The sequence below is a fragment of the Balaenoptera borealis genome (assembly GCF_965194805.1).
Source record: "Balaenoptera borealis genome assembly, chromosome: 7".
In the NCBI taxonomy this organism is placed as follows: Eukaryota; Metazoa; Chordata; class Mammalia; order Artiodactyla; family Balaenopteridae; genus Balaenoptera; species Balaenoptera borealis.
In genome coordinates, this window is record NC_138864.1 from 118,530,051 (window position 1) to 118,589,675 (window position 59,625).

A 59,625-nucleotide genomic window follows, 5' to 3' on the forward strand; every position below is an offset into this window, starting at 1 on the left:
GAAGGAGGGAGGAAAGAACGCTGCTTTAGATGACCTTTCCTAACTCCACAGAGCCCTGAGCGAAAAGGGAACCGTGATGCATGAACCCGCTCCCTGGACTGGATGTCCGCTGTGGTCCGGGGGCGGAATATGGGACACGAAGGGGGTGAGAGTAAGAAAAAAGGATGATGCCCTAGAGAGGGCAGGTTGCACAAGGTAAGGAAACGGGGACCCCGTGAGAGGAGGGAACTGTGACATGCAAAACCCCAAGGACCTGCGGCAGGGCAGGAGTGCAGGGCGAGGCCAGCAGCGAGGCCACGTGAGCACGCACAACCCTTAACAGTTTTAGATGAGGTGACCTCAGCTGCCTGTGCTCGCCGTGCCTACTCCTGTTTCCTCCAAGAACCGACTTCAGGTAGCCATCCTCCCCCTCCCCAGATGTGGGACCGGGCCTCGGCTGCATTTCAGGGGCACGAGTGTGTGACACTGTGGGCTTGATGGAGGCAGGGTCACAGATGGACAGAAGCACCCCAACTCTCAACCTCCTCATTCTGGGACACCGCTGCAGCAGGGGAGGGGCAGTGTGCTGCCGTCTCTTCACTCTACCCTTCGACCCTGTCCTCTGCCCTCAGGATGTCTTACAGAAGTGCTGGGGCTCCAGGTGCTGCGCAGAAGTCCCCACCAGAAGGGAAAGTGGGTGTGGAGGGCAAGCAGTTTCAGGGGCTTATGCCTCATTGTAAAACATCCTGGAAGGAAGAATACCCAGATCCTCCTCTCTTCCTCCTCAGGAGGCCTGGGGAGGAGGGGGGACACCTGTGAGGCCCTCCTGGGAGCCCCGGGAGGAGGTGAAGAGGGGCAAAGGGAGCCCAGAACCCACGCTGCTCCTCGGCAAACACCCTACCCCGGCTGGGGGCCTGACAGCACCGGACCCCTCCCTCCACCCTACTCAACCCTGAGTCCCCAAGAAGTTATAAAAATGTAGAAAAGGCAGAGAGAAAAGTGTAAACAGCTCCAGAGAATTAGGGGTGGATGGAGGGAGACACAGCCTCATGCTTCCCCGTCTAGCCAGGACACCTGCATTCTGTGTCACCCCCACCCCCTCGGGGCCCCGGGGCTCCCAGAGCAGGAGATGGAAGAAGGCAGAAAAGGGAAGCAAGAGCTGGAGTAGCCAGCCCTGGCGGGGTCCTTTCCCAGGTCCTTAGGGTCCTCCTTTCAGCCACAGGATAGTCAAGATCCCAGAACAAGTGGCCATGTTTGTCCTCGGTCTCACCAGTGACTGCCTGGTCTCTGGACAGGCCTTGTGCCCCTGTGCATCCCAGCGGCCACGTCCACCTCCTCCGTGACTCCGGATCTCAGAAGCCAAGTTACCTCTGAGGGCAGAGCCCCCGCACTCTAAGGAGACGTGGTCTGTACGTTGCTTCCCCTGTGCCCATCGAACCATGTCCAACAGCCCCTGAGGTCTGCTCCTCATAGGAGGGATGAGCTTGGGCCACAGCCAGAGAAAACAGTCGGGAAAAGCAAGAGTGACGTGGAGAAAGGAGGCCTTCAGGCAGCTGCAGTCAAGGCTCCTGAAAGACGAGATCAGGGAGCAAAGAACTGAGATCCAGGGGGCCGGCCACGGGCCGCTCTGCGCTCCTGTGCTCAGGATACACACTGGAGCTCCACCACCACAGACCCAGAAGCCCGCAGCCAAGCGAAGTTCATGGCCGTCTAGTTGCCTGGGCCTCAGTTCCTGGACCTGTGGTCTCTACAGTGTAAGCCTGGATAAAATCCCACCCCGGCCCTCCGTTTTGCTGGCAAGGACTCCTGGGCTCGTGACAGTCTTCTGCCCAGGTTTCAGCCGTACTGCTGGGGGAAGGGAGGGTGTGGGTGCAGCCCTGCCCCTCAGGTGGGAGTGGAAGGTGGGGCATTCAGTGGGAGGAAGCTAGTTGTTGGCCTCTCCCTCCTCCTCATCAAAGGACTGCACGCCTGAGGATGTGACGTCAGACACCTTCCGGCTGAGAGCGGTGGGCAACTCGGGGTCTTCTCGTGGGGAAAGCGACTCCAGGTCCCGGCATCCCGCATCCTCTTCCTCCTCAGGCGCCAACGGCCTCTTCTCCTCCTCGGCAGGGCCCCTTGCCAGGTCCACCCCGCCCACCCCTGGAGCCCAGTCGGTGTCTCCCCCCAGCAAAGCTGGAGGCTCCTGAGCAGAGTATCCGGAAGCAGGTTGGGAAGGTCCCATTTCGTGCAAGCTAGGCTGTGAGTCATCAAATGCAGGGCCGAGATAGGATCCTGTGGCCGGAGAGGCAATGAGGGACTGGTCGCTTGCTTCCCAGGCATCCGATGACCCCAGACAGTACATGCCCTGGGACACGTAGGAGTGAGGCCATCCATCCATTGGGGCTTGAGCAAGGGCATCTGTAAAGAGAATCATGGCGGTTGGTGGGGTCACAGAATATCAAAGGCAGTAACAACAGCACAGAGAATTGAGGGTGAGATGTGGGGCGGGGGGTGAGAGGGGGAGTAGGAAAGCCTATATGAACAGAAAGTCGTAGAACAGAGATGCGTGGAGGTAGCCTAGATAGTTGAGGAGGCCTCTTGGGCCTCTGGGGTCAGATTCTGGAACCATCCCTCACCCTGACTCTCCATCAACTCCTGGTAGTTGTCACTGTAATTGCAGCCCAATGGCTCCTGGGTGGAGTTGACACTCATGTCCTCACCATCCATGGAGGACCAGGCCATGAGAGTGGCCTCGGAGATAGCAAACTGTTCCATGACGCCTGAGAGAAAAAACGTAGTTAGCACGAGATACCTCGGGGAAGCCTTAGACACATGCATGGGGCGGGGGACATCAGTGCAGCGCTGTTCAATAGAAATATAACGCAAGCTACTTATGCAATTTTAAATTTTCTAGTAGCCATATTAAAAAAAATTAAAAAGAAATAGGTGAAATTAATTTTAATAATACATCTTATTTAACCTAATCTATATAAAACATTATCATTTCAATGTATAATCCATATAAAACTATTGAGATATTTTACATTCTTTTATTCATACGAAATCTTTGAAATCCAGTCGATATTTTACACTTACAGCACATCTCCATTCGGACTAGCCACATTTCAAGTTCTCAATAGCCACATGTGGCCAGTGGCTACTGTATTGGACAGCACAGCCTTGGTATATGCCCCGAAACAAGGCAAAATCGTGGGGGACTTCCCAGAAGGTCAGATTTAGGATTCCTAGGGGAAAGAGTTGGGGGGGTCTTCTGGTGAGATATCCTAAGGGATTGAAATTGGGGATTTCCAGAAGTTTATCTTTGGAATTTTTTTAGGAATGGTAGCTAGTGCTAGGTAGTCAAGGCCAGAGGCGTCTAAATGGGAGGGATTGTAGGTCCACAGTGGTATCAAGTTCAAGGTCTGGGAAGGACAAGGGAGGAAGGATACAATAATGAAGATGGGTAGACTTGGGGTTCCCATGTTGGTCAAAGCCGTGAGTAAGTTGAAGCTTACATTGCTAGCTGCCCTATACTACCCACTACATGTTTGTCTCCCCTCCCCACTGATATTTCTTCCACCACCCATACCACCAACCAAAGAACCCTCTTGTCTATTCCAGATCTGTCATTTTTCCTAGGTATCTTATTGAGATCTGCCACTAGGGCTCGGGCAGGGTTGTAGGTACACCGTATGCCTGCCTCGTACCTATACTGAATAAAAGCTCCTCTGTACACACCCTCTCCTCACCCAGGTCCCTTGATCTTCTGGTGGTTGTCACAAGTAATGTGCCCTGTAATTGAATTCATGACTGCAATGTGCTGACGGGCAAAGGCTAGAAGAGAACCCCAAGGCTTTTCTTTCATTTTCATCATAAAACATGAGTAGAAGCACAGACTTTTGAAGCCTAAGACCCCTGCCTTTTTTTTTTTTTCCTCCTGTACTGAGGGAATACAGGGTTTGGATAGTCCCACCACGTAGGAGAGAAGGCGTCAGGTGGACCTACAATCCCATGTTAATTCCCCTCAACTTCTGAGACGATAATAAAAATAAGTTTGAGGGTACTTAGAATAAACAAGTCAGAGTCCTTGAAATTAGAGCTAGTTGGGAAATTAAGTCTGATGGTATCTCATGAACAGAGCCAATCCTGCCATAGGGGATCAGGCTGAAGGGTCGGTCTCTGGCCATCCTGAAAATGTGTCTCTTGAGGGGCTGGGGAACAAGTACCTGCTAGGAAACGTGCCTCCTTCTCGCCATCGCTGAGGTCAGAGTAGGCATCTGTATCCCTGCGCACGGCCTCGTGGCTGTGTTGCGGCTGAATGGCTGGTGCCTTCCCCCAGCCCTGCCACTCAATCATGTGAGCCACCCGGCCCTGCCCCATGGCTGTGGGCTTTGTCACATGGTCCTTCATGCTTCGCGAAATCCCTGAGGGGCCAGACATTCCCCAGGTCCTCCAGAACATCACACAATACCCACACCAGATCTGCCCCTCCCCCACCCCCGTCCCCGCCATTACCCCCACCCTAGTCCCATGGGACTCCATCCCATGAAGGGGGCAGGTATGCCCTAGGACTCTGTCTATGAGGGGCAGCCTGGAGGATGGGAGAGGCTTGACAGAAAGGGCAAATAGGTCCGGGGTCTGGGGATGAGGGTCTTCTTCAGGTCTGAAGGGGCAGGGAGACTGAGACCAGGAGCCCCTAGGGAGTCTCCTGTCTGCACGCATCCCCAGCTCAGAGTCTCACCTGAGAACGATGACTTGGCCAGGGCCCCAATGCCATAGGCGTTAGAGTTTCGCTTAAGCTTCGGAAGAATGGAAGTGGTGTCCTCCATGGAGAGCTGGGACAGGGAATGTGGGAGGAGGGGCAGAGGAATAAGAGGGTATGGGGTGCTTTATATGTGGAGGACAGTCCACGGTTTCCAGGAGGAAGGATATGAGCTATGGTGGGTGGTAAGGCTACCATTATACCCAGGAGTCCCTAGGAGGCCTATCCCCCAACCACCCTTGAAAGTCTGGGGGTAGGTAAAGAAGGTGAGGGCTCCCAGTGCCCGCTGGAGGAAGGGGGCGCTGTGCTCTATGGCAGCAGATGGGAGAGGACAAGGAAGAGGAGTTAGGGGGGACTGGAGAGGTCTGGGGGGGCTGCACTCACATTGATGCCATCCCAGGAGAAGTCAGTCCGGGTTTGCTGTGAGGAAAGAGGAGAGGGAGTGGGTACCCGGGGCACTTCCTCAGAGGGGCTTCCAGAAGTGTGTGAAGTAGGGAGGGCTTTCCTGAGATTAACACAGGGAATTGGGATCTCAGCGAGGAGCATTTGGCTTGTGTTTGAGGAAAGGAGGAGAGATGTTCTGTGAGCGTGTCAGTCTGGAGGTGTGTTTGGGAGGCTGGCCTGGGATTGAGGAAGGCGGCTGAAGGACTAGGCTTATGCATGGTGGCTCCGGGGGTGTTCCCGAGGTCCCTTGGGAGGGCGGCTGGGCGCCGAGGGCCTCACCTCAGCGGACGGCCGGTGGAGACTGCTCCCGTGCAGCGAGCTGGTGCTCATGTCCATGTTGATCTGGTCCACATCCTTGAGGCCCTTCCATTCCACGGCAATCACCTCATTTCCTGAGACGGGCACATGCTTAGTTTCTTTCACCTCTCTTTCACCTCCCTATGCCCACCCCGGAGGCCCCTCCTCGTTCTTTTCCTTCAGAACGCTGAAGCCACAAATGGGGGCCAGGCCCTCCAGACCCCTCCCTACCCTCCCGCTACCACTCCCTCTTCTGATTGCCTATTTTCTTTTACATCCCCACTCGCCCCAAATTTTTGTTAGGAGACATAATAATGCTGAGCTCAATCAAGAACAGCACACTTGGAAAAAGTGTTCTGTGGCCTTATTTGTTGTTGTTTAAATGGAAGGGCCAGTGGCTGGGTTTTGGAAGGAAAGCACGTCTCCATTCGATCCTGAGGAATCTCTGAGGGTTTCTGTACGGGAGTGCACGGGAGCTGAGCTTTTCCTTTATTATGTTCCTGCAAATAAGGGCAGAACTTCTCCAGGGGCAAGCTTCCCTACGTGTTGGCTTCATTATTTGTGAGGTGGAAGGATTGCATCTTCCCTAGTGGACCCTCCAGAGGAGTTGGTGGATTTGTCTGACAGGAAGGAGATTTGGTGGGGATAGAGGCAAGAGCTGGGTGTGTACACCTAGAAGCAATGAGAGCAGAGAAAGCAAAGAGTGAGATGGAATCATTTTACCTGACTCTTGGGAGACAAGGGATGGATTAAAGAGGAGAGAAGGGGGACAGCAGGAGGAGCGCAGGGGACTTTTTAAAATAGGAACTAAAAGAATAGGAATTCGAGTCAGAGAGAAGACAAAAGACAATGGGAGAGGGTCGACAGGGTTTGAGGGCTGACTGGCAAACTGGAGGACCTAGGAAGATGGTAATTCTGCAGCCGAGGCCACAGCTCCTTGTAAAGGGAGACTGCTGTCGTGAGGGGTGGGTATGCCAACTGGAAGCCTTGGGGAAGAATCACTTGGGTGGTAGACCCAAGTGAACCACCTGACCTTATAGATCTTTTCTACACATAAAGTTTTTTGATTCTGAATTTAGGATTAGGCGTCCACTCTTGAGGAGGGGTGAATTGAATGGGGTCTTGGGCAACAGGAGGCATTTGGCATGCAACAACATAGCTGCTGCAAGAGGAAGGGATTGTGCTTGACAGGTCTGAGAGAGGTAGGGCCCCTCCAAAGTGGGCACACTCTCCCTTGGGGCTACAGGGGAATGGTGAGACGGGTCAGACCAGAGGCCGTGGCTGGGAGAGAAGAGGAAAGACGGACATCTGGCCGGACAGAGCAGGAATGGGGCAGGCAGAGGACAACCTCTGAGGGGAAGGGAGATGGCAAGGGCAGAGTGGGAGAGAGGGGTGGGGGGGGTGGCCTTTGTAGAAGAGGGAGAGCTGAGTCAGAGCCGTGGGGGGCAGGGTGGGGGAGGGAAAGAACCCAGAGAAGAGGGGAAAGCAGAGGAGGAAGTGGGGGGATCCATGGAAATAAATCGGGTCTCAGAGAAATCAGGCTTCCGGAGAGTGAGTTTGTTTGTAATAATAATACGAATTATTCTCTCAGCCTGAGGTCACGGTGGCATGTAGGCGGGAGAAATTGGGAGTTGGAATAGGAAAAATTGGGGGGTTGGGGAGAGGGTTGAATCAATCTGCTGAGCTGTGAGAGCTGAGTGGGTGCATGGGGTGGAGGAGAAGGCACTGGGTAGCAAGGCAAAAGCTGAGGGGAGAAGAATTCGGAGGCGCCTCTCTTCCTTCCCCCGGTCAAAGGTAAATAAAGAGCTGGCCCCGCCCCGCCAGCCCCCGCTGACAGGTGCAGTCAGGTCCCCGGGTTCCCTCGCTCGGCCAGCCCCACCCTCCTGGGAGCGGGCTCCCGACCCCTCTCTGGCCCTCGAACCCCCTGCCTCCCCCCGGCGTCCCCGGCTCTTCCCCTCCACCCCAACCCAGCCCGGCCCCATTCCCTTCGGCCGTGGAACCCATTCCCCTCCCCGAGGCACCAGGCTCACCCCGCCCCCGCCCCGGAGGGAAAATGCACGTGAACAAAGCAAATGGGGGAGGCAGAAACGAGCGAAAAAGGCAACGGAGAGGGAAAGAGATGGGGGCAAAACACCCAAGCCAGATGGAGGCGGGCCGGGGGCGGGGGGCGTGCGAAAAGGACTCGGGGCTGAGACTGAGACTGGGGGTCCTTAGAACGGGGGCTGCTCCAGAAATGGAGGTGGGGCGAGGAGGCGCTGGGGAAGGCAGAGTCGAGGCCGATGGCCTGGAGATGGAGGGTGCGGGCACGGGAGAGTCGGGGAGAGCGACGGAGGAGAGAGAGGAGGTTGGCGGGTAGATGATGGAGAGGGACCGCGCCTGGGCAAGGGCAATGGAAGGAAGCCGGAGGGAGACGGAGGGAACGGAGAGTCCAGAGGGATGCAAGGCCCGGAGGCGCGAGGGGAGAGCGGGGAGGAGAGAGGGAGGCAGGGACCGCGGGGGCACAGAGGGAAAGTGAGGGAGCGCGGCGGGGCCGGGCGGTGCGGAGAGAGGGAGCCGGAGGGGCGCGGGGATTGGTGGGGGTGGGGGCCGGAGGACCAGACCCCGCCGAGCCCTGCCTCCGCCCGCGCCCGCGCCGCCGCGGTACCCACCCACGGTCCGGGAGCCGATGCAGCCCATGGCTCCGGGCCTCCAGGCCGGGCCCTCACCGACGCGGGGCGGGCGCCGGGGGGAGCACCGGGAGCCGCGCCGCCGCCCCAGCCGCTCTGCAGCGCCGCGGCTGTCTCCGCTCGGCTCCGCTCCCCCCTCCCCTCTCCATCCCTCCCCACGGCAGCCTCCGCCGCCGCCGCCGCCGCCGCCGCCGCCGCCGCCGCCGCCGCCGCCGCCGCCGCCGCCGCCGCCGCCGCCGCCGCCGCCGCCTGGCTCCCCCGCCCCGGCTCGGCTCGCGGCGGCGGGGAGGGGTCGGCCCGGGGATTGGCTGCGCCGGCGCCTCCCCGCCCTGCCCCCGACCCCGCCGCCGCGCTCCCTCGGGGAGCCGGGCTGTCTGGGGGCCTTGCCGCCGCTTGCCTCTCTCGCCCTTCCCCAGACCCACTCGGGGGCTGCTCGCCGGGTCCCTGCTGGGCTCGCGCCCCGGGGCTGCTGGAGACCCGAAGGATGCCCGCCTTGGGTCTCAGGAGCCGGGTAAAGAACCCCGGGCCCACCCTTCGGATCTGGGGGATTGATTTTGAGGCTCGGGGCTGGGGATGTCTAGTGAGAAAGTGGGGCGGGAGTGAGAATAAAGCCTGGATGGAGGGCCTTGGCCGCTAAATTCCGCAAACACTTGTTTTCTTCCTGGGGCTGCATCTGGGACACAAACGGGAGCGTGATTGGATGCAGCTCCGGTTGCTCTGCGTTTCCTGTGCTCTGTTTTATCCACCCAAACAGATCGCGAAGTCTTTGCAAGTGGATCGTGTTTTAGACTTCCCGGTGCTCGGCGCTCGTGGGAAAATCGGGCATGGGTGTGGGGATGGTGCAGGTAATCTTACTCCAGTTCTGATCGGGGAGGGGGATAGAAGATAATTCAATCCCATCTCGAGGAAAATAAAAATGTCAGGACCCGAGGCTGGCTAGAAGACAGTTTTATATCCAATGTAACTTTTCTGAGCCTCGGTCTTCTCTGACAAACGAGCGCAAGGATGTCAGAAGAGGTCAAGAGCGTGGTGGATTGCCCTCTCGCTAGTGGGGTCGGATGGGGTAGGTACCAAGGGCCTCTTGGGTAAGAGACAGAGAGACATCTAAGTGGCAAGGGTTAGGTGGGCACTACAGTTACAGCAGGCAAGAAGTGGAATCCAGAAAAGTCGCATGAGAGAAGGAGACCCTTTTATCTAAGCAGTACCCCAAAGTGCGAGAGAGCAGACCTGGTGAGCGCCAATGGCAGAAGCAAATGCTAATCTAGGATCTGTTTGCTGCCCACCTGATTTTATGTCCCTCCTGAGGTTGGACAGGGAGTAGGGCAGCGGGCCGGGGGGCCCTGGTGTGGACATGGAACAGGGAGAGAGAGCAAGTCTTTATGGATGCAATTTTTTGATCTTTAGATTATGAATAGGAAGCTAAACTTTAGGGTGATAACCACTGCCTTCTGTGGAATCCCAGACGAGGGATATAGGGGAAGATACTAATAATTTAATTGCAGATCTAGGAGATAGGATGATGGAAAGGGAACTAATCTTTGGTCTCTGTGCATGAAGAAACAAACCAAATCTACATCTATAGAACCATGAGAGAGAAGAGAGAAAGGTCATTGGTGGGTGGGCTTAGATTTTAATTGTCCAGTATGCTTTGTGGCAGGATCTGCTATCTTATTTTGACAGTGGAGGCAATTAGAAAGTATTTTCCACCCCCCATGTCAGCTTTTGTTGGTTATACAAAAGAGGTACTAAGTGGTTTCTGCCCTCCTGGAATATAGTGTCTAGCTGCAAAAGAAAGAAAATGGAAAGATGGTTAAAAAAAAAAAAAAAAAAAGATAAAAGGAAGAAACAGCCTCCATTAGTATAGTAATGCTCCCAAACCCCTATTGTTTGAGCAGAGAAGGCACTGACTCTCCAGGTCAGGAGTAATGGGCCAGGTGGCCAGCTCTGCTCATGCCTTCTCACCTGAAACTGCTCTTCCCTTGGGGTGCTTTCTGATTCCACTATTCTCAGTATTACTCTGGTCCAAACATGGATACAAACCCTTCCTTGGGTCCCCTTAGCACAGCTGTATAAGGCTGGATTTATCCAAATGGTTTAAATCAAGTCAGCACAAGGGATCCCAGGTCTAGAAGACTCAGTCCCATCCCATATTCTGTCTTAAAGGTATTTCCAGCATCAGAGAAAAGGAGACTATCATAGGCACAACACTGGCATGCTTCCTTCCTGCTTCTTGTACTGAATCCTCTTACTTCTCACCATTTAGAGACATTCTTCCAGTCTCTTTGCTGTGTTCTGAGCCAAGGTCAAAGATTCTAGTTCTGTTATGAACAGGAACAACCTTTCTGGAGGACAATTCGACCGTACAGATCGAAAAATCTTTAAAATATGCATTACTATTGTTACTAAATTGTGACACAGCAATTCCATTTATAGAAATAGTCTACGAAAATAAAAATAGCATGTGGACAAAGATTAAATCTACAGCATCCATCAGAGCACAATTTCATAATAATTATAAAGATTGTACATAGCCCACATGTTCAAACCTGGGGCTTAATTAAATAAATTATGCTATATGCCTGTAACAGAATATTATGGAGCCATTAATACTATCTTATAACTGTATTTGTTGAAAATTATTCATGATACATTGTGATATTATAAAAAAGCAGGCTATAAGAATTACAGTATACCAATTTTTGTTTAAAAATCACACACACACACATACGTACACACACATAGATTCTTCTCCTGCCTTTTGTCAGGCTTTCCATCCCAAATAATTTATGGGATTCCTTGAAGAAAGCCTATGTTTTACAAACGTCCAATTCCACTCATCAGTCACAGATTAACTCTCAATGAAATTACAATATTAATCAGTCCATTTCCAAGTCTAAAAATATAGGACTTTGGCAGAATGCCCAAGCATGATACTGGCACTTCCTTATTGGTTCCCTTTGGGACACAACACCAAGGTGAAATTACGCTTCCATCCTCTCTGTGGTTGCTGCTTCATGCTCCTAATCTCCTGTGGACAGGTCTTGGACAGAAGGACGAACCAAGTTGAGAGCCAGTGCTGCCTAAAATGGGGACTCTTGTCCCAGGATTCATGGACAGAATCCAGAATCCATAACCTTGGATGGGAAAAAAAATTATGTTCACTACCTTGTAACTGAAATTCCCCATGCACTTAAATTAGGCATGTAGGCAGCAAACCATAGTCGTATTAGAGGTATTGTACTGTGTCTTTATCAGCCATGAAAATTGCAGATGTTTCTATTATACAACAGTTGTTGCCGATTTTTTACAATATCCTTTATGTTCGTCACTACTTTGAAATTATAGTAGTATTGAACCTGCCTCTATGTTTACTTATTTAATGCTTTTATAAAGAAGCAGATATACTACTATACCACAATTTTATAACTGTATTTTTATATAATTGGTACCCTTTGTAATCTGTATTTTGTTTTATGCATTTAATATTATTCTTAGAGGGAAACCATGGATTTTCCAGATTGCCAAGGGATCCAGGGCACAAAAAAGTTGAAGAACCCCTGGCCTCTAAATATTTGGTGGTGATAGTGGTGGTTGAGGTCTCTAATTCTGCAAGAGCTTAATAGTCCGGTTAGTAGTACCACCTTAAAGGACCAAGCAAGATACTTATCATCCCATTTTGAAGACTGGGTCCCCAAGAACGAAGATATGTCCCTTTTTATCTGCAGGACTGAAAGAGACACACCAAAGGCAGGCCTGCCCCCCCAAAATGGAGAGGCAGCTCTAAAACATGACACCAAAGACCTGTACTATCACAAAGTACTGATGACAGGAGCATCTCAGTTCCTACTTATCAACATCTGTGAATCGTATCTGAGTCTGTATCTCGAGGCAACAAGTAGGTGATTCAGGCTGCTTCCAAATTTAGTCAGCTTGGGGGCAGCCCTTAGTGGCTCACAGGAGGCCCTATTTGCTTAAGGCACCAGAAGTGGGTGTGCTGATACTAGAGAAGCTCAGTAAAAGGGCTGGGGTAGATTGTTTGGCAGTGGCTTGCCTGGAATAGCATGGGGTCTGGGTGGAAATCAGAAGAGTCTGAGAAAGGGGATGGAAGTCTGTATTCTTTTAAAAGGGATTAATTTCCTCAATACCCAGTGAACAGGAAGACGAAGACTGGGGCGTGGGGGTTGGGTTGCTGACACGTCAAGGCAGACTCAGACTTAAGTCATGGATGGGTCCACGGCGGGAATGTTGGTAGTGTGTAAGTTGTATTTCCACGGAGTAGGAAGTGGCCACAGAATCTGTGCTGGTGGTCTGTGGAGCTCTCTTTCCCACGCCCACCGTCAGCTGGATTCCCAATGGAATTAGTAGATGTGGTTCCTGGCTGTTTTGCTGGGGCAGGGGGTTTCCTGAGCAGAAAAGTTTGCTGAGGAAGGAAGGACTTCTCAGGGCAGCTAGTTATGTAGAATGACATGTTCCCTAGCAGAAATTCTCTGGTTTCAAATGAGCCTAAAGGCTTCATTTGACCAATCTCTGTTCTGTTGAACACCAAGGAAGATAAAACCTTTTACACCAGCACAGGTTATTGTGCGTTTGGCTTTTTAGATGAGGTCTGAAACCTTTGCAAAATATTAGGGATTTAAGGTGAGCTCATTCCAGTGTGGAGTACGATAAGGAAGCTTAGTAGCGTGGGCGGTGGTGGCTCCCCCACTCACCCCTGCCCACCTTGGTTCTGTCCCCAGATGCACACCTCCCTGCATGAGCCAAAGCTTCCAGGGGCGGGTCAGCATGACTGAATACGCATTTCGCAGGAAGGATCCTATGGTTCCCATTCAGCAGAGAAGAATGCTTGAACAAATGTTTCCCTGGTGACTCTAATAGTCTATTCTTTAGATTATCAAGGGTATGCATTTGCCCTGTCTTTTCTTGGAGAAACAGGACTGTGGGAAAGTCTGGAACAGAATCACGTCAGATTTGGAGGTATTATCCAAACATTCTGATGAGAAAAGCCTGGGTTCTGGGCTGATGGGCTCCTACGTCTCTCTCAGAGAAGGGGAGGGTTTAATCCAGAGGACCTGGAACAGTGTCTGTGCTTTACTGCTTCCTGCCCCAAAGCATATGCAGGGGCTCAGGGTACCATCATCATGTCCTGGTCACAGGCAGCAGCAGACCAGGCAGGATGCCAGGACCAAGGAAGCAGGCCTGGAGTTTGGGCAACCATGAGTCAGAGGCCAGGTAGGCAATCAACACTGGAGTTCATCAATCCCAGACAGCTGGACCAGATGGGATCTTCAGAGATCAAGCGAGTTCTCAGCACTCATAAATCCCAGAGCCACTGACAGAGCAAGGAAGAATCAAGTAGGTAACATCAGGCAGTTGCTTCTTCTAGCCACAGTGACCAGAAAACTGGGTTTAGGGAAGGAGTAGGAGTAATTTCTGCATTCTAAGGTAAGAGCTGGAATCTGCCACTTGATCTTTCTCTCCCTGTATCTCTCAAGTTTCCTTCACAGCCAACGTTCTTGAAAGAGCTGCTGACATTCATCTTCAGTTCCTCACCTCCATTCAGCCCTCATCCCACTCCGATCTGGCATCTTCACTCTCCTGAAACAGCTCACACAGGGGTCTCCTATATCCTCTATGTCAGTAGATTTTGTTCATTTCTAATCTTTGCACATCAGGAGCATTCCACACTGTTGACCACTCCCTTGTCCCCACTCTTTCCTGGTTTTCTACCTGCCTTTCTGACTGCTCGTTAATTCATTCTATTCATTCATTCATTCTATATTACAGGTATTTATTGAGCTCCTACTATATGTCAGTACTATTCTAGGTGGTAGAAGCTGAAACTCATGCCTTTATGGGGCTTAGAGTCTAGTGAGAAGCAGTGGAAAGGAGACAGCAATAAGCGAATTAGATAAGTGATGTAGTGGTTTTTGGTGCTGAAACCCAGGACTGAATGATATATTTAAGGTGATAAATGATATGAAGAAAAGTGAAGGAAAGGAGATAACCAGTAAAGCATGTTGGTATATGTAGTTCTAAATACAGTGGTCAGGGATGGCCTCACCGAGAAGGTGGCATTTGAGGAAAGACGAGAAGGAGATAATAGAGTGATCAAGGCAGATGTCTGGGGAAGAGCCTTCCAAGCAGAGGGAACAGCAAGTGCAAAGCTCAGAGGCGGGAATGCGCTTTGCACATTGGAAGGAGAGCAGAGAGAACAGTGTGGCTGAAGAATGAGTCACAGGAGATGAGCTCAGAGAATAGGTGGGGCCAGTTTGGGGAGAGCCTTGTACTCTGCTATAACTTTGCTCCCTGATTTCAAACTATATCACAATGCTATAGTAATTAAGACAGTATGGTACTGGCATAAAAACAGACATATAGATCAATGGAATAGAATAAAAAGCCCAGAAATAAGTCCACCCATATATGGCCAATTAATTTCTGACAAAGGAGCTAAGAATATACAATGGGGAAAGGACAGTCTTCAATACATAGTGGTGAGAAAACTGACGAGCCACATGCAAAAGTATGAAACTCGACCACTGTCTTACACCATACACAAAAGTTAACTCAAAATGGATTAAAGACTTGAATGTAAGACCTAAAACCATAAAACTCCTTGAAGAAAACACAGGTTGTAAGTTCCTTGACCTTGGTCTTGGAGATGATTTTTTGAATCTGACACCAAAAGCAAAAGCAACAAAAGCAAAAATAAGTGGGACTACATCAAACTAAAAAGCTTCTGCACAGCAAAGGAAACAGTCAGCAAAATGAAAAGGCAACCTCTGGAATGGGAGAGAATATTTGAAAATCATATATCTGATAAGGTCTAATACCCAGAATATATAAAGAACTCCTACAACTCAATAGCAAAGAAAACAAAAAACTCGATTGAAAAATGGGCAGAAGATCTGAATAGAGATTTTTCCAAAGAAGACATACAGATGGCCAATAGGTACATGAAAAGATGATCAACATTCTTAATTATCAGGGAAATGCAAATCCAAACCACAATGAAATATCACCTTATACCTGTTAGAATGGCTATTATCAAAAAGATAAGAAATAACAAGTGTTGGCAAGCATGTGGATAAAAGGAAACCCCTGAGCACTGTTGGTGAGAATGTAAACTGGTGTAGCCACCATGGAAAACAGTATGGAGATTCCTCAAAAAATTAAAAATGGAACAACCATATGACCCAGCAATTCCACTTTGGGGTATTTATCCTAAGAAAATGAAAACACTAGCTCGAAAAGCTATCTGCACCGCCATATTCATTGCAGCATTATTTACAATTGCCAGGATATGGAAACAACCTAAGTGTCCATCAGTAGATAACTGGATAAAGAATTGTGGTATATATATATAATGGAATATTATTCAGCCAAAAAAAAGGGAAATCTTGCCGTTTGTGGAAACATAGGTGGATCTTGAGGGCATTATGCTAAGTGAAATTTGTCAGACAGAGAAAGACAAACACCATATGAACTCTCTTATATGTGGAATCTGAAAAGAAAAACCCCAAACAAAAAACAAGCTCACAGATGCAGAGAACAGATTGGTGGTTGCCAGAGGTGGGGGGTGAGGAGTGGGAGAAAAGGGTGAAGGAGGTCAAAAGGCAAAGAAAAAAATTGCAGTCAATTTAAAACAGACATTGAAATTTTGACTGGTACTTAAAATATTTACTTCATATATATACACACATATATATGTTTATATATACGCTAATATATATGACATAGGTATATTACAGAAAATATACATAAAAACACTTATGCATACCTATTATTTCCAAAATAATGAAAATGAAAAAAGACATTATATTAAAAAAAAACAACTGTGGTTTTCATTCTGAGTGAAATAGGGAAGAAGAGTTTTGATCAGAATAACATGCTCTGAAGTAAGATGAAAGGATAACACTGGCTGCTATATTGAGAGTAGATTGTAGGGATGTGAGCTATTGCAGTAAATCAGGAGATGATGGAGTCTTTGACCAAAAAGGCAGTGGTGGAAATGGTGAGAAGTGGTCAGATTCTGGAAATGTTTTGAAGACAGAATCAGCAGGATGTGATGGATTTGGAGTGCCAAAGAAAGAGTGATGTTGATGATGACTCCAAAGCTTTTGGCCTGAGCCAAAGGATAGAATTTCTAGTAGTGACATGAAGAAGATTATGGGTAGAACAGGTTTTAGGGGGAAAGAGTAGGAATTAAGTTTTGGACATATTTAATTTGAAATGTCTATTCAATAATCAAGTGGCAGGGACTTCCCAGGTGGAGCAGTGGTTTAAGACTCCGCACTCCCAATGCAGGGGGCCTGGGTTCGATCCCTGGTCAGGGAACTAGATCCCACATGCATGCCACAACTAGAGTTTGCATGCCACAACTAAGGAGCCAGTGAGCCGCAACTAAGGAGCCAGGAAGCCACAACTAAGACCCGGTGCAACCAAATAAATTAATTAAACAAATAAATAAATATTAAAAAAAATAATCAAGTGGGAATTGTGAGTAAGAGTTTGGATATATGTGTTGTTAGGTCATAGGAAAGGTCCAACACAGAGATATAAATTTGGGAATTATTAGCATATAGATGGCATTTAGGGGCTTAAGACTGGGTATAATCAGCAAAGAAAGAGTAAAAGAAGAGAAGAGGTACCAGGACTCAACCCTGGGGCACCCCGACATTTAGAGGCTTAGCAGAGAAGCTGTAGACAAACAAGGAGACTGAGAAACATGGACCAGTGAGGTAGATGGAAAAGTAGAAGTATGTGATATGCAGAAAGTGAGGCAACCAACGACTGTTTCACAAAGGAGAGAGCAAACAACTGAATCAAATATAGCTGATATGTCAAGAAAAGTGGGAACCAAGTGTTTATTGAGTTTAGCAAAATGGAGGTCATTGCTGACCTTGAGAAGAGTAATTTCGGTGAAGTGGTAGGGGTAAAAGATAATTGCAGGACTTCCCTGGTGGCACAGTGGTTAAGAATCCACCTGACAATGCAGGGGACATGGGTTTGAGCCCTGGTCCAGGAAGATCCCACATGCCGTGAAGCAACTAAGCCCATGCACCACAACTACTGAGCCTGTGCTCTACAGCCCACAAGCCACAACTACTGAGCCTGAGCACCACAACCACTGAAGCCCGCAAGCCTAGAGCCTGTGCTCCGCAACAAGAGAAGCCACTGCTATGAGAAGCCCACGCACCGCAACGAAGAGTAGCCCCCAGTCGCCGCAACTAGAGAAAGCCCGCGCGCAGCAACAAAGACCCAACACAGCCAAAAATAAATAAATAAATCAATTTATATAAAAAAAAAAGATAATTGCAGCAAGTTAAGAGAAAATGAGAGAAGAGAAATCAGAGATAGCAAATATAGAAAACTCAAGTTTTGCTGCAAAAATGAGCAGAGAAATGGAGTGGCAGGGAGGGGAAAATTTTTTTCTTAAGGTGGGGCAAACGATAGCCTATCAGTACACTGATGAGAAGGATCAAGTAGAGAGGGAAAGGCTGAAATTCAAGGAAGTGCATTAATTGCTGGAGCAACCTCCTGGAGCAGGTGAGAGGGAATAGAATCTAGTACAAGAGTGGCGGAGGAGGCTTTAAATAGGATTATGGGTAGTTTGTTATACTGCAGTAAGAGGAAGAAAGGCAAAGGGCAGGAATGCACACTCAGGTGGGAGAGGGGATGTCAGGGGAGCCCAAGCAGTCTTTTCAATTCCTTCAATTTTCCCCGTGCAACAGGAGGCAAGTTTATCGGCTGTGTGTGAGGATGAGGAAAGAGAAGTTGAAGAGAGAGAAGTCTTTTGAAAGAGTGGGAAGTGAGTGGACATGAGAAATTAGTATGCTTACCGGAAGTAGCTTTGCTGAGTGGCACCTGAAACTCGTCATGAATTTCAAATAAGACTCGGCAGAAGGGCTGTGTGTTTTTCTCCAGCCCCACTGAGCTGCCTGGGTGCAGGTGTGGGGTTGGTAGAGTAGGGTTGAACCCAGGTTTGGGTTTTGCCCAGTGAGTACCAGAGTGAGAGAGAGGCACAAGGGAGCTGAGAGCAGGTTCAAGGGAGTAACTCTCCTGATTGCCCAAGGAATTTAAACTGGGTAAGGAGGGCATGATGGGAAAGGGAGAGAGAGAAGCTGACATGAAGTCAGCTGGGTCTAATCCTGGGTCTAAGGATTGTTAGGGTTAATGTAAAAGAAGGTAGTGAGCTGGAAAGACAGAAGGAGCTTGTTGGAGAGAAAGTTACTTAAAATTGAGATTGTGAGGGAGTGGTACAAGGTCTGTCTAGAACTGGGTCCAATGCAGTAGCCACTAGCTACTAGTGACTAGTCCGAATGAAGATGCACTATAAGGGCAAAATTCATATCAAGTTCCCAGGACTTAGCACCAAAGAAAGGTAACATATTTCATCAATAATTTTTAAAATATGTATTATATATTAAAATGATAATATTTTGGATATATTGGGTTAAAGTATATTATTAAAATTACAATTACTAGTTTCTTTTTTAGTTTCTTTTAAAATTACATATGGGTCTCACACCATATTTCTATTGGTCAATATTGGTTGAGGTATTATCATGAGAATAGTGAGGTACAGCCAACTGGTGGGAGGAGAGAAGGCAGAGAGGCAAGGGGTAGGAAGAATCATCTGTGTGGTATTGAAATCACCAAGAATTAATAGTAAAGTCATATTGGAGAGAGTGCCACTGAGCTAGGACATAACAATGTTTGAGGAATGAGGATGAACAACCCAGGCAACAGATGGCTGTACAAGGACGGGCAGTGCGTCTCTGAGCTCCGAAGGGCACCTGCGATGGATTCAGGAGCTGAGCAGGGAGCAAGATGTGGGGTGAGCTGGGAATATGTGGCTGACAACTCGGGGTTAAGGGGCTTGATGTAATGAGTTCTGGTGGTCTCAGGGCAGGGCACGTGGAGGCAAGGCGGTGAGTGTAAGAGGATTAGAGGGAAGAGGGGTCCTTTCTTCACTCCTGTTGGAGGAGACACGGAGGCTTGGAAAGCGTAGTCTACGGAGTCTGCGGAAGGGCTTCCTGACTCTGAGAGTCAGGCCTACCGCTTCCAACTGTCCATCAAACATTATCATCGGGGCTTCCCTGGTGGCGCAGTGGTTGGGAATCTGCCTGCCAATGCAGGGGATACGGGTTCAAGCCCTGGTCTGGGAGGATCCCACATGCCGCAGAGCAGCTAGGCCCGTGAGCCATAATTGCTGAGCCTGCGCGTCTGGAGCCTGTGCTCTGCAATAGGAGAGGCCGCGATAGTGAGAGGCCCGCGCACCACGATGAAGAGTGGCCCCCACTTGCCGCAACTGGGGAAAGCCCTCGCACGGAAACGAGGACCCAACACAGCCATAAATAAATAAATAAATAAATAAATAAAATTAAAAAAAAAAAAAAAAAGAGTTCGCATGCCGCAACTAAGACCCAGCACAGCCAAATAAATACATAAATAAAAATATTTAAAAAAATAAAACATTATCATCCATCAAAGCCCATCCTAGGCCTTCTCAGCTTCTCAGGTAATACTCGCTAGGTGACTTTGTCATCCAATAACAGATTTGAATTACTACTTGGAGGCCGATGACTCATAAATGTGGACTCTCAGCACCGTCCTCTTTTCTCTGCTCTAGACCTGGATATCCCACTGCTTACCATACACCCTCTGTTTCTCAGCACGTCCAGAACAAAACACACAGTCTTCCTCCCAGACCTGCTCCTCTCAGCAGAGAGCACGACATTCTGAGCCAGAAGCTGTGCTGGATCCCTGATGTCTCTTTCTCCCCGCCTACCAACCCGCAGCCCCAAATTCAGTCCATCACTCGGTTCCGTCGATGATTTCATGTCCTATATAGCCCTATCATCTATCCACTCGGTTCACCTCCACAAACCTCCCCGTTGTACCTAGAGCTCTACCATAGCCTCTGAACTGGTCTGTCCACATCTGTACTGGACCCTTCTGTTATTCTCCACACTGTCCCAAGATTGGAAATCTTGGGAGATTTTCAAAGCTCTCAAGCCTTTTCATGCCATTCTTTTCAACCTGAAACTCAGCAGCAGCTCCTTACTGTTCTCAGGACAAAGTCAAAATGCTTTCACATGATCAGCATCTGCACAACCACCTCTCCAGCTCTTCTGCAGCCTGTGTCTACAGCTCGCACTCAGACACCCCAGTCACGCCTGCCTCCTTCAGTGCAAGCAAGGGACAGGCTGTGCTCACAGCCATCCCAGGGCTTTGCAAATGCTGCACCCTCTGCATGGAATGCTTCCCCTCCCACTCTGCCTGGTTAAGGCCTCCTAATCTTTCAGATCTCAGCTTGGACATCCCTCCCTCGAGCTCCCCAGCCAGGACACATCTCCCAGTTAGTTACGTGCTCAATCACTTGCATCATCAATCTTTCTCCTGAGGTTCTGGTAACAGTGGCAGTTTTACATTTTGTTTGTGATTATTTGATTAATATCTCTCCTGGCCAACTCCCCGAGGGCATGGACCCTCCATGAGAGCTTGAGATCATGTCTGGTTTTGCTCAATATTACATTTCCAGCACCTAACAAAGTGTCCCACACCTAGTAGATCTTCAATAAATACTTGTTGAGTAAACAAATGAATGATCCAAGATGTTATAAAAAGCCTTTAAGCTTTACCAAATGCAGGATCTCCCTCGATCTAGTACGAGATTTCAATGGTTCTGGAACTCTATTTCAGTCAGTAAATGTATCTGAGGTCCTGGCTTGGCGGCAGGCACTGTGCTAGGCCCCCTCTGCTGTGCTGGAAATGGGTAGGTTGCTCTGTGGCCTAAGTGTCCTCTGGTAGCATCTCACACATGGGAACAGAAGGCCTGTCTCCAGCTCTCTCAAGCATGCTGAGAAGCCTCGGTATGAAGCCACCTGCTGTTCGGGGTGGGTCCCCGTCCCTTTTTCTGAGACTGAGCGTCCATTTGCCACGTTCTGAAGCAGCATATATCTGGATGGCAAGGTCAACAACAACTAAATGGGTGGCAGGAAGGTGCTTGAGGAAGCTTGAGCAAGCTCTGAGGGTTGGCTCAGGGGCACTCACTTCCTGCATCAGGCTAGCCTGGTGGGTTTCTTTACATTAGGACCACCTTATTAAAGGGACTGGGGTGGGGTGGCAACTAGGTTATTTATCTGTATTTAACATCCCCACTCCCTGACATGTCTACTTCCTGTACTGACTTAGTTGGCTATTTTCAGTGACAAACAATCTAGCTTCTAGCCCTGGCTCTCTCTGGTTTTTTGGCTTCCCCTGGGTTCAGGGAGAAGGAAAGCAGCAGATGCTCCGCTAGCGGTGGCCTCAGTGCCAGCAACCTGCCGGTGCTACTGTTGGTACCCTGGGCCTCTTTTCCTGTCTGCCCTTCCCAGCTCCCTTGGCTGCTGACTCTTTGCCATCTGACCATCTGCCTTGCTCTGCCCCTATAACCACCACACATTTCTGCCTGGCTTATGCTTGCAGGCTCTCTGGGTGCCCATCTGGCTCAGACCTTGTTATGTATGGAGGCTTCGGTGCCTCTTCTTCTTTTTTTAAAAATTTATTTTATTTATTTATTTTTGGCTGCGTTGGGTCTTTGTTGCTGCGTGCCGGTTTTCTCTAGTTGCGGCGAGTGGGGGCTACTCTTCCTTGCAGTGCGCGGGCTTCTCTTTGCAGTGGCTTCTCTTGTTTTGGAGCACGGGCTCTAGGCGCGCGGGCTTAGTTGCTCCACAGCATGTGGGATCTTCCCGGACCAGGGCTCGAACCCGTGTCCCCTGCATTGGCAGGCGGATTCTTAACTACTGCGCCACCAGGGAAGCCCCCGTGCCTCTTTTGACCTCTGTTCCCTAAACGCCCTATGCAGGCTTTGCTCCCCTAGTCCTGGAATCCTCACTGCTGCTTCAAACCTGGTGGGATAATAATAATGAGGTTTAAATAATGAGAAGTCCACCCAGCTATTGTAATTAGTGTAGCCACACCAAGCCAGCACTATTGGGTGGGTGAAAACTTTGTAATCTCATCTTAGCACTTACTTGATTATACTAAAATGCCTACTTAAGTGTGTTTACTCTAGATGAAGAGTACCTTGAAGGAAAGAACTGGGCTTATCTATCTTTATATCCCGGGTGCCTATAACATAGACGTTATTGGTAAATGTTGGTTGAACTGAGGTTGGGGAATGGAAGAGAAAAGTGCACAGACGATGATGTCCTGATGTCAGGAAGAAAGGAGGTAAAGGTGGGTATTTGTGGCTTTAAGTGCATCCCTTCCATTTTGGATGTGGGCGTAGGGAGAGGGATGAGGGGTAGACTGGAGGGGTGGGGCGCGGGGTATGGGTGCCCCTGGGCAGAGCAGGGAGCTGCTCTTCCTTGGCTTTGCCACAAAGATCCCTGGGCCTTGCTGGGCACTTCACCCACCCCCACCTCCATTCCCATCCTACCCTCCATCATGCCTGCAGTCCCACCCATGAGAGATTCTTTTGTCCTGACAAGCAAATGCAAGTGGGACTAAGAGAGGAGTAAATTTGGGAGGAAGTGGGAAAGCTGTAGACCACGTGCACCCAGTATTCAGTGCAAGAAAACACTCTGATATAAGGAAAAAGAGATGTCTCTGTCATTTCTCTCCTTTCTTTTCCTTTTTTAAAATGATGAGAGTAATATGTATTCACTGAGGAAAAGGCAGTTATAAAAGACTTCTGCCTTCCTCCAATTCTATGTCCTAACACCAACCACTGTTAACAGTTCTTTGAGAAGCCTCTGGAAATGTTCTATTACACCAATATATAATACATATATATATCTCACATACACAAAACGTGTGTGTGTATACACATATGCAGATGGACAGATAGAGAGACAGACGGACACAATTTGATGATACGATGTAATGGAAGAAGAAAATGGTGGCCCAGGGACTTAAAGTGGGGGATGGAGTTGGAGGCTGACCTGAAGAGGCTGTAGATGCACCAAGCAGGGGCTCCTGAGGGAGCAAGTGATGCACTGCAAGGATGTAAGTAGGGGGCAGGGCTGTATTCAAATAATAAAATACTTGCACTGCAAGAAACTTTTTGCAGTTTAGGAGGTGTAAAATCTAACATCCAGTTGGCCTCAGTTTTCTTAACTGAAAAATGGGATAATAATGTACATTCCTCACAGGTTTATTGTGAAGATTAAGTGGGGTAATAGGTATTGTGCTTAGCGCCCCATGCTAAGCTTTATCTAAGTGCGTGCTGTCATTGTTGTGGTTGTTACGGTGGTCGCTGTTCTTGCTGTTGTTTGTGCGCCTAGCACAGCACCTGGCACATAATTGACCCTCTGTCCGTCTGCAGCCAGCATATGGAAAGACCCTCGTGATCGCATCCCTCTTCTCATTTCAGAATTTATTTTTTTGCCATTGCCCTTGTTCCTTCCTTTTTTTTTTCCTTCTTTTTCTTTACTACTTTCTGACTTCTTACTTTATGTTGTGCGCCCTTGAAGAAAACTTTCTGGCACCTGGTGGATATAAATCCTTGGAGGTGTGTAGAGATGTTTTAAGTAGCAAAGGTCACTGCCCATTTTCTTACTTCCTCTCTCTTGTCTGGCCTCAAGCTGTTGGAAACGATTAGGCGGAACATCTACTTATGCACTACACTTTACACACACTACCTGAGGAGATCAATTAGAATTGCTTACTTAAGAAAAATAACTAAAAATCATTAGGACTGCTCCTATTCATTGTGTGCATTTAATTAATTAATTTATTTTGGTTGTGTGCATTTTAAAAGTATTGACGTTGCAACTCCACTTGAGACATCCTGGCCTAGTGAATCTGTCCTTCTGGGATACTCTGTGTGTTTCTACCTGTATTTAGAATGCCTGGCTTAAAACTCTTAGCTTCCCGAATAGCATTCTGCATCCCCAATGCTCTTAGTTGTCACTAAAACTGCGCTTGCCTACGCACTCTTCTATTCTTGATTTATAAATAGGTTCAGCTGCCTAACAATTAAATATACTATATTTTGCACATGCACATTCCTTAAGGAGACATTTAGAGGGCAGATGGCTTTTACTGTCGTGGTGCTTTCCGGAAACCATCTTCCTAACTTTCCTAAGTGGGTATGTTTTGAAGGATTGGCGATGAGACTTTTGGTCTCACAGGAAATCTAGTATCAAATTTCTAGCAGATCTTCACAGGGACAGGCCCAGGACCAGCTTATACGTGTCAGAGAAGGTCTGCACTGCATGCTTTAAGTTATACATGGCTACACATGCTTGTGGCTGTGAGAAATACCAGTGACAAAGGCAATAAGACACCAGAGAAAAGAAAGATCTGTGGGGTCTGAGAAGGAGACAAAGAGGTAGTCTTAGGTGTAATTAAATATTTGATCAAGTTGGAGGAAGGAGACGGCATGCATAAACCAAGGCCCATGAGAGATGGGCCTGGCAACCTGGAAGGGGACATATGGGGAAAACGGCCTTAGGTTAACCTGTCAGAACTGCGAATTGAATAATAATACTGGTATTACACAGCATTTTCAGATATGATGTTGCATTTATTTCTTTATATAATTCAATAAGGTACGTGGATTTAATATCATCACTCTTTTATACATGGAGAAAATGATGCAGAGAGAACAAAGAGACTTGTCCCTTAGTTTGCACACTCCGGCTGGGTCTCTCCCCCCCCCCCCCACCCCGACCTCACACTGCTCTCCTGTACCCAGGGGTGCTTCACCTGACACCAGGGTGGAGAGGAATGAGCTCTGACATCAGAGGCCTCAAAGAGACCCAGTTCTAGTCTAGGTCCTGCAGCTTACTGGGCATGACCCTGGGCCCATCTCTTAAGTTCCCAGCTTGTTTTCTCATGGTAAATGTAAGGGGTGATTCTGGACAATCTCTAGAGCGTAGCACAGATGCTGGTTGACCGTAGGATGTAGCCAATTTGGAAGGCCAGGGACTGGAAATACTGAGTAGAGTGTGCACGAGGGGACTGCCTTAGATGGCAGTGACGTCTGGCAGTACAGAGCGAGAGAAAAGGAAGCGTCTGAGGGTGATAAGCTGGACTTACAAGCCAAAAGGCCATGTGAATCCACAGTTTGTAGGTAGTGAGTGTGGAAGAATTCAGGAGGCAATTCGGTAAGTTTCCATGTTCAATTTAAAAAAAGAGAAAGAAAGAACGAACCCAGGTTTGTCCCTTTCCTGTGACCTAGGGCACAATAAGGCTGAGGAATCCGGTCGGACCAATGGGGGGCTCCACCGAGCGCAGTCTCCGAATCCCCCGAGGGCCGCCCGGCCGCGCACCGCCTCCTCGAGGGGTGGGTCACGGTGGGGTGGGTCACGGTGGGCAAAAAAGGACCGGTGCAGACGTGCAGCCCGCGCCCACGTCCGTTCTCCCCGGCCCCAAGTGCGCTGGCCGCTCTCGCCTCCGCCCCGCCCTCCCACCTCCATTGCCCGGCCCCAACCGCCGCGACTCTCCCTCCTGCAATGTTTAACCGATCCGCTGGCGGGTCGCGGGTGATGCGAATTCCTCGAAGCCTTAAGTAGCTGCCCAGGATTTGAAGTTAGGATCCCCCAAAGGATCCTTGAGGTTCGTGCTCACGCCGCCCACCCCTGCCCCAGGTCACAGAGGGCCTGGGGGGGGGCATAGGCGGGGAGGACGCCCCCCACTCACCATCCCCGTCCACCTAGGAGCCCAGTTCCATCCCAGTCCCGCCTGTCTGGGCTGACCCGGAGGGGATTTGGGGCGCGGGGCTGGCGGCTGGCTGGGAAGGCGGAGGAGCCGCTGGAGGTGGCGGAGGCAGGTAACTGCAGGCCCGGAGAGGAGGGGGCTGGGCCGGGGCGGAGGCGCCACCGGGCTGCTTGGGCACCTCTGGGGCCCCCGCCCGACCTCCGCCGGCGTAGCCCGGAGTGGGGACGGTGAGTCAGATCTCGGGCACCCGCGGGAGTGTGGAGGGGGTCAAGTCAGGAAATGACATCAGAGGCCTGTGTTTGGGGAGGGGCGGTCAGTGCCCGGCCGGGGCGGCGGGGGCGAGGGGGGGCGGGGGCTGGGGCGGGAGGACCTTGCTGAAGCCTCCGGCCTCGGGGCAGGATCAGGGCCCCTTCCTGGGGGAGTTTCCTGCCCCGTCCACCCTCCCCGCCTCTCCCCGCCCCCTCCCCGGGCCGCTCCTTGTATGGTCTCGGCGCCGCTCTCTCCCCGCCCTCTCCCTCCCTCCCTCTTCCCGCGTCCCTCCCCGCCGGGCTGGAGGCGGCTTGGGACCGGGACGCAGAGTCTGCGGACCCGGCTGCGAGGCGGCCACCCGAGACGCGGCGCGCACGCTCCGGCCCGCGGTGAGGCGCGGGGAGCCGCTCCGCGGCCGCCCACGGGGTCGGAGGGCGGGGGCGCAGAGGGGAGCCGGGCCGGCGAGGGCGTCCTCTGCCCGGCTCGGCGCTGCGTAACCCGGCCACCCACCCCCCGCAGCACGGCCTGGCCATGGCGGCCCCCCGCCCGCCTCGCGCGATCTCCGTCTCGGCTCCAGTGTTTTACGCCCCGCAGAAGAAGTTCGGCCCGGTGGTGGCCCCAAAGCCCAAAGTGAATCCTTTCCGGCCCGGGGACAGCGAGCCTCCCTCGGCCGCTGGGGCCCAACGCGCACAGATGGGCCGCGTGGGCGAGATTCCCCCGCCGCCCCCGGAAGGTATGTGGCCGAGCTTGGGGGCTGGACCTCGGCGGGCGCCGGCCTGGGGGGAGTGGTGTCGGGAATTTGGGGATGTCTGGAGAGGTCGCAGCGGAGGGGGCTGGGCGCAGCCACCGAGTCCCGAACAGATGTTCTTACCTCATCGTGGAGCTCATGGCTGGGGGCCAGGGCTCCTGGGACCGTTCCAGGTCCCCCGCCTGGGGTTGGGAGGCGGGAATGTGGGGCACGAATCTTCCCCTCTGGGTCCGTTTTCCGAAGTGTAATGGGAGATGTACCACTCCGCGGCTGAGTCCCGGCCTTTCCTGACCCAGTGCTCCCAGGGCGTCCTGCGCCCAGCCCCCCACCCCGTTGACTTCCCGTACGCTCCAGGACCCTCGAGAGAGTTCTTGGGTTAGGGGTTAGAGCTGCTGCTTCAAGGAAGGGAACTTGAAGGAAGCGTAGAGGGGTCCCTGCTGACTGCCCTCTCTCTCCTTCCAACACCAGACTTTCCCTTACCGCCTCCTCCCGTGCTGGGGGAGGCCGACGACGCCGAGGGCGCTCTGGGAGGTGCCTTCCCCCCTCCCCCTCCCCCGATCGAGGAACCGTTTCCCCCTGCGCCTTTGGAGGAGGAGATCTTCCCTTCCCCACCGCCTCCGCTAGTGGAGGAGGGAGGGCCTGAGGCCCCCATACAGCTCCCACCACAGGTATGGAGGCCTGGGAAAGGCAGCTACGGTGGACACCCCAAGGAAAGGAGAGGAGGGTCCTCTCCGCTGACCTCCTGCATCTCTGCCCTCATGGGGGTGGGGTGGCAGTGGAGAACTGGGATGGGTGCTCTGACCCCTGACCCTCTAGCCCAGGGAGAAGGTGAGCAGTATTGATCTGGAGATCGACTCTCTGTCTTCGTTGCTGGATGACATGACCAAGAATGATCCCTTCAAAGCCCGGGTAAGGGGCAGGAGAGTAGGAAAGGCAGGGCAGGGAGGAAGGGCGTGGGGATGGAGTTATGGAGGGCAGTAGCCTCTCTAAGGCACTTCTCTCCCCTCTGCTTTCCCTTGCAGGTGTCATCTGGATATGTACTCCCACCGGTCACCACTCCATTCATTTCCAAGTCCAGTTCTAAGCCAGCAACTGGGGGCACAGCACCCCTGCCTCCCTGGAAGTCCCCTGCTAGCTCCCAGCCTGTGTCCCAGGCTCAGCCTCAGAGCCAGACACATTTCCATGTGCAGTCTCAGCCCCAGGCCCAGCCTCAGGTCCAGCCCCACGTCCAGCCCCAGCCCCAGCCTGTGCCTTTGGCTAACACCCAGCCCCGAGGTCCCCCTGCCCCATCTCCAGCCCCTAAGTTTTCTCCAGTGACTCCCAAGTTTACTCCTGTGGCTTCCAAGTTCAGCCCTGGAGCTCCAGGTGGACCCGGGTCACAGCCCACTCAGAAGTTGGGGCCCCCTGAAGCTCCCTCTTCCACTGGCACAGGCTCCCCTCAGCCCCCCAGCTTCACCTATGCTCAGCAGAAGGAAAAGCCCCAAGTGCAGGAGAAGCAGCACCCAGTGCCACCACCGGCTCAAAACCAAAACCAGGTGAGGGAGGGTGGGAAGACCAGGCTGACACCAGGGGGCTGGGGGTAAGGCTAAGTCAGGAGCCCGAGAATGAGGAGGAAGGTGGTCCTGGAAAGTGGGCTGGGTGTGGGGTGGTGGGATAGGAGTTTTCAGCCTCTGGGGTTGGAGTGGTGGGACAATGGCAAGAGAAAGCGCTTCTGGAGGAGAGCCTGGCAGGGTCTGGGGCTGGGTGGGGCCCGACTGGGAGTCGGGGTGGGGCAGGGGGGAGCGCACAGGCTCTGAGTTAGGAGGAGGATTTGGTTGACCTTCCCTTGCGCCCTGCCCCAGAAAGTTAAAGAGGAGGGATGAGATCATCACCAGTCCAACTTCAGATCTTCCCCCTTCTTGGAGTCTTGAGTTAATCTCTGCTCCTCTGAGCGCTTTCACTGCCCCAGGGCCCATCTGGTGATAAGAGCCATTGGTAAACACTGGCTGAGCCAGCCAGCTTCTGCTCAGTGCCAGGCACTGTGCTCTGTACTCGGGAGGGAAGAGATCTCAAAGAGGTTGAGCCCGAGGGCGTCAGTGGACCTGGAATAGAATTGCGGCTCACAAGACCCCAGGCAAGTTAGGTGAACTTTGAGCCTCAGTTCACTATCCATCCTTACAGTGGTTGGGAAGATGAAGTGAGCTAATGTGTGGAAAGTGCTGTGGGTCTGTTTCTAGCACATGAAAGCCCAAAGCAGAACAGTTATCATTCCTGCCTGACCATTCCTGCCTTCCAGTTCAGGAGACTGATCTTCTGGGTTGAAGGGACCCTGCCAGTCATCTATCTAGTCCAACCAGCCACGGAGTTAACTGACAGCATGGATGTCTGTGTATGCACAGGCACAGGGTAGGAAGAGATGCCAAGTGCCAATGAGTTTTGCAGAATCCTGTGTTACAAGAACTCCAAACAGGGAGCCAATGTTGAGGCTGGGAAGTTAGGAAAAGGCATCATGGTGCTAGTGTGCCTTGAAGGATGGTGGGACTTAAGAATCCAGAGAGGAGAGGGACGGGCATTCGGGTGGGAACAGCATGAGCAAAACTCAAGGGCACAGATACACCAGGGGTGTCTGGAGGATAGAAAGTGGAAGGTCCCTGTGGGGAAATTATAGAGCCATGCTTAGAGAGGTGGGTGGGCGCTTAGTGGGAAGGAAATGAAATAGCACACCCAGGGAACCTGTGGGTCCTGGGGAGGCAGTAATGATTTTTGAGGTGGTGTGTGTCTGGGTGGGGAGGTCTGGTGACAGCCGTGCTTTTGGAAGCTTTTGGGAAAGTTTTTCCAGCAGAGGTGTGGACTAGACGCAGGAGGTCAGCGACGTCCTGCGTGACAGTAACATTAGTGGAAATGAAAAATAAGGTCCAGAGAGGAGAGCTTTTACAGAGGAAGAGCCTCCAGGCTCAGTAACTGACACAGTTGCAAGAGGAGAGGGAGGAGTTAAAAAAAAAAAAAAAGCCCTGGTGTGTTGGGGAATGACAGTGTTGCTGACAAAATAGAGAAGTCTAGAAGGGGAAATGGAGTGAACCGGAAGAGGCGGGTCCAGCTGTCAGCATGTTGAGCAACAGGTTCCAGGAGGACCTTCCTTCAGCTGGAACCATCATTCAGTTAGAAATGGGGGACGGGTGGCAGGAGAGGGCCTGGGCTTGAGGTGCGCATATGTGCAGTGGTTGTATGTGGTGATACTGAAGCCCGGGGGACACTTACACAGGAGGGGCCGGGTCCCTGGAAAGAGCCTTGGACCAGGGGGAAGAATGGCAGAAGGAGGAGGAGAGTCACAGATCAGGGTGGCATCTCAGAGAAGAGAATGATGGCCGAGGAGCTCTTCACTGGGGGTCTGAGGAGGATGAGAACTAAAATAAGGCCAGGGATTGGATGATTCGGAAGCTGTGTCCTGTGATGGGGACGGAGTTGAGCAGTGAGTGGATGGTGAGAAAATGCAGTTGCCAGAGTGGCCTGTTCTCAGAGGTTGGCAGGGAGAGGAAGGACTGAGGGAAGGCGTGTGTGTGTGTGTGTGTGTGTGTGTGTAGGGCTGACATTAGGGGAGGAGGGCTCAGGTATGTGTGTGAACCAGGGGGAAGAAGCCCGTGGAAGAGGGGTTCTTCTGCCTGAGAGCGGGGAGCAGAGCGCCGCTGGTGACCGCCCCGCCCCCAGGGCTTTCCCAGCCCATAGACCCTGCATGGTGTGGCCACAGTCTTGTGCAGAGAGGAGGAGCGAGAGGGAGCGAGAGCTGGCCAGCTCCCAGCTCCTTGGTCACGTAGGAGGTGAGGTCATCTGTGAGAGCGAGGGGGCGACGCGGTTGGGGGCTGGAGGAGATGGAAAGGTTTGGAACAGCTGCTGTGGGGAAGGCGACTGGGAATCCACAGGAGCCAAATACCAGACAGCCGAGCTGAGGCTGGAGGGCCGGAGGGCGCTGCCGTGTTTGGTGAACTCCCTCTGCAGCATTCAGGAATCTCTCCACCTACTTTCTGCAGTTGGGAGGCAGAAACAGGAAGCGGGTGGTGGCGTGACCCAGGGTTGAGATTGGATCAGATAAGCGATGGTGGCTGAAGGTGGCAAGAGTGGCCATGAGAGCCTTGTAGAAGTCGATGGTCAAGGGGCTGGGCTTCAGGGGAGGCAAGCCAGAATGGCTGGATGCAGAAGGCTCATGGAGAGGGTTGGGAGTCCGAGGAACCAAAGCCTTTCTGAGCAGGTTCATTCAATAGGTGCGGATGGGAAGAGGGGGAGGAGGTGATGGCTGGGAGGTCAAGCCCAGGGTCTTGGAGGCAGAGACCAATAAATCTCAGGTCCAAGATGTCCCATGGTGGAAGGTGCCTGAGCTGGAGGGACGTTTGGAGCTGTTGGAGTTGCAGAGGTCCGAGTGCCATGCATGTTGAAGCTGGGACATCGGTGCTCGCAGGCAGAGAGGGAAAACAGTGGCTGGATTGAGTGTGTCGTGGAGGAGCGTGGGTACCCAAGGAGGGCTGATGTCTGAATAGTTCATACTTCCACAGAATGGAAGAGGCATTTAAGTGGCACCAGAGAGAAAGGGCTGGCTGTGTCCTCTTTGTCTGTCCCTGAGATGCCAGGAAGGGATGACTGGGAGAGGAAAAGGTGAAGCTTACATAGAAGAGGGGGCTTACAGGGGACTTACACAGTCAGTTACGGGCAGGAGGTAGCAGGAGTCTGTGGGGAAAATGGCTGAGAGCTAGAGCATCAGTGGATCTGTGCTGCCCTGGGCAGATGCAGCTCTGGATGCAGACAGGTGTGAGACTGGTGGAGCCAGGGCTGAGGGGAAGGTGGCCACGGGAGGAGGGACCTGGGAGGCTTTGAGTTCTGGGTGTTAGGGGAGTGAAGGCATGGGCAGGTAGAGCATTCAGTATCGGGGGCCACGGTCCCGGGTGGACTTAGTAATGGAGACCCAGCCAGCATTCCCGTGGGACCGTGTCATGGAAACGCTGCTACAGGCCAGACAGCCCCTGCAGCGCCTCCTCCCGGGAGATCTCAGGGTTCCTGGCACTGCCCCCCTAACCTCACCCCCACCCCCCGTCTCCAGCTGTCTCAGGATCCCCTAACAGGAGGGCTGGGCTGGCCTAGAGAGTGGCCCTTCTCTGAGGCCTACTGGGGTCAGGTGGTCCAGGAACCCCCTCTAAGGAGGGACCCCGGGACCTCTTCGTGGGAGCTGGGGGCTGGGCTCCTGCAGACAGCCCTGGGGTTTAACCTGACTCCCGCCTGTGTTGTATCCTCACGCTGACAGGGGCTGCTCGGCAGCCGGCGGGACGGGTAGGTGTGTGTGCGCGTGTGGGTGCACACGCCGTCGCGTGCCGGTCTCTTCACGGGGGCCATGTCCCAGCATGCTCTGTGGAGTTGATGCGTGGCCTGGTGTGTTCAGTGCTTCGGTGACCTGAGCTGCTGTGTGCGTGGCCTCCGTCCGCTCAGTCCTTCTGGCCTGCCTGTGACTGCCCAGGGGCTTTGGGCAAAGTGGGTGGAAGGGCCGTCCTCTTCCCCTTACTTGTGTGGTGCTGGGGTCTGGGGAGGGAGGATGAGGAGCTTTTTGGGTCCAGCCAACTTGAGTATCTGGGAAATGGGAGGGGAGTTAGTCCTTTTTGGAAGAAGGTGGATAAGCCAGCTGGGGTGGGTTCTTGGAGGGCGTGACCCTTCAGAGAGTACGAAGGAAGTGTTGGGGTTTCAGGTGCGCTCCTCTGGGGCTCCAGGACCCTTGACTCTGAAGGAGGTGGAGGAGCTGGAGCAGCTGACCCAGCAGCTGATGCAGGACATGGAGCACCCTCAGAGGCAGAACGTGGCCGTCAGCGGTGAGCCCACCGCCCGCCCGTGGGGCCGTCTCCTCCGTTACTGTGCTTTCCGGTGTCTGTGGTTCCACTCCCCGCCCAAGCCAGCCAGCTCAACCCTTGCAAGCTTCCTGCCCTTCTTCCTATTCATTTCCGTCTTCTGTGGCTTTCCCAGAGTCCTGTGGCCGGTGTCACCAGCCCCTGGCACGTGCTCAGCCCGCGGTGCGCGCTCTGGGGCAGCTGTTCCACATCACCTGCTTTACCTGCCATCAGTGTGAGCAGCAGCTGCAGGGACAGCAGTTCTACAGCCTGGAGGGGGCGCCGTACTGTGAGGGCTGCTATACTGTGAGTCGGGGTTGGGCTGGGGACACCCGGGGCTCAGCCCGGGGGTGGGGGTGAGCGTGGGGCAGACCTGCCCTGGCAGCTGGCCCGTGGGTGCCAGCTCCCTGCCAGCCTCCTGCTGCTGCCTCCTCAGGACACCCTGGAGAAGTGCAACACCTGTGGGCAGCCCATCACTGACCGCATGCTGAGGGCCACAGGCAAGGCCTACCACCCGCAGTGCTTCACCTGTGTGGTCTGCGCCTGCCCCCTTGAGGGCACCTCCTTCATCGTGGACCAGGCCAACCGGCCCCACTGCGTCCCCGACTACCACAAGTGAGGACCCTCCACCCGCCCCCGCCGGGCTCTTCTCTGGGCGCCAGCTCCCATTTGTCTGGGAACCAGGCTGCCCGCTGACCCCAAGACAGCTCCAGATCCCTGGACTTGCTTTCTGTCCCCACATCCTGTCTGTAGACAGCAGAGACCAGTTCCTCTGGACTTAGCTGACCAGCGGCCTTTGGCCTGGATAGCAAGTCTTGCTGCTGGCTTGTCCCCCTCCCCCGGCCCGTGGCTCTCTTTATTTTGGGTGTGGTCTTGCATTCAGCACTGTGTGCTGGAGTGACTTCATCTCACACACAGGCTGGATTCTAAAAGTTCCTTTGGAGATCAGCTGTTTGGAACTCGGGTTTCCCCTTAGAAACGGTGTTTACAAGGTGGCTACTCACTCAGGCCGGTGGCAGGATCCCGTGATGTAGCTAAAGGGCGGGAGCAGGGACGCCGCAGACTCAGATTCCCACCTCTGAGTGTGCGGGAGGCGTACGTTTCAGGGCTCCACCTTGGGTGGCCAGAACGTCACACCCCTCTGTGCCCCTCAGCAGTTGGCCAGAGGCAGCCACGTGGTGCGGGGTAGGCGAGGGGCAGGGTTCCAGGTGTGGGGTCCTCTGGGGGTGCTTTCTGCAGGAGCTGCAGGGTGGGTGTGGCGGGGGTAAGGACCTGGTGGCAGAGGTTCCTGGAGCTGATGGTGCTTCGGGAGGGTGACGGGAGAGGTGGGCAGTTCCCCTGATGAGGGCCAGTTACGGTGGCCAGTCTTAGGCCTCTCTGTTGAGCCTCTTCCACCTAGAGATGTGAGGCAAGGCGGGCAAAGAAGTCTGCCATCTCATGTCCCTGCGCTCTTGGGGGCAGCGCCGGTGCCCCTCGCCCCCATTCTGACTCGCGCCCGGCTCTCTGCCCCGCAGGCAGTATGCCCCCAGGTGCTCCGTCTGCACAGAGCCCATCATGCCCGAGCCTGGCCGAGAGGAGACCGTGCGTGTGGTCGCTCTGGACAAGAACTTCCATATGAAGTGCTACAAGTGTGAGGTCGGCCATCACTCCAGCCCCCTGGGGACGGGAGGTGGTGGGACGCTGCTCACCAACTGAGCGATGGACGGCGCCGGGCCCTGGAGGAAATCAGTGCTGCAATTCTGAGGGCGGACAGTGGCGGCATCCACGCCCGCCCAGCAGAGATGCTTCCCCGTCACTCCAGGACAGCGGGGTGTGGGTTCTCTGTGAGGTCACCGAGTTTCCGATAAACCAAGAAAGGGGACCGACCGATGGGAGGGAAGCGTGTTGTTTTGTTTTGGTAGGGCCGGGGGTCTCAGTGAGGTTAAAGCAGAGTCAGAATAGAGGTGGGACAGGTGGGAGAGGCCGCACATCCTTTATTGGGGTGGGCGCCTCGGAAGCGGCTCTACCCACTGCCCCGTCCTCCTGGGGAGAGTCCTAGGGGACAACAGTGAAAGTGTGGTGATGGAGGCGGGGATAGGAGTGGAGGTGGCTGTGACTTGGGGGACACAGACAACGAGGGCATGGCTGAGCCACGAAGCATCCGGCCTTCCTCATTTAAAGAGGGGAGGTGGGGTGCTTAGGGGGCCTCCCCGCCAGTGCGCTCTTTTTCCTTCTCCCAGGACTGTGGGAAGCCACTGTCCATTGAGGCGGACGACAACGGCTGCTTCCCCTTGGATGGCCACGTGCTCTGCCGGAAATGCCACACCGCCAGAGCCCAGACCTGAGTGAGGACTGGCCCCCTTCTTGACTGCAAATCCATTCCCCATTAGCAGACCACCCACAATGAGACCACTTCCCCCCTTCACCCTCCCCACAGTTAGTTTTTGATGTCGAGCCCCTCCCTCCATACCAGACCCCACCCCAGTATCCCTTGTGCCCTGATTCAGGGCCCCAATGTGGCCTAGGGCTGCAGAGTCCCAGCCCTGGGGTCCAGTCCTCCCCGATCCTGCAGGGACCACCCACCATCGTCTAGGTACCCCACCTGAGGGGGCACCAGACTGAGCGCTGCTGCTTTCACTGCTGCACCGATGCCCTCAGCTGGCCCTCAAGCAGCCTCTTATTCTGCTTGCCGAGGGCCAGGAAACGCCCTGACCTGCTGGGAGGCTGGGCTGGGCCCACCAGCCTGGACGTTCCCACCCACCCCTGTGCTGCCGGGTTGTGGCTACAGCTACAAATAAAAGACGTTTTCCAGAATTCTTAGTAGTTGACTCTTTTGTGCCTACAGCCCTCGAGGGTGAGATGGAGGAGACAGAGGGATAAAAACCCTGGGGTAAAGTTGAAAATTCAGTTTCTGTTTATTTACAAAAATATATATGTATATGTATATAATATATATTAAACCCTCCCCCAACTCCCACAATTATCTTTTTACTTCTACCCCCCCCCCCCCCTTTTTAAACAATGGGCTTCCTGGCTCCAGAGGCAGTTCCTCAGGGAAGGGTGGGCAGGAGCAGCGCCGAAGCCCTACGTCTGGCAGGTCGAGGGGCCACGGTCCCATCCTTGCTCCCTGAGGACGGGGTGGGTGAGGCGAAGGCTCAGTCCTTGAACCCCTGAATACTGCAAAGAATGCGCTTCTGGTGTCCCGGCAGTGTGATCCCCATCTGCGCCAGGTCCCTGTGGGCAAGGAGAGGGAATCGGTGAGTCTTGGGCCTCCAACCCCAGCAGCCCTCCCCTGCCCGGGCCCCCAGGGTCCTCACTCGGCCGTCAGATCCAGCACACCCTCCATGGTGTCCAGCCCGGCGGACTGGAAGTGCAGGATGTAGCGTTTCATTCGGATGGACTCCAGCCATTCAGCCACGCTCCGGTAGGGGATCCCATCTGAGCCACTCAAGCTGGGCAAGCGAAGGGTCACCCTGTGGGACATGGGCTACCTCAGTCACACGCAGGGGGATGCAGGGCTTTCCTGAAACTGGGGCTCTGCCTCTATGCATCTGCAGGCAGCATTCAAGTTGGGTGTCTGAGCACAGAGATTATCTAGACTTTGTGGATTAGCCCGGCCATTGTCAGTGAACCCATTTCCTGGCCGGCTTCCTGGCAACGGCAACGGGCAGGCTGACAGTCCTGCTGCGCTGACAGACCCGGGGCAAGTGGCAGCCTTGGAGGTCCAAACGGAAGGTACCACCAGCCCTACTGCACTGCAGTGGCCAGCTTTGGGCAACTGATGGCGGCCAGTAAAGACATGAAGTATCAACTATCCCAGCTGAGAGGAAGCAGGAAGACGAGGTGAGCAGAGGCCCTGGAAGGCCGGTGTGGTCTCGGCTGTTTTCAGGGTGGCCCCCCGAGTTCTGGGAGCAGCCCCCTGCTTGCCACCTCCAACCTTGGCTGTTATTCTTGCACTCTGACACCCACAATACAATGAGTGTTCCTGTCCTAAAGCCAGCCAGAGCCAAAAACCATTAGTAAAGTAAATCTGCTGGGGGAAAAATATCCAACATTCCAGAAAGATTAGCACATGCGGTCTCCAGTGTATAAGGGAGTTGTGCTCCAAAAGATAGTTTCAAAAGTTGGAACTTGGAGCACATTTTCTCCCAGAAACAAGGTTATATATGGTGGTTTGATACAGAGGCCAGCACGCCAGGGCTGGTTTACCCGATAAAGCATTTGAAGCCTTGCCCGTCTCTCCCATCTTACCCCCTGCAAACAGCTGATTCTCCATATTCTGGCAATGTTTTTGGTAAAATGCAATGATCATGTCCCTCCCGTGGACAGTTTTAAAACATTGGTCAGTAGTTCTCTAGGCTCAGGATAAAGTCCAAACTTCTCTGCACCCTGCACTATTTGCGATTGGCATGCCCTCAGCTCCCCAACCCTTGCTGGCTACAGGATCTGGGCGCCTTCCCAGATCCCACAAGGTTGCCCCTCTCAGTCACGACATGCATCCCCCGTCTGGCTCTTGTTGGTTTCTCTGTCTTCCCTACCCCATTCTGAGTGACCAAGCTCCCTGGAGCAGGTATCAGGTTGGCAGCTGCTTATATGTACTTTGCATCTTAGTGTGTTTGCTTCCTATCTTCCATCAAACCAGAGCTATCGAGGGCGAGACACCGCATCTCCTCCATCAGAGCGCTCTCTTGCCAAAGGTGCAGATTTTGGGCTGCCTCCTGTGCCTGACTCTGTCGGGAGCTCCACAGGCCCAGCGCTTGATGGATGTGGCCAAATGTCCATTTCCATTCTCCTAGATCTGCCCTCCCCAGGGTGGTTACCTGGGATCAAAGTTGGCAGTGGTTCGCAGGGAGTGGGGGTTGGCATGCAGTTGCTCCAGCTGTGCCTTCAGCCGGTGGAAGGGGGGCCGACGGGCACAGTCATAGGCCCAGCAGTTCTTCATGAGTTCATAGAGGGGGGCGGGGCAGTCCACGGGCGGGGGCAGCTGGTACCCATCCTCAATGCTCTTCATCACCTGCAGCGAGGAAGAGGGTAAGAAGCTAACCCGGCAGGCCACGAGGAAGCTCTGTTCACACAAGATCGTTGCAGTGGAGCCTCCAGACCCTGTGACCAGGACGGCTATAGTCAAGACAACAGGGCGTGAGGTGAAGGGGACGAGAGTGGATAGGAATGCAGACAAACTGTGGGTCAGAAAGAAGAAATGAGGCTACTTGAAGGAAAGGGCCATGGAGGATTTGGGGAGGGGATGAGATACGTGAGAAACACCTGGGCTCACCTCCTGATTGCTCATCTCCCCATAGGGCTTGTCCCCAAAGCTGAGCACCTCCCACATCACGATCCCAAAGCTCCACACGTCGCTGGCTGTGGTGAAGATCCGGTGGGCAATGGCTTCGGGGGCTGTCCAACGGATGGGGATCTTTCCTCCCTAGGCACGTGGGGCAGAAGGCTGATGTGTTTCAGGGCACAGAAGGGCATGGGAAGTTATTGTGTCCACATAAGCATGCATCGTGTACTCTGTACATACTGACTGTACGTACGGCAGGTAAGTGTGTGTGTGTGTGTGAATGTGTATGTGATAAGTACAAGGCTCTAACCTGGGTTTCATAGGTGCCATCAAAGTTGTCCAGGAGGCGGGTCAGGCCAAAGTCAGATACCTTGCAGCACAGGTTCTGACTCACCAAGATGTTCCTGGCGGCCAGGTCCCGGTGGACGTAACTGTGGTCACTGAGGTAGTTCATGCCAGATGCTATGCCCTGCAGCATGGCCACCAGCTGCCCAGGGACCAGCTGGTCCTCCCGCTCCTGCAGCAGGGAGTGGGCGAGTTAGGGGATGGGCCGGGTCTCCTCTTCCTGGACCCAGAGCCAATGCCCAGGGCTCCGTGGCTCATCCCCCTTCCAAGCTGGTCCTCCGCCCTCCTTACCCTCAGGAAGGCATCCAGGGCTCCATTCTCCATAAACTCCGTGATGATCATGATGGGCTTTCCTGAGACACGAAGCACACATCACCACGGCAGCCTCCACCCCGTCTCCACCCAGAACCAGACTTCCTGCCTCTGACAGCACATCGTCCCTCCACTTCCGGTGGTCTCACCCCTCCTCTACCGCTCCCTCCCCGCACGCTCTTAGAGACCACCCCTCGTACTGTTTGTGACAACGCCTTCCAGGTGCAGAATGTGCGGGTGGTTGAACTGGCCCATGATCGTTGCCTCTCGAAGGAAGTTCCACCACTGGCCATCGGGAGATGTGTCTTTCAAGGTCTTAATGGCCACAGTCTTGGCATCCTGGCCAGGGATCCTCAGGGACCCTCGATATACTTCCCCAAACTCTCCTGGGTGGAAAGAAAACAGGGTCATGACCAGAGGCATCGTCAGGCTGCCCAGGGGGACAGGCAGCGATATCTCCAGTCCTCCAGTTCCCTTTTCTTCTCTGGACCAGAGGATCAGAAACGTGGTGTACCTTCCTCCCTGAGACAAGGGCTTGGCTGTAATTCCCAGGGCCAGGGGCCAGGAGTCTGGAACAGGAGTGCAGCTTTGCAAACTGTTCGGCACTGTCTCCCCAGTTAGCAGAGTTCTGATACTCAGGAGGTGCTGGGTGAGTGGGGGTCGTGCAGTGGGGCTGGGTTGTGTTCACGAAGGGCAGGCTGGTCAGGGCCAGTACACAAGTGACCGGGGAGGCTGACCACTGCCGCCTCTCTTCCGCAAGCTCCTCCGGTCACTTGGCCACACAATCAGCAAAGACACTGCTGAGCTTTGTTCTCTGTTCAGATCCATTTTCCCTGGTGACCCAAGGGATCGGGGCAGCCCAAGGACACTGGGCCCCTGGTGGGGTGGAATGTGGGGCTGGGGAGGCTCTGAATCCCTGCCATGTTTGGGAACCATCTGAGAATAGCCTGAGCCTGGGCACAGCGACCCCTCTCCTGACAAAGATGATGTGTGTAACGCTCTGTATCAGAAATTCCACAACCACAAAAGCAGGTGGTGCAGGAGGCGGGAGCTGCTCCAGGACACCTGATGAGGGGGTTAAGACATGAACACAGTGGTTGCAGGACACGGGGTAGAGCAGGGAGGAAACTCATCTGGGAGCTCTCGGGCCAGAGGAGAGGCCGGCTGGGCTCCACAGGGAAGGGCCGGAAGGAAGGGGCCTGCCGGCCGCTCTGTGCTGCCACACGGAGGGGACCACAGGGCTCACCTTCCCCTATGACGGTGTCCACAACCAGCCAGGCCGGATCGAGCTCCTGGGTGAAGTCCAGGGCTCCCTGGGTAGGGTCCTCATATGCCTGGAGGTCCACGTAAGGCTTCAGCCACAGCTTGTCCTCTGCGGGGAGAACAGGGAGGGCTCAGCCCACCTCCAGGGCTCAGGCGTACTGGGGGGAGGGGGGGAGGGGCCAGCACACCCCAGCGCTCATTCTTCTGTTCCCCGAGGAGCCCTGTCCTGGCTGAAGTGAAAGACAGTCTCTGTCCTCAGCAGCGACGTCTCCGTAGCCCAGCCATTCCTCCTGCTGTCTACACGCAAAGCTCGTGTGTCCTCACCGTCCAGGGCCCAGAGCAGTGGGCCGGAACCCAGACCCGAAAGCGTGCTCACGGCCTCAAGTTACCCAACAGTCCCATGGCTCATTGACCCTAATTCCTTGCCTCCCTCCTCCCCGCCGCTCACCATACTCCCCCGGTCACTCACAGCTCGTTCACATTCCTAGACGAGCCTCGCTCCCGCTCTGTTACTTGGATGGCCCCCAGACTCCCCCTTTTGTGGGGCACCTAATGAGGTGACCAGCAGGAAGCCCACATGCCTGGGAGGACTTCAGGGAGCCTGCGGGCAATCGCCCTCCCAGCCAGCCTCAGCCCACAGACCCAGCCAGGGAGGATGAGGAAGGCTGCCTGGAGCCCAGGTGTCGGTACAGTGGCACCAACAGCTGACAGGCAATTGCACAGAGCCTCTGGGGGACTGTCAGTACGAAGTTAATTAACCAAAGTTAATGAAGTAGCAAAACACAAGAGCCCTGGGGACAAGAGAGCCCACCTGTGCCCCCAGAGTTGCCCTAGCAAATGTGGGGTCCCTTGGTCCCATCCCAGTGGCGCCTCCCAACACACACACGTGTGCATGCACAGGTGCTCCTGGCTCACCTCTGTCCCCATCAGCGACACGATCATGCTGCCTCTGCCGCCTCTGGTGCCGTCGCCGCTGAGCTTTCCTGTGAGGGTTGGGGACCAGGTTCTTCAGGGGCCCAGGACCACCTCAGGGGCCCAAACGTGCTGCAGCTGAGATCTCCCCAGAAACAACGGGGGGTGGGGAGCTGGTGGTGCGGGGACACTTGGGTACCAGGGGATGGGAGGGCTGTTGGACTGCATTCAGGAGCTTCCGCCAGGGCAAAGGGACCCAGGGTGGTGCAAGTGGGGGGAGGGAGCAGGAACAGCACCTGGAACGGAAGACAAGCATTCCGAGAAGCAGAGCCACACCCAGCAGCAGCCCACAGATGATGGCCACGATCTCTCCTCCAGTCACGACCCTGGAAACTATAGGCACGTGGGGTGAAGAAGTCTGGGGGTGCCCAGAGCCCACAGGGATGATGGAGGCTGGCAGGGCACACGGTGGGGGGAGGTGGTCTCTCGGTGGCTTTGGGCATGCATTCCCCAGCCAGGGAGATGGGTGTGAGTGTGGGTGAGAGAGCCTGCGGAAAGGGCCCCACCCAGGGCCCACCAGCTTGCTCTGTCTGCCAATGGACACTAACCTGAGGGGTTAGGAGACAGGACAGGATGCTGGCTGGCGGGATACAGCATCAGAATGTGTGTCTGAGGAGGAGGTGTGGTGTGACTCTGCACGGGCTATCCGCCCATGCAGCTTCTACGTGTGTGTGTGTGTGTGTGTGTGTGTGTGTGTGTGTGTGTGTGTGTGTAGACGAAGAAGGAAGATCACTGACTGGAACAGGGTCTGAGAAACCTCAGGGGGATGACAGTCGCATGTGTGTTTGGGCCAGAACACAGAGTAACCCACCCACCTGGTGGGCTGGTCCGAAACTCATGGTCAGGGGAGAAGGGGCCGGGGCCCAGAGGGGTCACCATCCGGACTCTGACGGTGTACGTGGTGTCTGGCTGCAGTTCAGTCAGCAAGACCCGGGGCTCTAGAACCAGCTGGTACCGTTCTTCATCCTGTGGATGGGGACTCGTGTTACCTGGGCCGTGCCAAACCACACCTGGTGGAGGAGAAGGGCAGTCCTGGGAACATGTGGGAGGGGTGGGCTGCGGAGTGGTCAGGGTAGGGCTCTTTAGAGGGTTCCGTCCTGAGAAAGCCACACGGTTCACTGCGGGCAGCTTTCTCCCATCCTACGCCCCAGGCGAGGAACGCTGGGGTGTGCCCAGGCATGGACAGCGGAGGTGCCCCGCCGTGCGCTCACCTGGTTCAGCACGTGCAGCTCGTAGCTGAGGTTCCCCCCGGGGCTGCGAGGCCGGGACCCCGCCCAGGTCAGCTCCAGCTGCCTCGGCGCCTTCTTCACCAGCCTCAGGGACAAGCCTGACGGGGTCTCTGTGAGTCCAGAGGGAGGAAATCACTTAAGAAGCCTCTTCTTGCTTCCCGCTCATCAATTTGTCCCTGTGGTCCTACGCCCTCCGGCCTCCTCCAGGCCCTGCTGGCCCCCCAGACCCCTCACCTGCACGCCCCATGCTGACGCTGAGTGAGGCGCTGGCGGGCTTGGAGGCGCCCAGCTCCGACACTCCGTTCTGGGCTTCAACGTTAAAGGTGTAGTTGGCGTCGGGCTCGAGGCCATCCACGCACACAGCGGCCGAAGTGAGCCCGCTGGGCCCCGGGGAGAAGCGCACGCTTCCCCCGCAGGGCTGGCAGGGCTCCCCGTCCAGCGCTGCTCCCCGACACTGAGAACACCCCACGTCGTATCTGACATCCTCGCGTCCTCCCAGGTCTACTGGGGGCTCCCAGCGCAGGGAGAGCTGAGTCCCCGAAACAGAGAAGCTCAGGTTTCGGGGGACGGAGGGGGGACCTGTGGGAGAAGACAGGCCATCAATAGGAACCAGCACGGTCCTCACCGGAGCTGCTGGCCCCTAGCCTCCTCCCAACACCGATTCTCCAAGTCCTCCGCAGCCTTTGCCCGGAGATGCGATTCCTAGTGGGGAAAAGGTAGCTTAACTTCATCTCTGCATTGTTCCAGGGAGAGCAGGGGTGCGCGCTGGGGGCTTTAAGTGGCCGGCACCCTGGATGGTCCCCGATATCTGATAGGCTCTGGACAGTTCTGACCCCAACACGGGTTTAGCCAAGGTCCTGCACCTCCTCACGTGCGGCCAGGCCCCGGCCCCGGACTCACGCGTGCACGCTGCGGCGGGGCCCTCCCCAGGAACGCGGTAGTGCCCGCTCTCGCAGGTGCACATGGTGGCGCCTTCAGACTCGGCTGTGCTGTGTTGCGGGCACTTGAGACAACTGGGTGTGTTCACGTCAGCCCTGTAGGAGCCTTTCGGGCAGGCTGGAGAGAGAATGACACAGAGCCAAGGTTGTCCAGTGTTTGACTGGGAGAATCACACCCCTCCCGCAAATCGCTTGTGCTGGGGACACCCCTGCGTGTGTCTCCCTAGGGCCTTGGGACACTCAGTTTAAAAATCACTGAGATGGAGCGTCGGCTTCCTTCCTTCCCTTGGCACCCGGTAGACCCTCTCCTGAGTGGTCCCTCCAGGTTCTTACCACCTCTTCGAGTCTCCTTACCAAGGCATCCCTTGACACCGCCGCCGCCGCCTTCCTCGTAACCAGGCTCACAGTGGCACCGCCCCACTGGCACCAACCACTGGCCGTCGGGGCTGCAGTGCAGGCGGGGTGCCCCCGAGGGGCCAGGGGTGACGTGGGCGTGGGGCAAGCAGGTCCCTGCCACTTCGGCCAACCCGCCTGGTCCGGGCAGAGTGTCGGGGAATTGGGCCAAGCCGTGCACAGTCTCAGGGCAGAGCTGGTAGAAGACCCGGACAGATACCAGGGCCACACAGGCACCCGGGTTGTGGAAAGCGAGATAGAGGCCTCGGCGGGTCAGGTGGCCCAAGGAGCAGCGCTCCACGTTCAGTTTCACAGCTCCAGACGCAAGGTCTCGAATGGTGAAGCTCTGGTCTGCAGCCACTGTGGTTACCTGGGAAGAAGGCGTGGGGAAGAGGGAAAAGTGGTAAAGTCGTGCTTCATTCCCACATAACAGAAACGACTGTTTGCTTAATACTTTGCAGTTTACACAGGCATAAACAGAGGGCTGATTACACGGGAGCTACCGACCCAAGCATTTTTATGTGCATTACACTGTCGAGTCCGTGCAATAATCCTACAAGGTGGGATGCATCAACTTCCTCATGTGACAGATGAAGAAACTAAGGCTAAGAGAAGGTGAAGACCTCGGACAAGATGATACAGCTACCTCATGGTGGGGCTGGGATTGGAACCCAGCTGTGGGATGCGACAGCCCAGATAATTTCCACTATTCAAAGGTGTTCCCAACCTCAGTGCCAACGAGGTGATCAGTTATAAAGTGTGTCATCGTTAATTTATTACTAATAACAAACTTTACAACAGCTGCTCTTTGGAAAAAAATGAGAGTACATCCTATAATAATATGTTCCCTTCTCTTTTGCATTCCAGTACGTTTCCTTGAGTAGGAAAGAAAGGGAAGGGATTAAAAAGTAGCCTGCAGAGAACTGTCTTCCTGCACAACTCTAGGGATACTCATGGGTGTGTGTCACACACGAATGTAGTGAGCATGGACGGAACAAGTCCAAATACCTCTCCCCTGCCTCCACCATGCCATGCTCTTATCTCAGTGGATGCTTGTAAAAGCCTCTCAAATAGATGAGGCTGGCAGTCATACTATTAATAATAAAATATTATTATCACTACTTTAAGACAAGGAAAAACAGCTCAGAGAGGTTACGTGACACGCCCCATGTCGGGACACAGCTGAAAAGGTGCTCAAATCCAGACCTTCTGGTTTCTAGTCCCACATTCTTTCCACTATTCCACACCTACGCTCTCTTCCTGTTTCTGCCACCTTCTCTTTACCTGAGCGGAACGGGGTCATGGAAGGGAGTGGGGCAAGGATCAGTGTCAGGGCTGAAATGGCCCCGAGGGGTAGAAGCACCTTCTGGAACAGGGGCCGCCGGAGCTGAATGCCCACATCCTGGTCACTCTCCATGTACAGGAGGTTGAAGGTCTCTTTGCAGCCCAGAGGCCCAGCTTCCCCGGGGAAACTCTTGCAGTCCCGCACGGTGAACTGCAGCTCCACGTGGACACGCGAGGCCTCCTCCCCCCGGTAGATCCAATTGGAGCGAAGCCAGTGGTCAGTGTCTCTGCTTTCTTGCACTGGGCAGTCCTGGTACATGTACAGTGGTGTCCCGTTCAGTATCTGCTGCACCTCACTCCACTGCGAGAGGAAAACGAGTGTCAGCCTCCAAGCCATCATCACCTTCTCCCCAAATGCTCCCTTTCTAGAGTGGATGGCGAGGAAGCTGGTGTCAGAGCTGCCCAGGTTCACGCTACTTGTCCTGCCCTCTCCCCACCCCGCGGCCCCAGGATAGTAGGTTAAATGTTTAGGGTCGGGGATTTATTTGGATATAGCATGGGCAAGACAACACCCCCTTGACAACCCTGGCCAGCTCTGGACCCTTCAATGAGCCCACTCCAACTGCAACAGTATGAGCACGATTTTTACCATCAGCAGAGCTGTCTACCCCAAAGGCAGATTTTTGTAGCAAAAGCTCATGCACAAAAACTTTCTGCCTATTTGTTCAGAGATGAGGAGACTGCATTTAACATTAAGGCCTCTGACCTTTGGAGGGTGAGAACAAGCATAAAACTCTTCTGTATGAGGGAATCTCACTCTCTCCAATATTCCTTCCAGTTCACAGCCACTATCAAAATCATCAACGGAAAGAGTTGGTTGGACCCCTAGATACCATCCAGACCATCCTCCTTAACTTCTTTTACATTAAAAATAATAACAACAGCCAGCACTAATGTAGCGCTTACCATGGGCCAGTCACTATTCTAAGCACTTTCAATGAGGAAACTGAGTCACAGTGAGGTTAAAGGACGTATTGCCCAAGGCACCAGCTATTAAGAGGAGAAGCTGGGAGCACCCAGACACTCTAAGTTCCAGAGTTTATGCTCTTAATCATTACGCCTCTATGTGCTTATTACAAAAAGTCAAAGAATAAAAACTTACATATAACAAGAAGTGAAAGTCCTCCCATCCATCCACCCATTCTTAACAACTTGGAGTAAAACTTTCCAGATCATTTTCAGTGCCTCTAGAGAAACATTTGAATGTTTTTTTCGTGTGCGTGTGTTTTTAACATAATTTTAAAAAATATACAAGTGTTATTCTATAACCTACTTTTTTTTTTTTTAACGAATAAAAAGTCTTTGAAAGATGTCCACAAGAGTATATGGATCTACCTAATTGTTTTTAGCAATCCATAAAATCGTATCCCATTGTATGGATGTTCCACAATTTATTTAATCATTCATCTACTGTTGGACATTTAAGTAACTTCTAGTGATTTTTTACTTTTTAAGTAAACATGTACAGATTCCTGTAAGATTTCTGTAGACCTGCTGTATGAAAGGGTAAATATAGTACAAATTTTATAAGAAGATATTGCCAAATTGTCCTCCACAAAGGCTTTATCAATTTACACTTTCACAATGCAGGAGGGCGCATTTTCTCAAAACCCCATCAACACTGGATATTAATGAGCTTTTTACTTTTGGCAATCTTATGGACAAAACAGCTTCTGGCCATTTTAATTTACCTTTCTTTGAGGAGGAGGTTGTGCATTTCTCTTTTGTTCACTGTCTATTTGTATTTTTATGCAGTTACGTATTTATAACTTTGCCTGATATTCTACTGTTATCTTTTGAGTGTTCATTTGGATGACCTTTTTTTTTTAACATTATAGACATTAATCATTTGCTTGAAATGCATATTTCATATATTTTCTCCGTCATGACATTTAATTTTCCTAATGATGTCTGTGATGTTGACATACTTTAAAATTTTTTACATAATACCATTTATCTTCTTTCCTTTTTGTGTTGTGTATTTTGCTTGGGAAGCTCTCCCATCCCAAACTTATAAAGATCTTCTATATTTCTCCTAACATTCTTTTAGGTTTGGTTTTTAGGTTTAGACTTTAATCTTCCTAGAATTAATTTTGTTGCGTGTAGAGTGTGAAGATGTAACTTTACCTTCTTTCTTTTTTTAAAAAAAAATTATGGACACCAAATTGTCAGTTTATTGACTAGTCTATACTTTCCACATTGATTTGCAACTACAATGTTACCACATAATAAAATCTCAGATATGCGGGTTTGTTTGGGGACTTTCTATTCTGTTCCATTGACCTGAATATTCTCGTGCAATGCCAAATGTTTTAATTATAATTGATGTACTGTATGGTACGTTCTGATATCTGGTAGGACAAGTTTCCTACTTCATTCTTCTTCTTTTTTCAAAAGAATTCTCAGACATTCTTAAGTACATTCTCTGCCAGATGAATTTAAAAAGCTCTCAAATTCTATAAAATATTCCATTGATATTTTGGTTGCAACTCCCTTACTTTATAAAGAAGAGACTGAGGCCCATAGAAAGTTCACTTTCCCAAGGGTTTTCATTGCCACCCGCAGCTTTGGGAAAAGGCGAGAAAAAGCACCATTATCTAAAGTTTGGGGTGGCATGGGGGCAGGGGCAGAAGTATATGTTGCTGTGAGGCACGTATTTTTGTATTGCGTTAGGGAGTTCAAAGATCAGACAAGGGGTGTCCAGGCTGCAATGATAGAAGGCACCTAGAGCCTGTTCTTAGGAAGAAGCTGTGACGGGGAAGCGGAGTGGAAGGCCTGGGGTGGAGGTCAGGTGGAAAGGTGGCCAGTGGTTAATGCGCAGTTCATTAGCTAGACCACCAGGGCTGCAGCTGGAACAGGCACAGCAGATGTTCCCAGCTATGACTCGCCTCCCCCAGTTCCAGCAGTGACAGATGGGGGAGAAGCAGCTGCCCAGGATCAGCAATAAGGACCCTTTCACTTATCACTCTGGTTGCTGGCTGCTACATAGGTACATTCTGGGGAGCGTGAATCTGAATGTGCGTGTGTGTGTGTGTGTGTGTGTGTGTGTGTGTGTGTGTGTGTTTGGAAAAGATGGGGAGGAGTAGAGGGGGGACAAGGCAGACAGTGAGAATGTGACTGCTGCTGTCTCCTTGCCTTCCTAGTACAAAGCTGTTTAGCCTGAGCTGCAGAAGGGGCCTTGCTTCCACTCCAGCCCAATTAGGGAAGAGTTATTTGGGTGGGTGGGGTGGCAGGGGCGGCCCGTGGGAGCCAGCAGATGGACCTGCAGCCCTCACTGTGGAGTGATTAGCTGCTTTATGAGATGAGGTGCCTATCAGAGCTGGCCTAATCCAGGATTTTCTGAGCAGCCCCTCCTGTAGGATACATTACGGTTTAGTCTATTCATTCTAATTACAGGCCACTCCATGGGAGAGCCGAGAGTGGAGCCAGGGCCCTAGGACTCCAAGGGAAAGAAAGCAAGTAATCCCAACCCCAGAAATACAGGCTGGATTCCTCCTGGAGTAGGAAAGAGAAAAGGGAACACCCAGACAACAGGGTCTACGACCAGAGGGAAGAGGCCTGAGGCCAGAGTCCTGGAGGCTGCAGCACCTGGGGAGGCTCCCGTGTTTCCAGGGCCAGCTCTGCTGAGTGACAGAAAGGTGCTCTATGGGACTCACAAGATCCTACCTCTGCTCACTGGGTCTTCGGAATATCCAAGGAGGGAAGGGGCTTGGAATGCATGGTGTGCCTGGGCTGGGGAAGGCGGAGGAGGTGTCAAGGGCTCAGGGACCTCTATGGGGCAGCTTTTAACTCTGGGAGAGTCAAAGACCCTTTGAAGAATTTGATGAAAACTCTGGCTCTCTTCTCCAGAAAAAAAAAAAAAAAAATGTCCACATACAGCTACACAACTTTGAATACTCTTTCATGGGGTTCCCAGACCCCCTTGAAACCTGTCTATGCAACTCCATTGGGATGGATGGACCTCAGATTGAGGACACTCTTCTGTGTTTGGGTCTCAGCTCTCAACCATCCCAGGGATGGTCCATTCTCTTCCCAGGAGGTGTCACTCTCATCCTCCCCCAGGTCCTCACAAGTATTCAGCCCTCCCTCGCTGGGGCAGGGAGAGCAGGAGCCAGGCATTGACTGGGTCCCCATGGGGTGAAGCCTGACACCCCCCCCTCCAAGGCTCCACACATTCAGGAGGCTCTGACTCACCTCCCCTCCCCTCCCCCTCCCAGAGGAGACACTTCCAGTTTTTCCTGCTCTTTTCTACGTTCCTGTACCCACCTCACCACCCCATTTCACGCTGGCCTTCAGTCTTGAGCCACCCTAGGTCCTTCCCTCCCCTGACACTTACCCCATCCTCTGGGGGATCCAGCAGCCAGCCCAGCTCTCCCTGTGCCTTGCTAGTATCCATCAGAGTGACTGAAGGTGGAGAGAAAGGGGGCCTGTCATCTCTGGGGGAGAAGGTCCACACACACGTGCAACCCACATTCCTCTTCCTGGGCCCCCCAGCCCCAAGGCTTCAGCATCCTGTTAATAGCTGTGAGTTCCTGAGATTTAGGGGAGGAAACCGGCCCAGGAAGGAGGAGTGAAGGGCTACGATGATTAGTCTGTCTTCCTCCCGAGTGTGAAGGGAGGAAAGCAGAGTGGGGCAAGGGTTGGAGGGCTGGACCTTTGACCAAAGTCAATGCAGGAAGCGTTAGGAAGAGCAGCCCCAGAGAGGACGGGCAGCCTCTCACTCAGCGGGGCTGGTGCAGCCTGGGGGACCCATCAGCCGCAGAACTGGAAGGGTGGATGGGTGAGAGAGGAGCTCAGCCTCTGGGGGTCATGAGTGGGCTGGGTGTGGACAGGGGACTTTGGAGGGGTGTCCTGGGTGCGGAGGCTCCCTCCCCCTGGCAAAGGGCCTGCCTTGCCCCTGATTGGGGTGTGGACTGGGGGTAGAGACACAGCGGAGAGTCCAGGAAGCAGGGGTAGTAGGATCAGAGAGTATGCAAGTGTCCACGTGGAAGGCTTGACCCCTGCCTCCAGGAGCCCCTGCCCCCCGAGTCCTAACCCATCCCCCAGCGGCAGGTCCCTCTGTCCCCCGGCCTAGGTTGGCATAAAGCGACTTCCACTTCTGACTTCAGAGGGTTCAGATCTCTGGGTTGGGCGCCTGAGGCCGGGGCTGCCTGGGAATGAGGGGTCCCCACCATTGCTGGGGTAGGAGGTCTGGACGCTGCTTCCGCCAGAAACTCACTCCCCACCCCCAGGAGAAAACTGCTGGCCAGCAGGGGCGGGGGTGACTGACCCGGGAAAGCAGCTGTTTGGGGTTAAAGACCAAAGACTGGCCTGGCCAGTCGATCGCCTGGCAGCCGGGCAAAACAAGAGCGCTGGAGAGGGGCTCTTGGAGAGGGCCTCCTCAGGAATGCCGACTCCAGGAGGAGGGGGAGGGGCGGGGCGGGGGTCGGTACCTTCCATGGCGCGCGCCCCCGGGGGCAGCGGGGCGCAGAGAAGCAGCAGCAGCCCGAGCCCCAGAGGCCAGCGCCGCTCCATGGCGCGGGGCCGGGACCTGGGACCGAGGCCCGGACGGCTGGGCCTGGGTGCGAGGACTGGGCGAGCCGGGCCGGCCGAGCAGGGGCGGGGGGCGGGGCCAGAGCCCGGGGCGGAGTCCAGGCCTCACCTGGATCACCTTCTTAAAGGGACAGTAGGGCAGGAAGGAAACTTGTAAAACAGGTAATAAACTTCAAAAAGCGGAGGCGTCTTGACCGGAATGAGACTGCGGGCGCCGCCTAGTGGGTGGGATTGGGAATTGACTCACCCTGTGCTAATTCTAACCCTAAACCCAACCCTGTCTCGATCCAGCCTTTCGCCTAATTCTACCTCGAACTTGTATTCCTCCCTCTCCCTTTCTTCAGGGCCCAGCACTGTAATAGACACAGGGGAAGGCCGGGTAAGAGACACATCGTGATGTTCCCGTCGCGGAGACTTGGATGACCATAATGCGAGGCGAGGTTGGTTGGCAGAGGAAGCAAGCCCAGCCGGGAGCACATTGAGTCTCCAGGGAGTAGACGGCGTGAGCCGGGTTTGGGTTTCGGTGGTAGAGGTTGGGCAAGACGTGAGCAAGGGCCTGAAGGCAGGGAGCCTCAAGGGGCCTCTGGGAGTGGTGAAGGGACCAGTCTGACTGCTGGGGCTCAGGATTGTCTTGGGAACCAGGCAGAAAGACAGGTGTGGGCAGGGGCAGGGAAGGTCTCGATAAACATGTTAAGGAGTTTGAACGTTACCATGCACTTTACGAAGCAACATGAGAAACTGGTGAGGGCTTCTGAGCGCAAGTGGTAGAGAATCTAGTGGTGTAGACCCACGGCCCTCCCACCTGTTGGAGACTGGCTTCCAGTATATTCGATACATGTTTCTTCAGTTTCTACTCTGCGTGCAGCAAGCTCTGAAAGCTTCAAAGAAGAGTAAGACAGTCTTGGCCCTAAACAGATTGTTGTCTGAGGGGTGTCGGGGGCCAGGGCGTAAAGCAAGCACACAGATGGCTAAAATGACAGGTAGGAGAGGACTCCAGCAGAGGTACAAATCAGGGGTGACAGTGGCTCCAAGGGGAGTGATCATCCGCTGAGAAATGGCGGCCAGCTCCACTCCTGGGGCCTCTCCTTCCTACACCCCTCTCTGGCTCCATCTCATTTGGGTGAATTATTCATAGTTTTTCTACCATTTAAATTGTTCCATGTTTTGGTCACCCTGGAGGAAGGGAGGTGATGCGTTTTAGGTGCTTATTTTATTTTCAAAAATTAATCCTTCTCGTGTTTCTTTTTTTATATACAGATAAGTATAAGAAGAAAATGGCTCATAGTTTCCCGGCCCAGACTAGCCTCACTGGCATAAATAAATAAATGTAATCCAAGTACATTGGTTGGAAAATTCACATTGAACAGCAAAGAAACAAAATGGAAAGTAGAATCCTCCCTCCTCCCACCCTCCAATTCCTGTCCCCAGAGTTACACACCGTCAATTGTCTCTTGTGATTCACCCAGGATGTGTTCCCCTATGGACACACCATCATATATGTCTCGCTCTAACCCCCTCTCCCCCCGCCCAACACACACGCATGCTTTTAGAATGTATATACAGAGGGGCTGTAGGATACACAGGCTCTGCCCCATGGGCCTCTTTCTAAAGTAAAGGACTTTGGGAAGGAGGGGGAGGCTCCTGCAGGCTCACTCGGGGCAGAGCTTTGTGATTTCAGCAGGGAGGAATGGGCTAAGGGTGCACAGCCAACAGAGGGGGGAAATGGAGCAAGCTCTGGACAATCGTGCTAGGAAATAAGCCAGACTGTGGTGAGGTAATGCATGGGCTCGGTGCTGTGCTTCGTTATAGTAACAAGACCCTTGGGACTCAAGGGAGCAGGGTGGGGGCAGCCCCGTGCAGGGAGAGGTGGAGCCCAGAGGAGCCTGGCTCTTGTTTTCCGTCTGCCTCTCTGTGCCGGGTCTGGAAGTGTCGCAGAAGGGGAAGGAAAGGGCCACCTGTATTCAGGATGACCCCAACTGGACAATTCCTCATTCCCTTTGTTGTAGGAGGGGACACGCCTTCAATTTTGGCCTCTCTCCTTAACGAACAGTGCAGCTTTGTAGAGTTATTTCCACTCTCTGAACCTTAGTTTTCTTGGACCTAGGTGATCTCCGAGGCCATTTCCAGGAAAGATGTTGGGATATGGAGTTAGAAGACATAGGCCAGCTCTTTTAGTGTGTGTGTGTCTCTGTTTCCCTAGCTACAAAATGGGGTTAATCATGCCCACCTCGTAGGGAGGGTGTGATGGTCAAAAGAGGAGAAAGTGCTTTGCTAACTGTAAGGTACTGAGCAAACATTAATGTGCTGGAAGAATGATAGAGGCCAGGACTTTCCTGACCTTCTCCTACAGGCCTCCCCGGTTACTCCCAGAGTGGAACAACCGTGAGGACTAAGACATCAATTTTCTTTTTCTTTTAAAAGCAACTTTAGGGACTTCCCTGGTGGCACAGTGGTTAAGAATCTGCCTGCCAATGTAGGGGACACGGGTTTGATCCCTGATCCGGGAAGATTCCACATGCCGTGGAGCAACAAAGCCCATGCGTCATAACTACTGAAACCTGCGTGCCACAACTACTGAGCCCATGTGCCACAACTACTGAAGCACGCATGCCTAGAGCCCGCGCGCAGCAACGAAGACCCAACACAGCCATAAATAAACGTATTAAAAAAAAAAGCAACTTTATTGCGGGATAATTTGCACAAATCACACCCATCCCAGGTGTACAGTTCAGTGGGTTCTGACAAGTGCATATACCCTGGTAACCACTGGATCAGTGAAGTTACAGGACACTGCCATCACCCAAAAACTTTCGTGCCCCTTGCTGTCAATCCCACCTCTGGCCCCAGGCTTTCTGTTTTGCCTGGTTTAGAACTTCATGTAATCTCCTGAGTCTGGCTTTCCCCCTTCAGCGTGACGCCCCCAAGTCCATCTATGTTGTGGGCGACAGCGGTTTGCTTCTCCTGTAGGGATGCCCTTGGATGTCAGTTAACAATACAAAATGCAAATCAAAGAGTCTTCCCCAGCTCTATTCTCCCAGGAGCTATAGATCTTTTAGCTGATAGGCCTTCCCAGAGGGACAGCTGTCCCCTCTCTCAGGTGCAGAGAACCCAAGTTCTCTGGCTCTGTTCTCATTCGGTAGTCGGGAAGGGAAGCCTGCACATCCCTACAGCCTGGAGCTTCTGGGCTCTGGCTTCTCTCCTACAGCACCAACCTTAGTACTACACTGTTGAAGTTGTCCGCTGCACCCCATCCCACCTGGTTCCTTGCTGACCTGGCATAAGGTGAGATCCACCCAGCCTAGGTCAGGGCCTTGTACATCCATAAGTCTCTGGATAACATGCAGCTTAACCAGGAGGGTAACCCAGTAAGCTGCCAGCGACCACGATGAGAGCATCAATACAAATTGGTTTATCACATTAGTATCCGGTCCCTAGCAAGGGCCAACATGGATGGGACCAAAGCAGCTTTGTTTTGGCTGCATCTGGCTGGCCTGCACTTGCAGGCAGCCCTATCCAGGAGACTGTGTGGGCAGTGGGAAGAGAAGAAACAGCACTGTCTGTGTGGCATTAGAGTGAATTCTGCACATCTTTGATCCCTTTCCTTCTGTCTGTGCTCTTACCCATCTGTTCTCTGATCCTGCTTTACCATCAGGCGACAGGGGCAGAACCGTCATCGTTACCATTTATTACGGCACCTACGCACACTGCCATGGCATTTCACATACATTATTTCATTTACTTCTCACACCAGCCCTTTGAGGAAGGTATTATCAGTCCCATTTTATAGATGCAAAAACCTGAGGCACAGGGATTTAAGTTACTTGTTTAAAATCACTCAGTTGCAGAACTAGGATTTGATCCCAGGTCTGTCTGACTCGGGGGCCCGTAGCCTCTACTCAGGGTTTCCAGAAGCAAAGAAGGTAAGGGACACCTAAATTTTATTTTATTACCCCCTCTACTCCCCACTCCACCCCTTAAAACACCATGGATTAGGTTTGCCTTTTTCCAACTTCATAAAATGGAATCACCTGATGTGTATTCTTTGGTGTCTGAGTTCTTTCATTTCCTCTGCTGTTTGTGAGATTTATTCATGTAGTTGTGTACTGATTCATTCCTATCGCTGTGTGGTATTCCATTGTATACAGAACACCTTATTTTTAAAGACCTCTTGACTGGTGGTTAACGTGCTACCCTTGAATTGCTCTACGGGGCAACTCCCGAAGTTGATCCGGCTTGTCTGGGTGTCTCTGAAAGCTGCTTAACCTGCCCAGAAGGTATGTCTGTTTTTAAAGGAGACTTTTTGCTAGCCCCATGGCTCCTTAATTGATTAAATACATGCAGAGGTGGTCTGTGAGCAATGCCGCTGGCCTGTTTACCTCCTTCCCCCCCCCACCCCGTATGTCCCTCCCCTCTTCCTTGTCACTTTGCCAAGAGGAAAACACCTGATGTTTAAGTAGCTGCAACTCTTCATACAAGAAGTAGGACTGTTTTGAGATAAAGGCAGTCTGAAGTTTTCTCTGAGATGTCAGGAGCAAAGCTGGCTATTAGAAAGTTCTAATATTGTCACTTCATAGCCGTGTGATCCTGGGCAAATCATCTAGTTTTCTTGAGCCTCAGCTTCCTCATCTACAAAATGGGGGAAATGGTGATAATGATGTTGGTTCTAAACACCTACCTCACGGTAAATGAGAGTATAAATATGATCAAGTATGCAAACAGATATTCCTGGTACCCCACATAACTTAAGGCCACTTCCTTTTCATTTTCGTGTTCTCCTACACAGTGTTATTTGCAAGACAGATTTGGGAGAATCAAAGGAAAAGTCTCCTGAAGGATGGCAGAGTCTGAGTAGCATCAGCCCCTGAATTAAAAGGGATGTTATGTTGAAGTTCAGATCTCAAGAAGAGGCAAGAGAAGAGTAATGAAAGAGCTGGGAGAAATCACTCTGGAGCCATTTAGACTGTGAGGCATTATAGGAATAAAACCACTCTAACACTGTCAGGTCGTATTGCAATTCTCCCTGCACTTAAAAAAATCCTGTCTCTCTTTTCAATGTTAACATCCTCCAAAGCATTCTGTTTGTCTTAGAGGCAAGAAGGTGGCGGAGAAGCTGTAAGCCTCCCTTGCATTGCAGCATGGGCCACAGAGAAGAGGAAACTTGAGTTGAAGAATGGATAGTAGCAGACACAGAGAAGGAAGTCAGATTGTTTCTGGTGCTGATGGGAGAGACAAAGGGGGTGAAATGGGAATTCTCTTGGGGTTATGCATTACATCCAAGCACGTATCTAGGTACAAGCTTGACCACACCTTCCTCATTCCCATTCTTAACTGACCTCACTCCAAAGTAAAAATAAAACCAATTCACAACCAACCTATTATTTCCTTTGGTTTCTGGAGCAGTGACATGAAATCGTGGAAGGGTCACTCACATGAAGACTCAAAATTCCTTATACTGATATTTGTGTGTGGCTCATGAGAAATTGTTGTGTTTCTACTTTAACCTGTTTGCTTGACTGCCTGAGAAGATTACATTGCTGACCTGAGAAATTAATACGCTGCGTGAATGCTTGGGCAGGTAGGAGGGAGGAAAAGAAGGAAGAGAACAAATGAGTCTCAGTGAACTGGGGCATGTCAGAAATTTAATAAGAACAAGTCGAGACAAGTGTTAAACCAGAATCCCCTGGGTGAAGAGAGATAGCTTTGTCCTCATCAAAAAACGTTTGCGGGTTAGACCGCTGGAAGAGAAGAGAAAGAGGTAAACTAGTTATGTTTCCAAGTCATTTTTAGTTTAGCTAGTATGAGAGAGGAGAAGGTCGAAATAAACTGTCAGCTTTGGTTAACCAAGATTATTTGTAAAGTTGCCAATTTTATTGCTAGTCTAGGCTGGGAGTTCTGGGGAACTAACCTCTAGAGAGGGCTGAGATGTAGATGGTTATAACCCACACTTATGGTTTTCATTTACTGGTCCTATGGTCTGGAGGCAATAGTTATTGTTGTCTTCTAAAAGAAGTATTAGATAAGTATGGGGCCTATTAACTGAGCATAAATTTGATTCCTTTTAAATTTTGCTTTGAAGAAGTTTTTAATAAAGGGATTCTAATAGGACAATCTATAACTTCTTCCAACAAGTTCTAGTTAGGAAATTACTGTTATAAATGTATACACACAGAAACATACATGTTTGAATGGTACAGATACCAACCACCTCTGTTAAAACGTTAATGTACACTTCTCCAAATACATCCCTGAGTTTAGAAGGTACCCAGGCCACAGGTCATAAAGTGTGAGCGCCACCTGGTGAGGAAAGTGGGTAACTGCATCTGTATCCTCAAATTCCAGGTATGCCATCAGCAGATAATTACTGTTTATAAAATTTTAGAATGTCCTGGGGATATTCATCAGCATGATATGAAGGTGACAGTGATTTTTAAAAAATTCTAATTATTATGATAATGATAATGGGTAGGCTTTAGGCTAGAAAGTAGCTTTCTTAGCTTGTCGGTGTCATCCCAGTAATGACAGCCTCTGAGAAGAGGGAAGGTAAGACCCAGGCAGGAAAGGAAGGGGTGGGGGGGGCTCATAGTGGTATGATGAAGGGTTTGCCTTACCTTCTGGCTTCAGTTCTAGACACAGACAGAAAAGCAGAAACCAAATCGTCTAGGAGGTGCTGGCTGGGAAGAAAGAACGACCATTATTTGAAAGTGTCTCTTGATACGAGCTAGAGAGAGAGGCTTCACTCTGCTTAAGCCTTCTTGTTGACAAGCTCCCCATCATCTGGACAGAGCAACGACTAAGCAAAAGTGGCAGCACTGTTTCTTTTCTTTTTCTTTCTTTCTTCCACTCCTCCTTCCTTCCCTTCTTTCTTTCTTTTTAAATAATTCTTGGAAAGTGCTATTTATTAGACTAAAGTTAAGACCTGTACTCATTGTACTGGGTGTTTAGTTTACTTCAGAAATTTCTGTTTGTTTTTGAGAGGCACTGAGGGTTAGTGGAAGAGATGTTTAGTAACCATTGGATCCGTACTGACCTGGAGTAGAATTCTGGCTTTCTGCCTCCTGGGTGTAAGGCCATGGGCATTTTTTTAACCTCTCTGAGACTCAGCTTCCTCACATGGAAATGATTCCTTTACCTTCTCGGAGCACTTCTCTGTGTGTTTTTTATTTTGGGGGGATCTCCCCAAGTGGAAGGCAGCTCCTGTAAGCCCTAAGGCGGAGGCAGAAGCAAACAGCCATGGAATACAGGATGCTGATTTTGACAGGAATAATATGGGAAAAAGGGTGGACTTTGGGTTGGGCCTGGCAGTGTGACTTCAATGGGGCACTTTGTTTCATTCACTCAACAACTATTTATTGAGTTCCTATTATGAGCGAGGCACCATTCTAGGTGCTGTGGATACACCTATAAACAAGGAAACAGAAACAAACTGCCCTCACTGAGCTTGCATTCTAGGGGGAGGAACCAGACCATACACAAATAAATAACAAACTATGTTTTTCAGATAGTGAGAAATCCTGGGAGAAAAATTAAAGCAGTGTAAAGGGATAGGCGTTCTACCAGGAAGTCCCGATTTTATACCGATAAGGTGAGTTTGGGGCAGAGAATTGAAGAAGGGGAGGGAATGCACGAGGTAGATCCAGATGGGAGGGAAAAGCAACCCACATGGAAGACACAGCCCCAGAGCTGTGGGCAAGCTTGTGCAGAAGTTCATGGAAGGGCAAGGAGGCTGGTGTTTTAGGTCAGAGAGCAAGAGGGAGAGGGGTAATAGAGAGGTATTGGGAGGGAACAGCACATATAGGGCCTTCCAAGACATTTTGGCTTTTCCTTTGAGTGAGATGGCAACCCTTCTTTCCTTTGAGGGAAGGGGTCAGTCAAGGGAGATGCACATTTATTTATTTATTTTTTCTATAGTTGATTTACAATGTTGTGTTAGTTTCAGGTGTACAGCAAAGTGATTCAGTTATACATATACATATATTCATTCTCTTTCAGATTCTTTTCCCATATAGCTTATTACAGAATATTGAGTAGAGTTCCCTGTGCTATACAGTAGGGTCATTGTTGATTATCTATTTTATATATAGTAGTATATACATATTAATCCCAAACACCTAATTTATCCCTTCCCCCCACATTGCCCCTTTGGTAACCATAAGTTTGTTCTCTAAGTCTGTGAGTCTGTTTCTGTTTTGTAAATAAGTTCATTTGTACCATTTTTCTAGATTCCACATATGAGTGATATCATATGATATTTGTTTTTTTCTGTCTGACTTACTTCACTTAGTATGATAATCTCTAGGTCCATCCATGTTGCTGCAAATGGCATTGTTTCATTCTTTTTTATGGCTGAGTAGTATTCCATTGTATATATGTACCACATCTTTATCCATTCCTCTGTCAGTGGACATTTAGGTTATTCCCAGGTCCTGGCTATTGTGAATAGTGCTACTACGAACATAGGGGTGCATATATCTTTTTGAATTATAGTTTTGTCTGGATATATGCCCAGGAGTGGGATTCCTGAATCATATGGTAGCTCTATTTTTAGCTTTTTAAGAAACCTCCATACTGTTCTCCATAATGATTGTACCAATTTACATTCCCACCAACAGTGTAGGAGGGTTCCCTTTAAGGGAGATGCACATTCTGACTTACCTTTTCAAGGGGTCACTCTGGCCTGTGTGCAGAGAATAGATGGGAGTGGGGTTGGGGAGGAGGGCCAAGGGCAGAAGCAGGGTCAAATCATGAGGCTGAGTCTTAGTCCCAGGGAGAGAGGAGAGGGCTTGAGGCAGAGTGTTGATGGGCTGTGCAGGGGCTGGTGAGAGTCAGGTGTGTAGCAAAGGTTGTTTTAGGTCCAGGCAGGCAGCAGCTGGATATGTATACTGTGTGGGAAATGGCGGTCTGTCCAGGAAACGGCCTGCAATACAGTGTGATGGGCTGGGGTGAGGAGGGAGAAATGGGAGATAAGCTCAGGAAGGCAGGTTGGCATTGGCTTTGGGGAACAGCTTCCAGAGTTTGAACTTTCTTCTCTGTATAATCTGGGGGCAGCAACAGTTTTGAACATAAGAGCCACGTGATCAGAGAGGGTTTTGAGCTCTGGTGGTCAATGGAGGTAAGACTACAGAGGAAGGAGAGAATCAGAGACAATGGCCTTGGTAAGAATAATAAGGCTCAAACTTAGGCAGTGAGTGGAAAGCATGTATGAGTGATGTTTCACCAATAGAACAACAGGGAACTGAGGGAAGTTAACCAACTGATACACATTTGACCCTTGAACCACCTGGGGGTTAGGGGCGCTGACCCACTGCACACTCAAAAATCCAAATATAACTTTATAGTTGGCCCTCCATATCTGCGATTCTGCACCCGAAGGATTCAACCAACCTCAGATCGTGTAGTACTGTAGTACATATTTATTGAA

General features: G+C 52.1%; 3 protein-coding genes across 6 annotated transcripts; 1 reads left to right on the top strand and 2 right to left on the bottom strand.

The window, feature by feature from the left end:
- Positions 1–973: 973 nt before the first annotated feature.
- Positions 974–27,240, bottom strand: FAM131B (family with sequence similarity 131 member B). 3 transcript variants are annotated; one of them, XM_082400451.1, is made up of 7 exons: positions 26,903–27,240; positions 5,444–5,556; positions 5,105–5,140; positions 4,700–4,793; positions 4,185–4,382; positions 2,595–2,738; positions 974–2,376 (listed from the first exon to the last, which is right to left on the bottom strand). In XM_082400451.1, the coding sequence occupies exons 2-7, from the start codon at positions 5,498–5,500 to the stop codon at positions 1,904–1,906; spliced, it is 1,002 nt and encodes a 333-aa protein (XP_082256577.1). In that variant the 5' UTR covers positions 5,501–5,556; positions 26,903–27,240; the 3' UTR covers positions 974–1,903. The 3 variants fall into 3 exon arrangements, with proteins under 3 accessions (XP_082256577.1, XP_082256579.1, XP_082256578.1); XM_082400453.1 differs by lacking the exon at positions 26,903–27,240 and adding an exon at positions 8,110–8,320; XM_082400452.1 differs by lacking the exons at positions 4,185–4,382; positions 26,903–27,240 and adding an exon at positions 8,110–8,295.
- On the top strand, positions 26,127–35,409 carry ZYX (zyxin). Its single transcript, XM_082400445.1, has 10 exons — positions 26,127–26,420; positions 26,551–26,764; positions 27,248–27,447; positions 27,596–27,688; positions 27,802–28,314; positions 32,481–32,601; positions 32,753–32,922; positions 33,053–33,231; positions 34,131–34,251; positions 34,836–35,409. The coding sequence occupies exons 2-10, from the start codon at positions 26,563–26,565 to the stop codon at positions 34,938–34,940; spliced, it is 1,704 nt and encodes a 567-aa protein (XP_082256571.1). The 5' UTR covers positions 26,127–26,420; positions 26,551–26,562; the 3' UTR covers positions 34,941–35,409.
- Positions 35,410–35,486: 77 nt separating this feature from the next.
- On the bottom strand, positions 35,487–50,281 carry EPHA1 (EPH receptor A1). 2 transcript variants are annotated; one of them, XM_082400435.1, is made up of 18 exons: positions 50,108–50,280; positions 49,012–49,079; positions 44,695–44,976; positions 43,293–43,701; positions 42,901–43,056; positions 42,235–42,579; positions 41,983–42,110; positions 41,587–41,737; positions 41,008–41,104; positions 40,715–40,782; positions 39,783–39,908; positions 38,737–38,922; positions 38,516–38,577; positions 38,190–38,396; positions 37,871–38,020; positions 37,416–37,609; positions 35,913–36,068; positions 35,487–35,829 (listed from the first exon to the last, which is right to left on the bottom strand). In XM_082400435.1, exons 1-18 carry the CDS (start codon positions 50,187–50,189, stop codon positions 35,751–35,753), a joined length of 2,946 nt encoding a protein of 981 aa, XP_082256561.1. In that variant the 5' UTR covers positions 50,190–50,280; the 3' UTR covers positions 35,487–35,750. The 2 variants fall into 2 exon arrangements, with proteins under 2 accessions (XP_082256561.1, XP_082256562.1); XM_082400436.1 differs by lacking the exon at positions 37,871–38,020 and having other exon boundaries at positions 50,108–50,281.
- Positions 50,282–59,625: the final 9,344 nt, after the last annotated feature.

What these genes read in the sequence shown, in the direction of transcription:
- FAM131B (XM_082400453.1), bottom strand. Translation starts at nt 8,137, where the DNA reads ATGGGCTGCATCGGCTCCCGGACCGTGG. An exon ending in GGCCAAGTCATCGTTCTCAG is followed by an intron (nt 4,383 to 4,699) that starts GTGAGACTCTGA and finishes CTGGCCCCTCAG; the next exon opens with GGATTTCGCGAAGCATGAAG. An exon ending in GGAGTTGATGGAGAGTCAGG is followed by an intron (nt 2,377 to 2,594) that starts GTGAGGGATGGT and finishes TTCTCTTTACAG; the next exon opens with ATGCCCTTGCTCAAGCCCCA.
- ZYX (XM_082400445.1), top strand. Translation starts at nt 26,563, where the DNA reads ATGGCGGCCCCCCGCCCGCCTCGCGCGATCTCCGTCTCGGCTCCAGTG. An exon ending in TCCCCCGCCGCCCCCGGAAG is followed by an intron (nt 26,765 to 27,247) that starts GTATGTGGCCGA and finishes TTCCAACACCAG; the next exon opens with ACTTTCCCTTACCGCCTCCT. An exon ending in ACTGTGAGGGCTGCTATACT is followed by an intron (nt 32,923 to 33,052) that starts GTGAGTCGGGGT and finishes CTGCCTCCTCAG; the next exon opens with GACACCCTGGAGAAGTGCAA.
- EPHA1 (XM_082400435.1), bottom strand. Translation starts at nt 50,189, where the DNA reads ATGGAGCGGCGCTGGCCTCTGGGGCTCGGGCTGCTGCTGCTTCTCTGC. An exon ending in GTTTCGGACCAGCCCACCAG is followed by an intron (nt 41,105 to 41,586) that starts GTGGGTGGGTTA and finishes ACGTGCCTATAG; the next exon opens with TTTCCAGGGTCGTGACTGGA. An exon ending in CCCTGGATGCCTTCCTGAGG is followed by an intron (nt 38,397 to 38,515) that starts GTAAGGAGGGCG and finishes TCCCTGCTGCAG; the next exon opens with GAGCGGGAGGACCAGCTGGT.